This window comes from Platichthys flesus, chromosome 11 (genome assembly GCF_949316205.1).
Source record: "Platichthys flesus chromosome 11, fPlaFle2.1, whole genome shotgun sequence".
NCBI lineage: Eukaryota > Metazoa > Chordata > Actinopteri > Pleuronectiformes > Pleuronectidae > Platichthys > Platichthys flesus.
In genome coordinates, this window is record NC_084955.1 from 10540546 (window position 1) to 10612634 (window position 72089).

Below are 72089 nucleotides of genomic sequence, written 5' to 3' on the forward strand. Positions count from 1 at the left end.
GTTCTCACTTTAATATCTTTTCAAGGTGCAAACATAAAAAGAAACCCTATAGAAGTCCGAGAGGAAAGTTTCACAAATACGTTGGAACCTGATGTCTCATTTGGCCAATGGAGAAAAAAAACCTACTCATGCTTGTGTGGTGTAGTGCGTCAACCAAGAGGGAGCATCTGCTCAGGTTTATCTGGAAATACAGTAATGACCCATCTTCCGTGGAAAGACACTTCTTACCGTCCAATTAAGATTATACAATGTGTAATTATTCCAAAGAATCTCACTCGACTTACCACAGTGACTCCTGCAGCACTCCAGAGGTGACAGTGGCCCTGTATGGCCCTGCTCTCTGTGTGCCGGGTGTAAATACTTCTTTTCTCACGTGTGTCAGCAATGCGGCCTGACCGGTTGTCCCACCTCAGCTCTCGATCTGCTGCCACGTTACTACTCACCCCCTCGCACTTTCATAGACGTGCAAATCCTCTCATATTTGATGCTTGTGATGCCGCACCGCTTGTTGTCTGGCCCCCCCCAAAAAATGGTTCCCATTTGCATACAGTTACCAACCTTCTTCCAGGGCCGGTTCAACAACTCACATCTTCTTTTTGGCACATTTTTACAAATTACATTCATGTTAAGAAGATATTAAATTATGTGAGGATAATATTATGACAATGTGTCAACATGCGGAAATGTGAGAACTGGTGCTGCGGTTGGTCAGCATGTTGGGTTTGTTTTTATTTATTTGCTATTTCCATAAATTTTCCTGAGGGCAATTAGTCACCGTGCGGCATTCCGGTTGTTGAGGTTGTCACACTGTCAATGTAATTGTCAGACATTAAATAATTGAAACGTTTCCATCTTCATCATCCCCATCAACATATTTCCAGACTTTTATGACATACGTCGAGCGCGGTGTATTATTCTGATTGAGACTTTGTGTAAGCAAATGAGCACAACATATGCTCCAATGTGCATATGCTAATCAGTTTGTTTATCAGTCAGGCAGTCGGTGGGCACGTGCCACTCAGTGTGTGCGTGTGTCATTTTGTGTCTCTTGACATTTCCACGCCGTAAAATGTTTTATGCATTTTTATCGTTGTTTTCATTTTTTCCCTGTTCTTGGTCTCCGTCTTGGTCTCCGTCTTCCACCACCACCCCACAATTCATAAATTATGTATTTATTTATCATGAAATCTGTTTTGGAATTAGACACTACCCCCACTTCAAAGACAGGAAACCTTTGATATGTCTGATTCTTCACAGAGTATCCGTTGGATTTATTCAATATATGCAAAGCACCTCCAGGGTAATAAAGGTGGCATTTGAATACATTTGACTGGACTAAATCATATAATGAGGACAGTTTCTGCCCTATATCAAAACAGAAAGGAGACCCTAATCCTTCAATTTTAATAGATCATTTGGCGAAAGAAAAATGTTTCGCTTGGTGAACTGACAACAGTGGACAGCGGTGATTAGCTCGCGTCTACATGGGTAATGATCTATTGCTGAAATTGACTGGGAAGGAGAAGAGTACAGTCGGCGTGACCCTTTTGTTCTGGTTGCTCAGTACAGAAAAGGGGAAGTCTTCTGGGAATGAAATAATTATTTTCAACTTCTCTCTTCAAAACAGCTCATGATAAATTAGACATGACCACATAAAGCATATGGTGCCTGAGCTTTGGAGGTGTGCGTGTCCTTGCATATGTGTCTGTGTGAGTGACTATTTGTACTGATAGTATATGAATACTGACGGATTATATCTATGTGTTCGTATACTGATGCTGATGATCATTTATAAGCAACCTGGGAAATCTGAATATAGCACCAAAGTCAATGGAAGAGTTGAATTCATGACTTTAGATTTCTGTTGTGTGACACCCTCAAATTAAGCACACAGTGAAATCACACGGCTGTATCAGAATATGCTTCCTCTTGGTGCCGTTGTTTATTTAATTGCACGGAAAACTTGTATCCCAGAATAGGTAAAATTATATTTTTATTTAATTTGGATTTGCCATCAGTCTCATTTGTTTGTTTTAAACCACATCTTGTGTGAGGTTGGCTCATATGACTTATAAGACATCGACTTAACATTTTACACATAATAAAGCAAATGACATGAATCCAATAGTGACACGTTTCCACAGCAATCTGGGGAATTTAAACCTTCCATTTTGTAAAAAAAAGAACAGGGACAAGTCTTCATTTAAACAGGATTTTTTGTCCACTTCCACCACTGCTTCCCGATGAGCCACTTTGATATGGATGTTTCTATTGGACAGCTCATTACCTAATGAGGTTTTCATGTCATGCTCTCCTCATTTTCTATAGTCAACACAGTAAATGTTATGTCCAGCCTCATGTGTCCCTGTCAACCTTAAACCATGGAGCCCCAACACACTGTTGCATTTAGCCCATGCAGTCAGGAGAATCTAATGTCGATTACCTGACACATGCTGGACTTTCTTTTGGATTCCCAGTATCAGGGGCCACCTTTCAGGGTCCCCCCCCCCCCCTTCTGTCCACTCCCTGTGGAAGAGTGATGCTCCCTCCATGGACAACTAATTATCCAGGTCTGACCCTCAGCTGTCTCCAAGCAGGATCCTATTAGGCAGCCAGCAGGTTGAAATCACCACCGCCGACCCCCCCCTACACTCCAATCCCCTTCCGTGGTATATATTTATTTTCCCTTCACTTCCTGCTTCTGAATATTAAGAATAGATTTTTACATGTATATGTGTGCGCTGGGGATGGGATTGATGGCGGCGGCGAAAGGAGGAGGGCGGGTGATGCTCCGCTGATGGGTGAATGGCGGGCCTGGAAATGACGAGCGGGGCTGACTGAATGCTTGTCCATCACTTCCCATTCTCTTGGTTACAGGTGGTCTCTCATTTTCCCCCGACTGGCGCATATCTGCCTGCCTTTATATGACAGCCCGGGCTTGCCAATTTGCATGTTCGACAGACAACAAACGGGCCTGTGCATGTCAAAATAGGTGGCGGTGCGTGACAGTTTCTACACAATGCTGTCTCCTTTTGGCTTGACCCTCGACCTCGCGCCATGTCTCCTTTCATAATCAGGGAAAGGGGAAGATGGGGCGAAGAAATCATCCAGGCTTCCTTCCTGCCGCCTTCTGCCTCTTTGGAATAAATCTGATACCAATGCCATTAGCCATGCTTTCCCCCCTCTCGCTTTCTCTTATTCTTGGTCTGTTTTCTTCTGTCTTGCCGACTGTGTCTCTGTCTGTCTCTCTCCCTTCTTGTCTCTTCACCCTGTTTGTGTTTTGGCATAAATGCACTCAAATTTTAAAAAGTCTCTGTTTGTCTGTTGTTTCAAGATAACATTTCAGTGTTTTTGTATTCCTCCACCCCCCTAAAACAGAGATAATGAGATCTGTCTTCTCTTGTTGTGACCAAATCAGTGCCAAAATGTGAGATTATTATTTTTGGAATGCGTGCTTGTTTATTTTCATAATTTGAACTGACTGACTAGAAGAAAAAAAAGTAGCAGAAAAAACAAAGGTTTATCCGGCAATTAAAACTCCACTTTAAAGCAGACCTGTAAGAACACATCATTGGTTTCATCTTATCAAAAATCATCAAATGTTCGACAAAATTGCGCCGCAGCAAAGCAGTCACAGGTTTCCTCATTATTCATTGTGTGTCTCATCTTTCATGAAAGCAATATCTACTATTGAATACATGATAAAGAGCTTCATATCTTCATTTCCATCACTCTGATTAACACTGTGATAGCGCGGCGAGACTAATTGCCTTTTAACACCTGTGACATTTTCCTTCTCTCACCTTTTATTTTAATGAGTGTTTGATATCGCCACGTAGAATTCCAGAAACTGCGAGCGGGAGCACTCTCTTACTGGGGAAACTTCCACCACACTGCACTTTACACATGAACTCTCTTCCCCTTGTTCTAGTGGATAAGAGGCTGATTTAAAAAGGATCACCGTGTAGAACTGCACATCCAGGAGAGGGGCTTTAGACTTAAGGCATAATCACACTGCTGGGTTTTATTAAGTCTTATACTTTACATATTTAAGGAGACTGTTACATCATTAGCTGGTGTTGAACGGACCGGTGTTAAAAGTCATCGTGGTATCAGGGAGAGGTTAACAGGAAAGGGCCCGATAGGCACCGGAGAGCGTTCCATCATCAGCATACTGTGAAATAATCCTGAATTATATGCTAATCAGCAAAACTGTAATGCCATATCTCAGGCTAGGAACTTGTGTTAAAGTACTTTTCCTGATCAGAGTATGCTGGTACTTGGTGTCGGCCTTTGTTAAGTTACTTGCAGTTCTTTTCTTGCTCTACATGGCTTTGCTGCCCCATATGGTTGGGATATTTGTAATGTATTACAATCTTCACATGTAATGGTTATCGCGCGTCATTGTTTGAGAGCAACCGAGAGACAGTTGTCAGGGTTTATATTTTATAAATTAAATTCTGTTCCATCATTTACAGCCAAGGTACATATGTATGCATACACATTTCATCATATTCCTTGGGGTATAATCTTTATTCATCCCAATAAAATGAACCCCCACTCACGAGGAGACTTTTCCCATCTTGCCTTCAACGTGCTGATGAACTGGAACTGACCTTCTAACTCACAAGATGTTAATAAGCCGTTAACACTGTCAGTTTTGAAGTGGCTGTTTCACATTTGAAGTGTTGAACAAAAAAGAAAAGGCTACAGTTGCAGGGGCAAGCACCCATGAAACAGACAGTAATCTTTGCTTGATCTCTTGTTCTGTTTTGAGGTGGCTGGCAGTCATGTGTGTAATGATAATTATTGCTCTTGTCATCACCAGTGTCAGCCCATTTAATATTAGCTGTGTAAACATTTGGTACAGGAAGATGTTCCTGTTCCTGATCTGCATGCAACCATCAGCCCTCCGACGAAGACGTGCGGTGCCAGCGTCTCTTTGTTTGCCGCTTTTGCTCCAGAGGCAGCGTCTGACTCCCGGGATTACTTTTAATGTAGCGCTAATCCGTCCCAGGGTGCACTTGCGTGTTCTGCCATTTGAGGGGATCATTCTTTGATATCAAATGGCAAAAGAGAGAAACTCAAAAAAAACCCCACTTCAGATCCCTCTTGTGAAACGTGTTGTCAAAACACAGGTGGAATGTGAATGCTGAAACCGCAGAGTGTTTCAACCGGTCTCTGTCTCCGCCTCTGGAGATTCACAAACGGGCGAGGCTCGGAGAGACACAAGGGGGAACTAGGCCGGTACAAAGAGATGTAAAGAGAAAAGACTCACACAGATATAAAGAGATGTTTATAAAGATAAATTGTTTTTCCTCGAGGCCTCAAAAATGGTTCGAAAAAAACCAAACCAAAATGAGTGCTAGAGAAAAAACATCCACCTCAGATTAGAAGTGTCATAAAAAACCAGATTTATTTAAAAATAGAAGCTTCGCACAGTGAGCGTTAAGAGCTAAGTCACGGCAATCTGCGGTTACATGGCGCTTTCAACAAAATTCAATATTGTCATAGAGGGAAGGAAGTTGTCCTGTTGAGGCACTTGGAAATGTCACGTTTGCTCATCACATACTTGTGAAAGTGACTTTTGCTCCTGTGGCCCAGGGGACACAACATGCATTAACGCAGACAGGGACAACATGGCAACCTTCACCTCAGAGGGAAAGTAAAATAAATGAAAGATACACACTCTGGCATGACTCTACTGTTACTGATCACTTCTACTGATGAGTCAATTTAATTTAACGTGACACGTATCTTCTTATTCTTATGCATTACAAATTACAGGACTGGGCCAAAAAAATGCAGTTGATAGAAAGGTTCTGTTGTTTAAGCGTATTAATCACGGTGCGAAAACAAAGGGGGGGAAAAAAGGCAGAAACAGAAGCAAACAATGAACAATGAGAGGGAAGATAATGTTATTCAATTGTCTGTCTGAATCTCCATCAGCAAGCTCCTGTCCTTACATCACAGGCACACTCTCTCATTAGCAGTGACAGCTAAACATCACCGGGTGCGTGCGAGTGTCTTTGTATCCGCTGTACTTCCCTGCGCTTATGACCATCCTTCAAATTTAACTTTACTCTGTTTGTTCTCCCCCCCCCCATCCTCTCTCTCTCGCTGCCTCCACCCCCCATTTATGAGCCTGTTATTTATTTCCCTCATTAGTGATTGTTTCTTTCCATTAGAGAGCGCCTCTTTGTGCCAGCGCTTTCCTCGGGGAGCGAGCGGAGAGACCTGCGCTCCTCTTGGCAAGAGCAAGCCGCCTTTTTTTTAACCCTCTTAACCAGAGTTGAATCAATCCCCTCAACGAAGAGCCCCTTCCCTTTGCCACCCCAACCTCCTTTTTACCATCCAAAGGGAAGGTGTTTGCGTCTGTGTCTGAGAGTTACAGTAGAATAAAAATGAAGTGGAGATTTGATCATACGCCGCTGCCATAACCTGTGTACTGGACATTCTTGTGAGTCAGGTGCAGCCTCTTCACTAACCCCCACCCCTGCACACACACATATACACACACACACAAACACACACACACACACACATTTGTACAAAACCCCCACCAGCACACACAGGAATTTCCAGAGCCCAAAGACAACACAGAGGGCCCTCCAACATATTTGCCGTCATCTTCTTATTAACTCTCCCCGTTTGAACAGAGGCACATCAAAAGTAAGCAAAACACATAATTACTGGCATTAATATAACGAGCTCTTGGAGATAAGCCACTCTCCTAAGCCCGCACCGCCACCCCCCACCATACGTGGAGGGGACGTAGGAAGGGGGGGGGGGGCTGCAGAGGGAAGGTAGAGCGCCCCTTCAATTAAGTGAGCTGTTCAACCAACATGAACAAACATATTTAGTAGATAATTAGTAGATAATTTTGCAGGTATGTCTGGCACAGGCCACAAAAGGCAGCGTTGAGGAAAATAGCAGGGAGGCAGTCAAAGGAGAGAGACTTGTGGGATGTGCAAAATGCCCTGTGGCTCTGATAGACTCTTAACAGTCATTAACAATGTAGAGAGAACGCACATGCACATTACACACGTGCAAACAGCCCCGTCCCACCTTTAAACAAGCCCCCGTCTCCCCTCCATCCCTCCTCTGCCCTCCTCCTTTGCCCCCATCTCTCTTCTTCTTCTTCTGCTCGTTCTCTGAGGAGCCCCGGTTTTTCTGTGTGATGAGCTCCTGGGGGGCTTCAGTGTTTGGCAGGAGGCTTTGTCTCTCATACGAGATGAAAAACGAAAAAAAAGAAAAAGAAAGACGGAGAGAGAAAAGAAGAAGACAGAGAAGGAGGTTGAAAACTTTAGACCCCCGGGGGCACTTCTCCTCACATTGTGAGGATTTGCCTAACAGCTTCACAAGAGGGTTTACATCCTCCTCTGAACACGAGGGGTATAATCACAGATCAAAACAAATTACCTATCTGTAGTCAGCAGAGGTGTCTGCCTGTCAAGAGCCTGCAGTTACGTAAGATTTAAGTCAGTGTTAACTGAGCCTCTGATTTGGGGCATGGGGTGAATTCTTACTTTGAAACGTTAACATCATGAGGGCCAAGCGGTATTACGCGGATGATGCATACCACACAAAATGACGGAAGAAGAGCGTTTTTTTTTTATAATTACTCGCTCTTCCCCTAAGTGGCATATTTGTGCCATGGAATTAAGCATTTTTTTTGTGGGTTTACTGGTGTATATTAAAACCATGTCAATACATCCACAACACAAACAGAAAGCTTTCCAGGGTGTGATGACTGGAGTGACGGCTGAACTGTCTTCTTATAGATTGACGTGACAGCATCGTCACAGGGACGGGGCTGTCACGCTGCCGCCGCTCTGATTTTCAAACTTGGGCACATCGACTTCTGAGTCCAAGCGGCGCGTAATTGAGTTCTCTGAAATATCTTCTGACATATCACCGGCGCTATTTACTCCGAGCGGTATGTGAGACATCTTGCTGATGCAACCACAACTGTGAGAAAAGTTCTGCCCGTTATGTTGAATTGTGGGAGAGGAGAACACGCAGCGGTGAAAAAAAGCTGAGTTCCCACAACAAGTACAGTTTCAGGATGGTAGAAGCTCCTTTAGGGCGGCCAGACCTATTGGGAAACACATTAGTGGGAATGATGGACTCTGTCACACTACCTGTGAAAGAATACATGGCTGATTATCCTATTAGAAGGGTTTTTGTTTTTCCAGGTGCGCGTTATATACCATATTTCTGCTCTATCTAGCTCATCTAAGCCCCTGCCACCGCCCGAGAGCGGCTCTACAATCTGTTATTTATGTTTACCGATGACCCTGTGGCCAAGAGGTTCCCACAAGTTATTAGGCCTCTGGATAGAAGCAAGGGCAGGACGAAAACACCATTCTTTTCTGAATGATGTCAGCTTTTTTATGGCCGAACTTTTTTTTTCTCCTCACAATTCCTCCGTCGTAGGCCCAGCTATTTTCTTTGGGAAGTGTTCACTTTATATCATGATGTCACCGAGGGAAGATATAAACCGTTTCGCCACAGGGGCCACAAGTTTGAGCAAAACCTGTCCAATACCAAAACTATCGCTGCCCAAAACAGGTTCAGGCAAGCACCCAACAAACTGAACAATACTTACATGATCCGACTTAGGCATCTACACTGCGTGGACTTCAGGGATAAATAAAGCCTCTTACTCAACGGCTGTTTCCAGGTTAGAATTTGAATATATTCGCAGGACCATAATTGCCTATGCGAGATGCCTCCGCTGCTTGCAGATTAATGCCCTCAGCAAGAAAGGCAGGGATTTCTCTGACAGGGAACTCTTTGAGACGTGTAAAGCTCTGGTCTCAGGAATGCTGCTGACAACACAGAGTCACCTCCAGGCACCCAGTGGAAGGTTAGATGAGGTGTCCCACCTGAGATGTCTGTATAAACAAAGTCTTTGTTGGGACATCCAGGGTTATTGTTAAAGGATTAAGGCCTTGTCTTTGATGTGTGAGTCAGCCACTAATGCTGCTGTCACCTCCTGGTGAAACGAAAGAGCAACGGGGTTGTGGGAGAGAGAGAGCAGGATTGGGTGTGTCCGCAATTCTCTCAGACGTCAAGCAGGTATCAAGGCATATGTCGGCTAGCTGATCCCTATAATTACCCTGCTATTACCACACAATTAGCTGCAAGTGAATCTATTAATGCTGCTGAAACCTCATACTGAGCAGTGTTAGCGAGGGTGTGTTGTGACAGAAGTTCTTTCAGGTGTCAGATGCAAACTGAATTGTTAATGTGTCTGAAGACAATGAGCTGGTTTGTTAAATGATTTAGAATGCTAAATACAAATATCTCAATATTGACGGCTAAACAAAAAGGAAGCCAATAAATGGTTTTGCTTCTTGCTGCAATTCTGTATGATTTGTCCCAAAGCATTTAGTAATGATGGAAGGACAAGGAAGTAGCAGCTAGATTTGATATGCTGCACAAACCTTCAGTTTTGGAAATCTAACTCCTCCAAATCCTAGATTAGTGGATCATAGAATCTCTGGTGCCGGTGAAAACAGCCACATCTGGCGATGACTCAGTTATTGTTATAAAACGGACTTGAATGAAAACCTCATTAGTTTTTATCTTTGAGTTGGAATCAGGGGTGCTGTCTGGCGTGGATTCCCAGCAGTCAAAACAGAAAACAAGAGCTCACTGTGTGCTCTTTGAGACATCAAGGTGTCTGATCTGAATTGCTTTAGCTTGGAGGGAGAATGGCTTTACCGTCTCTGTGAAACTGATCCGTGAAGTGGATTAGGGACGGTTCTTCTTTCACTCAAAACAACACAGCACAAGGAGTTAGACGAGGAGGTGGATTGGAGCTCTGTTTGCGAGGGCAGCCCGTACTTACGAGTAAACTGTGCATTTACCTTGATCTTTGTGATATTTTTCCAAAAACGACTAAATGGATAATGTCTGACCAGGTTGGAAACTATGTAACTTTACAAACCTGACACAGTTCCCTGGAAAAGTAGCAGGCCTCACATGCAGATCTACGCTCCATCTCTCTCTAAGTAGGTTACATATCCCACTTTAGTTTATGCTGTTGGACATCAAGGGGGTCTGTCGCGCAAATCCAGAAAAAGTTGGACATGCTTAGTGAATCAATTTGGCCGGAAGCAATGAACGGGCTAACAGATAAAACACAGATTAAACCTGATTCCATTCCATTATCATGTTTCAACAGATAGAAACAATAGTAAGCTGAGTTCTGTCTGTCTTTGAGAACAAACACAAGTACCTTGCCTACTTCCTCTTTATAGCTCCATTAGGATATATTTAGATGCCAATATGGCTTGTCACCAAGGTTTTAGTGCTGGGATGGGGGTCAGACTACCTACACACACACACACACACACACACACAGACACACACACACACACACACACACCACACACATACACACATACACACACACACACACTCATAGAAAGAGTTTGTCCTTGGCCTGGCACCACTTTTGGCAAGGTGGCAGTATGGATCCATAACAAATGAGGGACACTCTAGCTGTGCCAATCGTCTCGGTCCCTTGGCAGAGTCCACAGAATCATCTTCTTCCCAGGAGTTATGACTCTGGAGACTTGATCATTAGTCAGGAATCACAGAGACACAGACACACACTCGTCAAGTGTGTCCCAGGTCGTCACTAGCCTGACCGTAGTGACCGAGGACACGAGTTCTGCAACTTTTTAAATATTTGAGGTTACAACTCAAAAAGGTTATAAATGTTAATGCACATTTTGACATACTTTATTATGAATGAGTTTCATGGATCGACATACAAAGGATTATACTTAAAATACATAAATAAATATTACAATTACTACAAAGAACTTAATACTTATTGAGATTTCAATGTAGAAGTGGCTGTGGTTTTAGGAGAAAAATCAATGGCACAACTAAGTTTAAGCACAAATTAAGTGTAGTGATCCCGCACCGCCTTCTTCTTATTTAATAACCATGATGTCTTGTCATATTTTGTTCTTACAACACAAGCAAAGCAAACAGAATCAGATGTCCCAAAACCTAAAGTTCATGAGCTGTGTCTGCACTTTTGGCTTTAACCAATGATGACACACCCTTTTAATTGTTAAGTAAACACACTTTAATGGCACCGAGAGACACGTCTGACGTACTCATTTAATTAGCCCTAGTTGCTGGAAATGAAATATGCAGTTGAACAATAAGGTTTACTGGAATGAATTTGCAGCTGTCAAAACCATAAATATACAAATACTGTTTTTCACCTTAACCCTCTTTCATGCTCATCATAGAGATGAAACAGTGTGAAAATATCATGTCATGATTTAAGTGACAGTGTTGTCAGTATTATTGTTAAATGTGATGAATGTGTTCAAAAGTACTGATACACAAACGGATGTGTCATGTCACCAAGTTGTATATTTTTATCATATGTTTATCATATAAGACTCCCTCGAAACGCAGATTTAAATAAAACATAAAATAAGTTAATCAAATGGGAATATAACAAAGTGTAGATATTGACCCCACACGTCTGACTCGGGACAAAAAATTATACAATTTGGCAAGAATGGATGCTAGCAGGTGTTAGCAATTGCCAGAGCACTAGCAATTCTCCTACTGTCACAGTATTTGCCAAAACATCACAGTAATTATGCATTTAAAGATTGAAACTGTAAAAGTAACCACCAGGAATTTTACCTTGGTATAACCTCCCATGAAACTGGTAACCGTTTCGTCCCTGGTTGAGCGTATCCTGACAGTCATCTGCATGTGGTAGGAATGGCACGTTCCTTCTATCAACACCGCATTGATATACTCAGCCTCACCCACAGAGGATTTCACAATTCAGCACAACACAATGAACCAAAGACGCACACATGTGGTAAGGTTTAGCTACATAGTGGCTTCCAGTACAAACTGTTGATGGATGGTGACATCCCGAGGAACCACTGCTGAAGCAGACCACACACCTTACAAAAAAATGCTTTTTTCACAGTTCAAAAATGTTCTCCACACTCCACATCAGTGAGACCCCGGAGGCTCACAAACGCTCACTCTTTGGCCCAAACAATCTGGGTTTCACCAGTTTCATGACTCATCACTTTTTTTCCGGTGTCTCCCAAAAGCAGCACCTACGACTTTTCATTTACATAGAATGAAATAAACAACTGGGTTTGGTGGAGTTGCATTGCGTTCAGGTGCCAGTTGTTTTTGGTTAAATCTGGAAACGACAGAAGGGAATAATGTTCTATAATCAGAAGAAAAAAACAGAAACCCTTAAGACAACTTAAGCCTTCCCTCCAAAGACTTAATCTTAATGTTCAGAAATGTATCAAAAAATCATAGAAACAAACTACAATTATTTGATTGTTTGACAAAGCAGCTCTACATGTTAGCAGTTAATCAATGTATCATGCTTTTGATAATTACTGAATTTAAGGTTATGTTTTTTCAGATTTGGATTGATGCATGCATCGTACAACCATGGAACCCTTGTCCAAACAGTAAGCAAGCAGAGTGCATTTGATAAAGATGAGTGCACTGCACACCAGGAGGTAATATATTGGCCACGACTGATAACTGCATGACTGCATGGTACGACCAATAAGTCCATTAAAAGATCACAATCATACAAGATGGTAACTCTGTGATGTGAGGCTACAAACAGTGTGTCAGCTTGTACCATCGGCTTACAGCTTCTGTCTCCTCCTTGATTTCTAAAAAAAAAAGGAGGCCCCACAATCTTCAATTTAAAGGGCTGTTTCCTGTGAGCCAGTTTGGACCGTCCCTCTAATCTCTCTGCAATCAATCGGCTACCAGACAGCACGCAGAAAAATGCCAAGTTGGTCATTCTTAACACAGACTTGGTAAATTTGGGTCCATATTGCTTGCACAGCGTCAGTCCGGTCAAGCTAAAGCCACCGGCCACCCAATCCAAAATATCCGTTTTGGCAGTAAAATCCAGGGGGAACCGGCCCGTGGATTTCTAACTTTGTGCTCCAGGTCTGTTTAATTACTCATTCAGAAATACTTGCGGGCGAATGTAACGCACAAGCTGGTAAACCCGGGGTAGGGCCTCCGGCGCTCAGAGGTGAATTGAAACACACACGGCAATGACACGATTGGGGTGCTGACACGTTCATTAGCACATAGGCAGATTTGACACAGCTGGAAGATGTAGCGAGGAGCTGCTGTCAAGGTCTTGGAATGCTGCAAGACTGGCACAAACTAAGGGCTGGATGCTCATCGCTGTGTCATGAGAGACCTGGCGCTGTCTCGTCTCCCTTTTCTTTTCTCTTTTTTTTTTTTTTTTTAAGAAGAAAAAAATATTTTATTTATTTCCCTCCCTCGTTGAGTCGTTGCAACACACCGAGTGTCATCGTTTGCATGAGTCTGACACCCCGATGTCTGGGTTCTTTGTCCTCTCTCCAACTTGTTTCCTCTCTGTCCGTCTCTTTCTCTCTCTCTCTCTCTCTAACCCCCTCTGTTCAACCCGGTCGTCCCCCCCCCCCCCGTCCCTCCTTTTTCTCATTCTCTGCCTCTCCCCGTTCTGCTGATGGCGGCGGTGCCATCCATGCCAATTATGGCAGTCGAGCAGGTGGCTCCTCACAGGTGGTAGAGGATTAATCCCTGTTAAGACTTCACTTCATTAGGAAATCCGTTTAATGTGGCCAGTTGATTGATAAATCTCCCGGACCTCTCTCAGAGTCGCAAGAGTACTGCCAAGTTTGTCTATTATATGCTAGGTTGACCCCGATGTCAGCGAGCAGAGAGAGGGATGGAGGGAGGGAGGGAGAGAAACAGAGGGAAAGAAAGTGTTAGTTGTGTCTTTCCTGCTGAAGTTAGTTTATTGGACTGTTTGCTGACTGGGTTGGTTCAACTCAGCCTTTTTACGCAAAGTCTCCAAATCCCCAACAGCATAACCTGAAATTTTCAGATGATGAAGCTTAATGTTATTTTGAAATAAGCAACAAAGGTTGTACAATACATGTGTAACAAAGGATCTAATATGAAATCACAAGCAAATTTCATCACCTCTGGAGTTTTGCACAAAGAACGACTGAATAAAGAAAGGGTTCGGCTCATTAGATTTAATACCAGACTACATGTAAGTGCTGTGACTATCGCAGCATTTAAGAATGAACTGTAAGAACTTGCCCCCACTGTCTCAGACCACCCACACTCTCCTCACTGTGTCAACCCTCTGCATTTAACTCAAGTATCTCCTTAACTCAGCCCCCCTATAATTTCCCATCCCAGTATTATCACAATTACCTCGTGAGTCAGGAGGGGAGGGAACTCCCCGCCGCTCGTGACTGCCTGTGTGCCACCCGCGGGCTTGTGGTCTGGTTGGATTTGTGAAACACTGACAGACAACCCCTTCATCAAGCCTGTCAAACACGGAAGACAAATGCGTCTCCACATCCACAAGATGCCTGCAATATTTAAAGCCATGGGAGAATGGTGGAGCCGACAGAGAATAGCCCCTCCTGGCAGACGCAAAGTTCAAGCCGCGTCAGGCTGTATCATTCTCAAATTCTGAGGAGAAGACTCCGAGTTGAACCCGATGGCATGTTGACTTAATGATTCTGACCGAGCATGTATGGTGTCTGTTTCGGGTTTCTCCACGTTGGCTGAGTCGAAACATATTTACTGAAATGCTCATCAACTTAAACCCGGATTTAGTTACAATGCTGCATATCAAATACTGATGTGATTATCTTACAAGGGGAATGTATCCCGTCATAGAAACGTAAAATCCCTCTTTCAGAAATGCTTGTCAAGGCTTCACATGCAAGTTCCCCCAAATGTACACACTCACACACACACACACCACACACACACACAAACAACTTTCTCTATCTCGCCCTCACCAAAGACAATAGCTCGGAGATACAGTCAGGCTATCAGGCAATCAAACATACAGTCATTCTTCTTCCAGCAGCTACCAAGCATGTAACTATATTGCTTTGCCCGGTGCTCGGAGCCTTGTCAAAATATGACAGAAGATCGCACCTTTTTTCCCAGGGTGAGTGCTTTAATTACAGGGTGGCTTCTCGCCTTACCACATCTGTACAAATGTCAGTCCAAAGTTCACCGCTCTATTCTGTTCCTTGAAAAAAAAGAAAACCATATATAGACAGTGTATATTTCCCTGATTGCTAGAAACAGAATATTGTAATACAGAATCCTTGCGTTCGGGGTCACCCCCCCCACCCCCCCCCCCCCCCCCACACACCCTTCATTTCTTTTTCTTTTTCTATTTAAGTCATGTGTGCGGCCATTACTCATGCTCCGCTATCACATTTCTCTAACAGTCCCCGGTATCGGCAACTTTGATATCTAATATTTTAATTGCTGCAGGGTCATACATCTTTCTGTCTCTCGCAACAATAAATGGGTTGTGAAACAATAAGCAGGCGCTTGGGACGGGATGATTCTCTGCACGCAAGTTCACCCACCAGTTCCACAAGGGACCTAAGTGCACGAATCACAACAGGTAGGAATATCTAATTGTTTTTGTTTTATGTTTGTAGAAAGATGTCGTGCTGTGAAAGTGTTACATTGTTTAATTGTAAATCTTAAATAGAGCTACAGTTTATTTATAATGACATGGCATGTGTTTTGAAAAGTTATTTTTCAATTGAAAAACTGTATCGCGTTCATTCCAATATAACAAATATCTGTCTCTCTAAAATATTCAATCCGCTAGGAGCAATTAATGTAGTGTGTTAGAGTCCTCATTTTATACTACAGCACATCATGCACAACCACCTTGTTTCACTTGTCTATGAAACGGCCGTGCTGTCATTTTAATGAGTTTGTAGCCTCGGATTAGGTTGATATTTTAACGCTAATTGCGCCTGAGTTTTACAGTGTTTGACTCACTACACTGCCTGAGATTTTCCTGCGCCAGGACCCCTGTGTCTTTGTTCGTGCCCAGAGCTGCAGGTGGCAGCATCGTCTTAGAGGACATGAGAGGCTAGATTCCTTCAGCGATACACAAGCGCGCACATACACACACACACACACACACACACACACACACACACAAACGCACGCGCACACCACTTAGCCTCGTTGAGCTTTTCCCTATTCCCCTGAAGTACACACTTTGACCTTTGGATATTTGCTACCCAGAGAAAGTGACATTAGGAGTCAGCCGGTGGCTTTCTGCTTTGCTTGACTGTCTCTGTTTGTAAGGGGAGTGTAATAATTAGCAAGTTCTCAGCCTATGCTTTCTAATGTCCCTAATTTTGCTCAGACAGAAACCGTGTTTGTGCTACGTGATACCTGCAGCATTTCTGAAGTGTTCTCGATGAAAGGGCGCGGAGCTGAGGCAGCTTTTGATATTTTCCTGCACACCGTTTTGCATCTCATTACCATTGGTGAGGGACGGTGGGCTGTTTATGATTCCAAAACAGGGACAGGAGGTTGAAGTATTTTGGCTGCAGGGAAGAGTGTTTTTTACACTGATTTACCAGACTTGGAGGCTTGCATCTTATTATTTGGACTATTCTTTAACCTCGGCTGCTCAATTGTGTGTGACTGGTGTGTTCACAGGCTGCTTGGTTCTGAGGGGAGCGAGGGACAGGGGGAAAGTAAACAAGTCACAATCTATCTCTCTATCTCTCTCTCTATCATCTGTGTCTGTCTGTCTGTCCCATCGCATTTATCCATCTATCTATCAGAGTTGCTATTTATGGTATCAATTATCTACAATATCAATAATATTTATCGTATCTAGAGAACCTAGGTTATCTATCATATCCAAGGTATCTGTCCATGAAATAATGAATAGTCTGAATACAGCTTTTGTTGGTAAATATTATCTTTAATGGATTTAATTAATGTACAGCAACACATTTCACTGAGTACTTGGAGAGTATCGTATCTACAGTATTTATTTTATCTGTACTATCCACAGTATACATTTTATCTAGAGTTTAGATTGAATCTATCTATCTATAGTATTTATTATATCTAGAGTATATATAGTATCTGTACTATATATTTATATCTATTTTATCCGGAGTATCCATCATATCTATCTGGATTATTTATAGTATCTATGAAATAATGAATTGCCTTATTAAAGCTTTTCTTTATAATTGTGAATTTTGTGTGTGTAATTGTTGTACTACACCACAGCACGTTTCACTGTCAGTACCTAATTGGATTTTTAAATATCTGGAAGATTCCTACATATATTTTAATGTCCTTAAAATTTTAATGTGAACTGTTCAGAGGAAGCACAGATGAAATACCAATGACAGGGCTATGTAATTGTCATTCCTCCTCTTACCCAAAATGCCTCGCGAAATATTGTCATTCATTTCTCATTAATGCAAATGGCTTAAAAGTGTCTCAGCCCTGTTGCTGCATATCTCAACGGTTCACCAGGAAATGTCTCTGGTGCCATAATCTGTCAGCTCTACTGAATAAATACAAGTCCAAATGTCTCAAGGCTGTACATTGTCAGTCATATAGAAATAATGTGATTCTTTACCAGAGGTGACCCCACATCTGGCAGAACTGTTAACCTTTTAGTTGTGTGGCTTTGAGGTGAGTGTAGCTCGGCCCCCTCTCCCAACCATCCACGGTTTTCACCTCGCTTGAGCTGGAGCGGTGTTAGGGTGCAGAGTGGGAGCCCTCACACTGCTGAAAGGTGTGTGTGTGTGTGTGTGTGTGCGTGTGTGTGTGTGTGTGTGTGTGTGTGTGTGTGTGTGTGTCTTTATCAAGCAGAGGGTGTTTGAGTCTGCCCATATGGGAGCAGACCCTGAGTGTTAAACACCGAGAGGCTGGAGAAGATGACTCTGTCAGCTTGGAGGACACAGCACAGCCTGCAAAGAGGTCACTGGAGCACACGCATGCGCTCACACACACAGTACACACATATACACACACACTATCACAATTGCACTCATGCATCCATGCACACTGTCACTGTCCCTCTCTCTCCTCCATACACAAACAAACACACTGTCTGTCTGTCTCTTCTCTCTCTACTTTCCTCTCACCGGCAGACACACACAAACAAACACATACACACACACTGTGCGCAATTCAACAGCATTGCTTTGCTCCCCTCTCCTCCCATGTCAAAACTCCACCGTGGGGTCAGAAAAGCAGCGGTCAGGGGGATAATAGCAAAACAGCTCATACAGGGAACTGTTGACACATTATGAGGTAGTAAAGGAACAGAGAGAGTTAAGGTCTGTTAACTACAGCTTTCTGTGAATAAGCTTTTTTATTAAAGTCACTTAATAAAAAGTGTGGCTAGGAATACCTGAAATATTTAAATATTTCACTGATTCAAATTCCAATCCCTTTAAAATACTAATATTAATAACCCTAACCCTAACCTAAAATAAAATAAAATCAAACATCAGCATCAAAACATAACTTTGACAATAACAACTAGTGTTGGACAGGTTCACAAATCCCTTGTTCTTTGTGTAAAACAGTTTGTTCCACTCTGATAAAGCCGAAAGACACTCATTAACTATTTTTTACTTATTCTGATTTGCATCGTGTGAACTAGTCAATCAGTACAGCACTTCAAATGTAAAAATGTGACACCGCCAAATTTCAGTAAAAGTGTATGTGGGCTCCAGGCGAAGAGTAATGATTGTGCTAAAACAAAAACTACTTGAGTCCAATGTATTTTCTGTATTTTTCCCACAAGAACACACACGCAAACACACACACACACACACACACACACACACACACATATACTCGCACACTTCCTCTCCCTCTCCGTATAGATGCGAGTCGACTTGTCAGCTTGAGATGGCTTCATCTACCATCCATTACTTTAATGTCCTGCCTTTCACCTAAATGGCCTCTGCATATTCACCATGGGACCTACTAGTGCATCCCACAGGGGAGAGAACGCACACACAAAGTCACGCACACAAATACACACAAACACGCGCTGTCAAAGATTGGCCCAGTTAGATTTACAGCACAAGACCATCACCTGTGACTTAGCGCCTCTGAAATTAGTCACAAATAGCATATTAGGGCAGCTAATCAGGCACGCCTGAGCACTTGGCTTTCTTTATGTGGTCATAAAGGGGAGAGTATATGGGTGCCCTAGGGCCTTGGGGTGAATGATCGTCCTGACCTCCAGTGAACCAAAAGCAGCACATGGCTTGGGAGGGATGGGATGTGTAGGCAGGGCCATACTCCCACAAAAAAACAGCCTTTGATACACAGAGGGAGATCACTGCGCTGCATCGGGAAGTGATTTCTTCTGGTTTTACTGCTGCTCTGTTTAACTCCAAGAGACCACATGACACAAGCGCACAAAGGGAGAGGACGCCAATTCCCTAATTAAGGACACACACTGGATTGTGTGCCTCTGTTTTCAGTGTAAAATGTAGCTATCCACTCTACAGATCTGTAATATATCAGAGGACGTTTTTTGTACTATATACTACCTGTATAGAAACTATAAGGATTTCAAATTGGCTGCAGATTTGTATTAATCGCGTCAGCCCCATTTCCAACATGTGACTCGACTCTCATGGCACCTGCTCGCAAGTGAGTGGACTTTGTCGGACACGGGAAACTGTGGCACCACCAAGAAATCTCCCACCTTCATAAAATAGTAAAGCCATATCTCTTGCTCTCTGACTCTAGTCTGTCGAGCGAACAGGAGAGGGCACGAGGGTTGAGAAATGCATAAAAGAAGAGTGGATGGCAAGAATCAAGGAAGGGGGAGTGGTGGGATGCTGGGGGGAGGAAGGGAGGGAGGGAGAGAGTGATGAGAACAAGGATTGTAGAGAGATGAAGGAAGGAAATCACTCTTGTATCTCTCGCACTCTCCTTCGCCCCTGGTGGACTAGTATGTTTTCATATTGGAGTGATTGTTAGACAGTCAGATCCCATATGGTGATTCAGTAGCTACTTAGACAGAGCTCAGATATTCTGCCCCTAATTGACTTGGTGTGGCCCCACTAAATCACAGTCTTTATTTAAAATAGCCCTCCGATGAAAAAAAAAGTCGCTCTCCTTCTCCGTCCTTTCTATATTCCCTCGCCCCCTCTCCTTTGTGATTTACCATTGAGGAGATGAATTTGAAATTTCAATCATAGAGTTGTTAAATATTGATGGGTCTTCTAAGTCGTTAACGAGGTCTCGGCAAAGACGGGGGAATCAGCCTCCGCGCCGGTCGGCCCTCGGTTTTTCGACGCGGCTGCAGCCATCTAGAGGGAGCCAGCCGGGTCAGGAAGTCACTGTACCCGACCATAATCTTCTCACTTCTATGAGATCTTTTAATGTTCCGCCGAGGCTATTCTCTCCGACATCTTCTAAAGCATTACCATATGTAAAAAAAAAAAGAATTTCAAAAACTTTCTAATTATGCGTTCTGTAGAGCAGCCTTTATCCACTGTTCGAGATGTGTCATCTATAATGAGAGCACTGGTGTGTGATTTGATATGATAATAGAAATCTTGAACTGGGTCTCAGCAGACATCCTGTGTGTCGGGACTGATCACCGCTCGGAAGGATGAAGCGCCTCCAGGCCACCGTAGAGCACGGCGGCGCTAGCACAGTTCAATATTCCCTCCAATAAAACCAAGATGAGACTTCTTTCATTATGGCTCCTGCTGCCAGAACAGAGCTCCTGCCAGCCAATCAAGCGTTATGTACTTTTTAGATGCGATCATTACGTCTTACAAACAACATCTCACCAAATAAGATTTGTCTGAGCGGCGGGGGTCACGTTAATGGCTTGTTTTCTTGTTGGATCTGACTTCAGACACTGTAACGCTGACTGATGGCACAGGCAGTTAAAGCTGCATTGATCTGAATCTCTCACTGTTGTCTATGTATTTGGTCTTTAAATACTGTTTGTAGTCCATATCCACTTTGTCCTAAACCAGGTTATATAGATGTTAAGGTAATATACCTACTGCTTCAACATTTCTGTTTGTCTGTTTATCACCGCTTCAAACTTTATCTCCATCGTAAATATTACGCGGAAGTGCAGTGCAGAGTTCAGAGCAATTTGGAGACGAGATACCTAAAATATTAACAAGTAATAAACAGGCGACCAGCTCTCCGCAGCAGTCATTGTGCGTGTTTGTATGTGTGTGTGTGTGTGTGTGCATTTAATGAAGAAATAACACCAGTTCAGTCAATCATGCAAACCTATTTTTAAACAACACACATGAACAGGGATAAAGCTAATTCAGTTCCCTTTAATGAAATACAATGACTGTAAAATCTTCATTGCAGATAAACCAGGTAGGATGAACAAACGTTTTCTAAATTCACTGTTCACCATAGACTGTTAATAAAAAGCTCAGAACACAACATTCAGCACACAAACAATAAATAAGTGACCGAATATTGTGGAACTGTTTGAGGAGGACTCGCTAATGATGGGGAGCAATTCTGAAGTAGCTCCGGAGCATTAACACGGGTCAAGACAACAGAACATTACAATCAAGTTCAGAATGGGCACTGCACAGGTATGTTATTCAATTTTATTGAAATCCTATTTATCAATCAGAATAATGTCAAAATAATTGCACCCTGACAAATTAATTATAGGCACCTTTTTTTTTACAAGGTTATTGCTTTTTTGGTTGGTCCCTGTGTGTTGGATTGGAGCTCAAAAAATATATTTATATCTTCTCCTAAAGCTGTGAACTGGGAGTACCGTAGATGTCAATGATGATAATACAATAAAAAGCATTTTGGAGGTATCTCCACTCCTGCACTTAGCCTCTTGGCAGTGGTTTGATCAAGACGGAATAAGCTTGTGACTTTTCAATTCCAGCCATAATTTGTTTCGATATTACATCTCCTGGATAGAGCAAGTGATGGAATTTTTCCTCTCCCAGGCCGAGGCATGTGGGGAAGCTGACGATGTCCCATAATAGGTTATCACCAACCATATCTTTTGCAAAATAGAAACCCAACACATGTACATCTGTGGCCTGGTGTCAGCGCCTTAAATATACATCAGAAATGCATTAAATTTGCTGATTACTATTCTTTTTCCAACAGCGTGTCAAGCCCCAAATTTATTTTTGTTACCTGGCTTCCCGATTACTTTGAATCGCCACCGGTCCCTCCTGACGTTGACGGCTTTGAAGGAAGTGACAACATTAAATTTATTTCTCCGCGTGCATATCTGTGTGCGTGTGCGACTGGACAATGTACCAGTGTTTTCTCTGAGATTGTTTGAGGTCCATCAGCAGGAGCCAGGCCCTTTCATATTGTATGTAATTTACTGGAACCGCATACTGTATATAGAACCGCTTCTCACAGGAAATGTAGCTGACACAAAGTAAAAGCTCTATTTGATTATGTTTCCGAAAGAATATCCTTGTTGTATCCGGCACCCTTCTGACCCAAAACCCTGCAACTCAATCACCTGCTGTAGAGAGTGTTTCTTCCAAATGTTAGACGAGTGCGATGGCCGACAAGGAGCAGAACCAAGATACTATCAAGTGGAGCAAATGAGTCCCATGGTTTTCAGCTTGGTTTGCACGCAGCGTATTCCAAACAATATGATAATATCTGACATGATCCTATGAAGATATCATGTATGGTAAGGGTGTAATGCGGATGGTACAGTGCAGAAAGCATAATTAAAAAGGGAAGCAGAAACAAGCATCAAGCTAAGTCTTTCAAGTCGTGCACGTAAGTTTCTATTAGACGTTAAAGCTTTTGTAAGCACAAAAGTAATTATATTATCCTTGTATTTTTTTTTTTTCCCCGGTTGGCATAGGAAAGAGAAAACGGCTCTTTGAATGAGCCGGCTTAATGAGAACCCCATTTGGACAGAAGCATCGGGCTATTGACCTCTCTCGGGGCTGTGAGGAGTGAGCACTTTCACATGTTACTGTCTATAAATTTCAGCCGTCGACACAGCGCCCTATTTCATCAGGGGCCAGGCCGACGTGCCCTTCGGATTGATGTCCCTCCTGCCCATTTGTCTGTTTTACACTCCTTAGTGTCTTTGTGCTCCGCTAGACCTGCACCTCTTCGCCGTGATTGGGTATTGACAACAAATCAAAGGGGATAATATATGGTGATGTTTGCCAGGATCCCAACAAGACAAGATAGTCGTACGGCCGGGCCGGCTGGTTTACATGTGTTCGCTGTGAATGTCAGAAAGACTCCATATCGATTCCTCAGCGGACAAAGAGCCATTCTTCTTCCAGTGGCCAATACCTAGTTTAGTTAAATGTGTGACAATGAAGATGGCTGGGGGGGCAGCGAGTTTGGAATTAAGCCGTACTTGACATGCACTGAAAGACCCCGTTCTGCGGAGGGGGCTCTTCATGACTTAAGTAATAGACTGGGAATGCACTTATTGCTTAGCCCTTAGAATTCCTTTGCTTGCGAGGTAATGTGTATATCAGAAAAGTTTGTTTTCTGCCCCTCAGGCCTACTCAATAAATGAACATAACAGCGGGTCCTTCTCTCTCCCTCTCTGTCACACACACTACCAAACACAGACACACACTCTCACACACACACACACGCTCGCTGAGCATCTTTGAAATGGGTTTTGTATTGATTTTTGTAACTACCCTGTTAGATGACGTTGTGCCTTAGCGTGTCATTTCTAGATGGCCCTGCCCCGAGCAGGTCATTGAGGTGCTAACTGTCATTTGGAGGGACAGAAAAGCAATCATAGCTTTTTCATTACTTACTGTTTTCCCTCCCTCCCCCTCCCTGTTTTCACTCTCTTTTTACCTCCAGTCGTGGGATTGCCTGACATATTATGGCTTCTGTGATTTAACTGCACTCTTAAATTAAGTGCTGGAATATCAAGCTGTAGCTTTAGAAAAATAAACTCAGTGTCAAGGGATCAAATACCCTGGAGGTCAAAGTCATGAACTTGTAGTGGCGCACTCATCAATTTCAAACTTGTATGGGCTTGTTCTGTTTTAGGTGTACACAGGAGGAGGAGGAGGAGGAGGAGGAAGAGGAGGAGGAGGGGGCTGTGGCTTGATTATGGCTGTGTGTGAGGTGTTCTCATATAATTTAGCAATACCTATATATAATCCAGCTCAATCAGGATTCTGGGAAATCAACACAAGCACTTACACTGATTATGTTTCTTCACTGAGATTTGGGTTATGTGACGTTCCTAATAAATTGAGTTCTCTGCAGTCTGTTGCATGTGACACGGTATTTTCAGTGAACTACAGTAGAACAACACTCACTGTACAGGTACGGCTGGGGAATTGATTCTTGTAATAGCTCTGTGGCAGATAATGTACAGCTTTGGTTCAGGTTTAGTCACTGAACTAAAACAATGTGTTGAGGTTCATTTGATAATTATGCTGTGGTTAAATCGACAAACCCAATTCATTACTTCAAAGTAGGAGGGTTAGAGAGAACCGGGTTCAGAGCTACCACACCCACATAATCAACTCATCATTTGACATGGTGGAACAGATCCAGGGATATGTAACTTACAGAAAGCTTCCACATTTTCTTGATGGCTATGAAGGTTGTCATGGTCCTCATTACCCCCGCCAAGGACAATATGGTTTTTTCTGTTTATTTGTTAGCAGGATGAAAAAAACATTTCTTGATGGATTACCATAAAACTCTGGGGATGGATGCGCTATCAGTCAGCCAAGAACCAACCAAATCAAGGGGCAAATTTCAAATTTTCAAATTTCTTTTCGATTTCTCAGAATTTGTTTTGCGAATCTTGATGGAAAGACATATTTAGGTGGTTGGTATTAATACGTATATGTAATATTGTGCAGATTGAAATAAAGATCAGCCTCTAGCAGATACCATCCAGATTTCAGCCAACTGTATTGTAACTAATGGGGCTAAAAGCCTGTAATCACCACCAATATGTAGATGAGAAATGTACAGTGGCCTTAGCCATTAGTCTTGTTTCAATGTCAAGGCAACTTTTGGGCCTTTGTGGAGGAATGCACGATGGAACAGCTTTTGATTATTGGTCTTAAATTCCCCGGAACTATAGAAATAATTGAAAAAGAAAGGAAACACCAATTTCTATGTTCTGGACCATACAAATCATCATCTACTTCTAAAAAAAGTATCTCTAAAATCTCTGTTTCTAGATTTCATGTATCAAGTCCTGAAGCTGAAATATGGCTTTAGAGATTTGACACAAGCCTGTGGTTCTTTCATAGGAGATTACCGGATTCACGCTGGGGAGTCGTGCTACTTCAGATTTTTTTTTTTTTGTCATTGTTGCTGAGGAATGCTGTGCTTGGGCACCAGCTGCCTTTTCGAAGGGGCTGACGGAGACACTAGTCAAAGGAGGACGAGATCAAAGACGGATGATGTGCACAAGTCACTGTGAGCACAGCGCTTGCCGCCACTGCAGTGTGCTGAGGGCTCTCGTTTAGTTTTAATCAATGAGCCTGCTCAATGCTGCGGCCTTGCACTGACTCCCATATCTTTATAGGGAACTTAATCACCTGGGCCATTTTAAATTCAGCACAAGAAGGCGCGGGGGTGATGTCACTGCTTCCTTGGGTTACAGTAAGAGCTTGGGAAGCAGGCCAGGGGGGAGCAAGAATGTTCATTTACCTTGAGTGTAAACAAAAGAGGGGCATTCATATTATTTACAAGGTACAGTTTTACGAGGAGTTATTGCAAACACATTCACTTCTGGATATATGAATAAATATGTAATAAATGCACTTTGACAAATTCATCAATTATTTTTGATTTAAAAACTGGAACGTGATGAGTCATAAAAAACTCAATAACTTCATACTGACTTCACTCACTTGCTTCTTGGGTCACCTTCAGCTCAGCCTTGCACTCGTAATGGCGATGGAGAACGACAGCGTGTTAGGGATGAGGAACAAAGAGATTAGACAAGTATGCCCCCCCCCCCCCGCTCCCACCCCGACCGCCTCTACCCACACCCAGTGAAAATATTGTTCTTGTTATACGTTAAGTGGGAAAGAGGAATTGCGCTGCCAGATTCATAATGTCATTAACGGTTAGGGATAAGGTTAGCCTTTACATCATATGCTCAATGTGACCCCATTACTCTCCATCAACTCATCCGTCCAGACGTCCTGGGGACCTGGGCTGTGGCCCTGCACACCCCCTGTGAGCCTTCCAGAGGCTGGCAGAGCCTGTCTGCTTGCCCGGCTGCCCCACATCGCCACAGGTCCCCCAAGCATGCAAGCACACACACACACACACACACACTCACACACACACACACATACAAATCCAAAAGCACAAGCAAAATCCCAGAGAAACAACGAGTGAACGCTTGCGTGCTGAGACTTCCAATTTTACAGGTGGTGTTTGTGCACACTTAGACTTTGTGCACACTTACATGCACGCACCCGCTCGCCACCCTGCTCGTCCATCGTGTCACTGGAAGATTGTGCTCCGTTCCTCTGAAGGTGTTACGGGCTGTTATCAGCAAGACCATTCCATGGATGGCTGCCCTAATTGAGAATAATGAGGGTCACATTGAACATATGGTCGCTGTTGTGTCCCCTTTCCCCCCTTCTTCTCTCCTTCTCTCTCTCTCTCTCCCTCTCTCTCTGTCTATCTCTCTCTCTCTCTCTCCCCACCTCCCCCAGACAAAAGATTCACTCAAACTTTGCCGGAGCCGACCAAAGATCTGTGTGGCGCAAGCGGGGAAAAGAAAGGACATTGTCAAAGTTGTCCTCTCTCTCTTCTGACAAGTAAATGTCCACACAGCCTGTGAGAAGGGCAGTGACCAGCCTCACAGTCGGAGGCGGAATGCTAACCCCGCTGAGACGAGCGGCGGTGGAACCACTGGCCTAAGCATTGTGCTGATATCAGGCTCCTTTGTTCGACGGGGCGAATACGGACATTTGCTCTTCGTTACCAAGGTCCCTTCTGTCATTGAGATTTGAAGAATAGAAGTGCCAGCATATTTTTTTTAACATCACACACCTCACAGACGGACAGGTCACCAGTGTGCTGATAATAATTAAGCTTGCATGTGTCTAGAAAAAAAAAGAAAAGAAAGCATTGAATGTTATACGACCTGGTGTCGAAATGCATTCATTGCATTTTTTGTCTCGTCTGTGAGACAGAGCTGCGGGAAGGACATGATTCAGTGTTGGATTAAAAGCGAATGTCAGTTGGAGTCGGGGACTAAGTTTACTGTTCTCAAAGCGGTTATGTGATACGGTTGGATTTCAGAATAAATCTTAGTAGCCTGCCACTATCATGTCATGTCGTTCGTCATTCAATATGTCCGCAGAGGAGATATCTAATGTACACAGCTAAAATCTGCCTAACTTGTGTTGCATGGCGAGATTCATGTCCCGAGCTCTGAGCACTTTATCAACGGGGTCTCACGGTGAAATAGAAATCCTGGAGCTGTTCCCGGTAATAACACCATCGCGACCAGGATGAATTTATCTACTGAGACATCTCTCTTGCTTTCTTTCCACTGTTAAAATTGTCTGCCCTTTCCTCGCTCAAGGAAGAACTCTTCAAGCGCGTCATTAATTGCGCCGACACTGAAGTTTTATGTTTTCCAAGAAGTTGCCTGTTTTCCATTGCAGCTCCCCCCAACCCCCCCAGATCTGTCAGTGTTGGGTCAAAATAAAGTTAGCAACTGTCAAAACAGCACACTTGCAAACCAAGGTCACAGAACACAATGAAAGAAGCATGGTAAGATTTCAAAGTGAAACAATTGCCTGTTGATAGTGAAATCCCCGGGAAGTCCCCTCGCATGAAACGCTGTACGTCTTTGTTTACATGGGTGTCATGCTGATTGGATTTAGATGAGCCAGTAAAGACGCTTTACTAGCCCGTTACCAAACGGCGAATTGATTTGCTGGCATCTCAGTTTCTTGTGTAATATCCTTAGGAGGTTGGATTTACGACTATCTGTGACCCAGTTGCATTGTCACTGTGCTGCACGGCCCCCGGTCGCAGACCCGGGTCTCCGGTTTCATGTAGAGACAGGTGTAGTCTCGACGTCCGATGATATGTGTAACATGTGTGTATATGCCGTGTAGACACATGCCTTAATGTACTGACATAGTAGAATGTTAAAGTATATGTCCCATGCACAGACATACACGATATGCACAACATGTGTGTGTGACATAGAAATATACTTTCATGCTTGGTGATGGAGGATATATAACTTACTGGTCACACATGATATGTGCAACATATGTGTTTGATGTACAGATACTCCAAGGATGTCATGTGCGGTAAATCTTTAGAATGTAAATTGTATACATGGGAACACGTCGTTGATCAGTTCTTTTATCTGTAAGATACGCGATTGACGGGAATCTCAGGTGCTGAAGTGTAATATTTTGCAAAATTTTTAACAGAATTTAAAGGAGATATTTAATAGCATTGCTTTAATTATATTTGATTAGATACATGGACCCTACATATTCAACCCATAGTTCATTGTTGGCTGCTATTGTGTTTTTTTCCAAAACGGAGAATGTATTAAAATGAAGGAGCCACTATCTTACGGATAAACAAAACCAAGCCACAAAGCCTCTGTGTCATAAGATGAATGCAGCCACTCAATCCGTAAAATATTGCTCCCGTACATTAGGGCTGTATTGAGAAAATTCTGTCTTCATTTGTTTGACCGTTGAAATATAAATGTCCATACAGGCCCCCCGACCACTGCAGGAGCCAGCCGCTGACATTTCTCCACTTTGAAAACACAATGAAATCTGAATATTGCCTCGACCGAGCCAATGCCCGTAGGGAAATAATCTGGGGTCTCTGAATAGTCCCTAATTGAATTGTCTTTTACTAAATAGAGTTTGCTCTAATGCATACTCTCATCGGAGAATATGACAGCCGGTGATGCTTCTCATATCTGCCTAAAAGAGCCCCCAGATCCAAGGACCTATTAACTGTATTACCCAAACCAATATCCCTGCCTAAACCCATTACCCTGAACCCATTGTGTATTTTTGTCACTACATCTTTGCTCAAAATACGAATCAGGCCGTGATGGATGCTTAACAAGACTACACTTTTATCACATATTCTGCTGACCTTCAACAAATTGCTTTGCAAGTTAGCTTCCAAGATTAATGTGACAGAGCTGCTTTCTTTAACACAGGATTCGGGGTGTAGAGGGATGGGGGAGGCGCGTGGGGGGGGGGGGGGGGCTATGTAGGCCCACTGTTTTAGTTTCTCCACGCTCGTTCGGGCCCTAACCTTCATTTGAACCCACCCGCCATCCTTCAGACGCTGTTTCTGCGGGGTAGAATGCTCATTTTCCTCACGTATTCTCATGGTGCTGCAACTGGAAAATCGTGAAGATAGTTGGCTCAATTAGCCAAAGTTGAAAATAAACAAATGTCCACCGACTCTGCTGATGAATAAGAAGGGAGGTTTTCCAGGCAGGGCTTGACAAGGAACAGGTTAAATACCTGTGTTGTTGTTTCTGGATAAGGCATGACGCTTGGAGAAAAAAAAAAAGTTCATAGAAATGATAAATCTTTACACCCTGCAACCGCACCACCCCCCACCCCCCCCCCCCCCGCCCCACCCCCTTCTGTAACTGCTGCTCCGTCCTCACATGAGCCAAACTCTCTCCAAAGGCTTAAATCACTTTGACCTGCAGAGCGCTCAAACAATACATCGCAAAATATAACATACTGCAATTTCTTACCACAGCTAAATGCCTCGGGTCATCTCTACATAATAAGCATGAGTGATATGTGATATGTATGTTTTACTGAAGTTATATATCAGGGTTGGGAAGCGAACCAGATATTATCTTTTATTACTTAATATTATTTTAAGAGGAGATCTGTGATGATGTTTTACTTTACTTTACATGATGAACTGAATAGAACTTGTGGCATAAGGCAAATTCTTTCACATGCTAGGATTTTAAAAAAGAATATTAATTGTGTTTTTTATGATCCGATGAGCACATTATTCTTTCAAATGAGAACAAAATACTTTTCGCCATCCTTTTTAAGCAATGAAGACATTGGTCTCTAGATCCAGCAGGTTCCTCGCAGAAACTGCATTCCATGAGTATCTCCTCCTTAGTTAGCTTTGGAGAGCTTTTCCTCTGCTTTATCAGTGAGGACCTGTGTCTTATCATGACTAATGCTGGAAATTCCTCCCTTAGATAAGTAAAAGAGCTTAGGATTACCCTCTTGACTGAACATCGGAAGAGAGAGAGAGGGAGAGAGACGGAGAAAATGCACCGGGTGTTTGTCTGGATGTGCGATTCGCTGGGAGAGAAGGAGTGTGTCCAAAGACGAGAGAGGAAAGCGACTGAGGAGGGGGTTCAGCTGGCTCCTCTGTATATTTTCTCAGTCGTGAGGCAACCTCACCATTAGTGTCAGACACTCAGATTATCCAACCAACGGAACAGGGATAAGTGGATTGATGAGGTGCTTCCATAGTCCCCGGCTGCTACAATGGAAACGGGCCCTATACTCCTGAAGCAGCTATTTTCCTCAAGGAAGGGCAAAAATAATGAGCTACTTAACCAGACTGTTCACCGCATTTCTGTCATATTACAGCCGGCTTGTTTGTTTATCCCAGACAGATCTATATTTCTCTTTTTTTAATTGAATTACTTTGATACAGACTAAAAGCCCTCAGCCTAATAACATGCCAATTACAATGAAGACCTACTTAGAATAAATATGAATATAATTCAGCAATTTATTGCTTTAAATACAGAGAGGGCCGGGCTCCCTTGACACCCATTGATTAATAATTGGTGCAGCAGTCTTAAAGGGCAATTAAGAAGAGCTATTTCAGATCTTCACTCAGAGGTTAAAATGCCATTTGTCAGAGAAAGTGAGTACTCCTTACCTCTCTTGTTGTAGATCAACAACAAAATCGAACAGATATGCCCTGACATAATGTATGCCCGCGCTTAAGGCACTGGACATTATGATTTCTGAATTGATAGACCCGCGGTGTCCAGTGGAAATGTTTGTGGCGGGCCCTGAGATCATACCTTGTGGCAATCTATTTCGAGCACTCTGCTTGATGATGCCCGTGCATTTGCATTTCTTTGTCATTTGCATGGATATGCGCTCGGAATCCATACGGTAATGAATCCTCACGTTCCCAATTTATTAATGGAGCTGGGCTTTTGCAGCTTGTCCAAATCTAGTAACATATGTTCTCTAAATATGCATTGATTTATTTGGGTCTTAGATAAATTATTTTCAAAAAGGAAAGTGTGCATATTGACTACTTAAGTAATGACCTGTCTACAGCAAAGTATTCACTCACTGGCTACTCATAAACATAACGTATAGGCAACCATATGGGCAGATTGCTCAGATGAATTGCATTTCTTTGGCTTGTTCCAGTAATTCAGAAATTGTATTTAACATCGTATTTTGTGGATATGTAGAATATCAGCAAAAACGTATTTGTCACTTTAGATATACAAAATTAGCGTGCTTATAATTAGGGCAATTGAACGTAAAAGCAGTGTGGATATATTTATTTTATGTATGATAAGCAGGGTTCAGGCTCCAGTGGTGTCACATAGCTCAGGATCAAAAGTTCTAATCTTTCAAATTCTGGCAAATAAATCAGAGACTCATTTAAACCTGCAAGTGAATTCAACTAAAGACAATGCCCAAATGTGTCCATTAATACACAATAACTGGAAATATGATGTGCTTTAGTCTGGCTTCAAGCCTTGTCTTTACTTTAATAAACAAATGTACAAAATGATTCATTATTTCATTCGACTTGATGTAAGTAAGTAATATTTCACATGAAATCAGTTGCTCAAAAAAAGTAAAACCCTAACTCATTTATATATCTCATCCTGTGGCTGACAGTGTATGTATTGGCAAGGATTCAGTGAAATTTATGTCTTTATAAATAAAATTCAACCATTTGGAAAAATATGGTTGGCTGCCTTACACAGTGAACATTATAAATACAAGAGTTAATCATTCTTCCGCCGCGGACTGTAGTTTGTTTAAGGCTCGCCTCATTCGCAGCATGCTAAAGATGGCAGCAATAACACTTTTATTGGCTCCCAACAGTTAACAGCTCCTTTGTCCTCGCGCTGTGGAGGATGAAGGAGACGAACTGTGCAAAAACTACCAAAGTGCATATAAAAGTTAACCACTTAGCTTCTATAAATAGTAAACTTCTGCGGTTGTTTTCACACCGGTAGTGAACTTGGAAACCTCTAAAGTGGGTAATTTATTCCTCCTGAGTTAACGGCAAAGTAAACAGTATTGCGAGCTCCAGTTTGTCTTGGGAAAAAAAAAAATATTAAAGAGAGGCTGGCCTTCATTATGGGACTCAAGTGTAGAGTTCATGACCAAATGATTGATCTAATCAAAGAAGGAAGATTTATGGTAAACACTGCACATTTAAAGTGAGGCTTCTATATCAGCGCTGAAAATTGCCTTTATAAATAAATGAAATAGAGATATACTTTCACATTTTTTGAAATGCAAAATCGTGGAGAAGCCAGCAGAAGACTCCACGCTTGTAATCATAAATTACTCAGAGTGTAATCGGAGCTGTACATAAGGTCAAATCTCTACAATATAATGTGCCATTAAAGGATTTAAGCTTCAAAAGACAGCACTTTATAGGAAAAACTGTATTTTCTAGTTCATTAACTGCAACACGGCAGAAGAATGGAGAGCGAAAACTATAAAGGAGTGTCTTCGGAAGTCGTAATTTACACCCATTTGGATTTGAACTTCCCATTTGGATTTGATCTGTGGTCTAAGGAGTATTAGCTGTAGTTTAATGTAGAGATTTCAGTGTCAAAGTATCATCATTTGTCAGTTTATAGTGATTTTCAGTGGTTCAGCCTCATCTTACATTTGGACACCTCCGTGAAATTGACCAAAATCTAACCACTTCCTTTGTGCCAAGCCCAGTAGCAGTAAACAGATCCGTCTCCTTGTTCCTTTGACCTTGGGTTTTGACCCAGTTGGCTCAGCCGTTAAACCCAACACCTCCTGCATATCCCACAAGTCCTTAACAACCTTCCCAAGGCCGTGATAGGAGAATTATCATGCACATAACCATAATTCTGATTCCATCGTTCGCGGCCGCGTTATGGTTTATCAGGTGGAAGTGAGATGTTTGACCTTGTTTAAACCCATAAATCTAATCCCATCATCCATCATCCGGTCAATTATTTGTCATTTGTGTTGTGATCAGCTGCTTCAGGGGATGAGTTGTGTCCCAGAGGTTTTCCCAACAGTCAATCTCAGCCTTCTCTTTGGTTACTAAGTTGTCGCCCTCAGCTCAGTCAGCTTACTGTCATGAGATACACTATTTGTTCTACGAGAAAAGTTTAATAAATCAATGCAGGCTTCTATAGTTTGATTTTGGTGGTTTATTGGTTTAAAACCAAAAATGTTTAATTTCTTTGTATATTTTGCTAAAAAAAACATTACCACATCACATTTGTAATTTATGAAATAATGGGAATAAGGGTATCTGAATCAGCCTGTAGAGGGATTATGCCAATGAAGAATTGCCCTGTTCTCCAGTTGTATAAAAACTTTTGTCTACATTCCCAGAAAGATTTGCTGATATCTTCATGAAGCGCTTTATCCCAGTGGTTTGAAGGGCGATGGGAAACAAGGCATTAAGGCGGGAATGCAAAATGAATTGTCCTAATGCTCAGGTGTAAGATAGGGTAAGTTATACAAATGCTGAAGTTGAGTTTGGTTTCCCCTCTTTAATTCCTCCTTTATCTTGTGCTCTGCCCCGGACTGCCTCGCAGCTTCCAGTCTGTCACAGTGAAGGGGCATAATGGGCCTGAGAAGATCAACCCATCTAAAGAGGGATTTGGAACCTTTCACCTTGGAGAAATCCAGGCTGGGAGAAGCTCGGCGGTTCATAAATGTGCAGAGGTGCACATTTTCAGGAGGTGCTAATACCCCGAGCTGCTCTTGTCTCGGGAAATCTCATGAAAATGTAAAGGAAGGAACGGATTCGGTTTCCTTTTTGGAATTTAAAACTGATGTCTGATTCAAATAAAATGAAGTCCGATGACGGTTGATATACAGTACAGTGTGCAGACTCAACAATAAGCCCGATTTGGATCCTGGGGTAACATTGCACGGCTTCTTATTAGATTACTTTTAACAAGCATTTTATTGAATATTTTGTCAATCTAATCAGATGGGCTATGATAAACTCCTTCAGAACAGAGCTGCTCCCCGCTTCTGTTTCACTGCCGTAAAATCTATAAAGCTGATAGAGAAGCTAAAGGCACCAGTGCCTTAAAAACATTACCAGAATCAGATTGTGTTCGGGAACCTACATGGGGAATGATGTTATGTTATGAAGGATTGATCAGTGTGTTGCTTGAAATAATTAGCAATGATTTTCTTTTGCACTCATGCATTGTGTGTGTCTGTGTGTGTGTATGTTTGCCAGTGTGTTTGTGCCACTCTATTCAACTTAGCATGGATCTGATTACTTTTATTTACCTTGTGGTGTTTGATTGAAAATCGGTGAAATTACTCAAGGAGCCGGCAGAAAGCATTATTAATGATCATTTTAATTTGTGCGGAAAAATATTACAAATATGGTTGAATCACAACAGGGGAAGTATGATTTATTTTGTTATTGTTATTGGTATTGATAGTTTGACCAAACAAAGCATTTCCTTTCATCGTTTCATTTCCACTTGCATGTGGGCGTGAAGTGAGCGTGTGGCTTTGCTGTTTCACATCTCTGCTTCAGATAAAGGCTAAATATGCAACATGTACTCATTAATTTAGCAAAACCTTGCCAAGCTTTAAGATTCTGTCCGTGCACACATTTCAGGCTCTACCAAAGTGGGAACAGCACTCTGGATGTGCACAGGATATGTATTTGTGTGTGTTTGCGTGTATGTTTATTTGATTAAAGCAGAAGAAGCTATGATGCTGACAATCATTAATCTCTATATACTAATTACCAGAAGGTTCTTTCATGTTCAGCTCAAAAGATGTTGGAGAAGGAACTCCCTTGTCATTTGCTTGGTTTTTGAAGGCAAAGGGACAAACAAACGCTAATAAGATGTGTCCCTTTCAAAAGAAGCCGAGCCATGTAAACACACTCTGCTGCTCCCCGCTAAGGTGGAAGGATCACGGGGCGATTCTTGGTATATATATATTAAGAGGAAATAAGCCTAATTATTGGCTGGCTTATTCTCAGTCAACACACTTTCATCAGTATCAACATGGTTAGAAACTGAAAGGAGGAACAGTTCTTCGACAAGATCATGTACCGTGACTAGTCGTGTACATTTGCGATAGCATAAGTGATATTGTGTGACCGTGTGTAGTGGGTGAGCGGTTACACATATACCTGAATAAATCAGATCTTCCTCTGTCCGATGCCGGGCAAATGCATTTATGAAATAAGCCCTGATTTGTCGGCCACATTTGGCAGATAGCCAAAGGCAACAAGGCAACATAGGCAAAGGTCGTAATGTTGTTTACTGAGACTCAATCAAATAAGAAATGACAAACCACACTGTCTGATTCTAAAAATTACACTGGACATTACTATTAAATTGTCTTTATTGTGTGTTGGAGTTCCTTCTTTGTGATTGGGACATATTTTTTTTTTGCACAAGGGATAAGTGGAGGCAGCAAAGTGGTTGTTGATGGCCCAAAGCATCTTTGTTTTTGTTGATAAGTTGAGGCAGATGAATGACATGTTACTGGGTGTGGAGACTATAGAGGTGGAAATACAGGAGTAGAACAATATTATTGTGTATTTGTGAAAAAAATATTAGAAAGTTGTTCAGACCATAATTTTTTCTTCTGTCAAACTCACACACGAGTCATTTCCCTCTAAGCGTTCTGAAAACATCTTGTGTTTTTGAAAAGCTAACCGAGTTACGGGACACAATGTGAAGAACATGAGATTTAGTCCCGGCTCTAACGCGGTGTCGGCCCGGCTTGGTGCGAGTAACAATAGCGTGGCCTGCGCAATATCCAATTTTAGAATCAGGAGTTTATGAGCAAAGCTTTCAGGTGAACAAGAGGACCTCGGGGCCTTGTAGCCTGAAGAAAGGCAATTACTTGCATGGGTATTATTGTGTGATGGATCCTGTTTGTTGGTTGAAACATGCAGTACAATACACACAGTGTCCATGGAAGCCAGTACGTTTATGGGTGGAGAAGTACAGTTTTGAAACGACGGCTTAAAGGAAGAAGCACAAGACAAAATCTGAAGGGAACCAACATATCAGAAATTAAATCGGTTAGGGTTAGGGTTATATTTTTTGTTTAGAGGAGAAATTCTTGGACTTGACATTTTAATAAAACATTATTTACAGACAAGACACAAAAATATGCGCCATCTATGTTGTATTTGTAGACATGCACAATGTGGAGTACTTCAGCTGTTCTATACTACAACTGTTAATATCACAGTTTGAAATAAAAGTCAGAAATTACACCATGTGGAAGCAATTTAACCCTCAGTTCATGTGGAATGGAGTAGAATATGGCCTTTGCTTTAATGCAGAAGACTGAATGATGCTTTATTACATTACATTACATTTCATTTAGCTGACGTTTTTATCCAAAGCGACTTACAATAAGTGCATTCAAACCCGAGGGTACATACCTAGGACGACAAGAATCAAGAAAGTACAACTTCTTCAAAATAAAGCAAAACTACAAAGTGCTATAAGTAAGTGCCATTTAAGTGCTACTAAAGTGTTAGTTTCAAAAGTTGTTAGTGTTTTTTTTTGTTGTTTTTTTCACAAGCATGTTGATGCTCAATTCAAGCATCAACATGCTTGAATTGAGCATGTTGATGCTGCTCTAATATTTATGACCTAGGTAATTCCGTTTTACTTTGAGACATTTACCGCCAATAAGACCAATTAGATAATCAAAAGGGTGAATGCTGAAACACAGGAGGTCATTGCGTTCCATGATATGGCGAAATCAAATGACCCAGGAGAAATCCATGGCCATACTCGTTTGATGATATTGCCGGAGGTTTGAGGTGGAGACACAGAGCAGGTGGAGGAAATAAGAAAGCAGAGCAACATGCTGAAACAAACAGAGAGACATCCTGCCAGAGAGCTGCCGTCACTTTTCAACACATTAGATCAGGCAAGACAAGGGCAGCCCCACAGGGAGGCCTAATGCTCACTCCTCTGTTGAGCCTTTCATTTCTCTTCATCACAAAGCAGGGAGCCCTGGTTTCTGTCATGCAGATGGCTGTTTATTCTACACTAGCACACAGCAGTTAGCAGCTAGAGGAAGCCACTTGGCTGGTATTTTTCTTTCGGTCAATAAGCGACTCAAACACTGTATATGCATTTTAATTTCCGAGTGCAGTTCCTGATCTGTGTTCAACACAACGTTATTGTTTGTGTGCTAAGCTTCTTTCAAACAGTATATGGTGCAGAGCTGAAGTTAGAAAACGTTGTGTTCATCCTACCGGGTTTATCGTCAATCAAGAATTTTCAAAATGAAAACCCTGCTCAATATTAAGCATTACAGCAACAAAATGAAGGCTGTGCTTTTACTTTGTAAAACTTTTAGAGAGGAAGTGATTCTCCCTCTGATTGGGAGCACAGAGGCGGTGGTCTAGTGGTAGAAACTTGGACTATGGGCAGAGAAGGTCTCTGGTTCGTCTCTGGTTCGACTCCACAGAGAGACAACAAAAGACGAACCTGGATTGATCTGTCCAAAAATCCAAGAGAATTCTCCCTACCCTGTCTAGTGCCCCTGAGCAAGGCACCTTACTCCCCCAACATCTGCTCCCCGGGCACTGTACATGGCTGCTCACTGCTCTGTGTGTCCTGCACCAGATGGGTTAAATGCAGAGGACAAATGTACCTACCATTGCATGAGTGTGTTGTGCATGTCTGTGCATGTGTTTGGTATAAATTAACTAATCTTTATCTTTCTGTTGTTAATTCAATTTTATAATAATATTTAACATATCATTTCTCCAAATCACACCAAATCCGACACGGCAATTGTGAAGGAGATGAGAGGAACGGTTGGTGAGACATGCGTTCCATATACAGACAGACTTTTGTGGAATTAGGAATAAGAATAGTTTTACATACTTAAAATGTCAAATGGATTTAATCTACATCAACTATGGACATATGCACTAATGTCATTGTCCTCTACATTCAGCTCCTACACTTGACAATAATAGCTACTCTGCCACAATCATTTCTTATCTTCAAGCAGTGTGGAGATTTCTACTGGAGCAGACAACTACATCCCTCACTCTGTCACAGGTTTTACACCAGCTTCTCCCCAACCAGTGCATCCAGTCTCATTCAGGGCCATCTCTGTCATCCTACAGTATATGTAATATGTTCCAACAGGGCACCTGGGGAAGTGGCCATGCTAACACCTGGGACACACACACACACAGAGAGAGAGAGAGAGAGGGAGAGAGACAGAGAGTCTCCCATCCGAGGTCGTGCTGGATAGATAGAATAACACCCTGTGGAGCTGCTCTGACACCACCTGGGTCCCCCCCCCCCCCCCCACCCCCACACTCTCCCTCTTCCTGTACCATCCCTCCGCAACATGGTCGTGTCACTGCCAATCAGGCCTTCCTGTCACCACACCGCGGTGCGCGCGTGTGTAAGGCAATTGCACCGCCTCACCCCTGGAGTGGACACAGAGAGAGGCAGAGAGTGATGGAGGCTGCCACCTAACAGCCTCTAATAGCACCTGACACAGCGTTACACACAGCTACGATCTCTGTGCCGCCCAGCTGAGTTTGGGTTAGTACAGGACAGGCGGGGGGGCTGGGGAAGGAGACGGGGGTTTGGGTGGGGTGTATGTGCCTGGGGAAAGGCAGCTCTGGCTGTGAGACTGGCAGATGTAATAGAGTGGGGTTTTGTTGCTCTACGTAATATTTCTTTGATAAAACAATACCATAAGAATGGAAATAAAATAGAAAATTGTTTATTTTGAGCAACACGACATGATTTTTTATATTTAGGCCTCCACTACACGATTCCATAGTGACGGTGTTTATGCAGCTTCAGGGATTCTTTCTCATATTCTCCTGGACGCAGTGTGTCCTTCACTCTTCGCTACAAATCCACATTAGAGGATTAACCCTAATCCAACCCTAAACCTTAACCCTAACCCAAATAATTCCACTCATCCTGTGTGACTTTTTCCAACAGAGTCAAACTTCCCTTTTTTTTTCCCTTCCTCTTGCCCTCTCCTCAGAATGAAACCGGCTCGTCCTGTACACTTCAAACAGGGCGCGGGGCTTAAGTGAAGATGATCCACGCTGCCTATCTTTCTATGCCAACTGACACTGCTGGTGACCCCCGAGCAGATGTTCCTTGTAATAATCTGCAGTTGAGAGAGGCATGCGCGCCAGGTGGAGATCCCGGGGTCCACTCCCAAACAGTTTTCCCCCTTATAAAACAAAAGGAGCTTTGAGGTATCGGCTTTCGGCGACACAAAGATCAGGGTGTAAGGGCCTGCAGAGGGGAGTACTTTTAATACAATTAGAGGTCTTTAGAGACAGGCAGGCAAACAGCGCACCGGGCCGACTGTCCGACAGCCTGGCTGACATGGCAGGACAAAGACGAGGATGTTTAGACGGGGCGCAAACAGGCTTTTAGAATGACACAAGGTGCTCTGCCGCGGCGGGGGGCGTTGAGGTAAGAGGCGGAAATGAGAGAGCTGTTGGAAGATCCGCCATAAAATCTGTAAAACTATCTGGATCTGGTTTTAGGTTGGGAGGGTGCGGAGGGACGGGCAGAGGGAGAGAGTGAGTCCAAGACAGCAGAGAGAAAGAGAGAGAAAGCGAGAGAGAGAGAGAGAGGGAGAGAGAGTCGGGGACTGGAGCCGCCCGAGCCAAAGTCCCCTAAGCAAGGGCACAGCTCCTGTTACCGCCTGCTAATGGAGTGGGGCTATTTCAGTAGCATTGATTGACTGCTTTCTTCCTCTGAGCGAGCAACTTTCTCATATCTGGGGGAAAATGGATCATAAGCACCCTGGCACACGAGTGCAGGCTGGTGGAGAGGAGCGGATGATGTTGGTGGCACGAACACCCCTCTGTCTTCACCTTCACCCTCTCTCTCTCTCTCTCTCTCTCCCCCTCCCCATCTGTGTGTGTGTGTGTGAGACAGTCTTCTGGAGGTGGGGAGGACGAGGGGGGGGAGGGGGGGTGGTGGTGGAGGTGAATGGGAGCGGGAGCTGGCGTGAAGTTCCTCCCAAGACCTTCAGGGGGTGCAGTCATTCCACTTTGAGAGAGCACATGAGCCCCCCCCCCCCCCCCCCCCCTGCTTTGTCATAACTGTCAAACACAAATCCTTCCTGCTTGATTGTTTTCATTGTGAGCGAGACGGGGGTAAGGCTGAGGTAACTTTGACAGATTTCCTGAATAAGAAATGGGACAGGATATGAGAATTTATCTGACAGGTATACACGGCTGATTTGATACCACCGCCGAGCTGGATTAGCGGGTCACAGCCAGTTCTGGTGCCATATTAATGATGGGTACTAATTAATTTGACAGGGTGGGATGAGCGAGGGCAGCATCACGCACTATTCTGCCGCTGATGAAAGGACGGCCTCCCACTCGATCGGTTTCTCTCTCAAAATGAACAGGCACAGCTGACGTTCATGATTTGTGCTTTGCTTTGAAGCCCGTCAGCCCAATTCATGTCCTTCAAGTTTTTGTTTGTTGAAAAAATGTGTCCAAATAATCATTATACATCCAATTAAAAGAAATGATCTCATGTAATTTGTAATGAACCCCATCTCTTTAAAAACGGTATATCTAAATTAAACCTTAAGTTGGTCTTTACACAAAAATACAGACACAACCCCCCAGCGCTCACTACTGTCTTTACACATATGCTTATCTGCTTTCATTGGCTTTCCCAGCCTGAGGCATGTGACCCAATCCGTGAGTGTACTCATGTGTACGGGATCTGTGGTGAATGCCTAAATATCTGATTATATATGTTTATTCTAATTCGTCCCTCTGGAGGGCCGAGGCGCGGAGAAACCAGGCACCAGACGCACCAGCTATAAGTGGCACGAGGAAGTCCCCTCACCTCGTCACTCTCTGTTTAGTTCTCCGCACAACATCCGCTCGCCCATTCATAATCTGTCATTTAAAGTCATAATACGTGGATCTATTTCACGGGCGCACCACTTCCCGATCTTTACACTGTTTGACCCTCAATGATGCTGAATATGGTTCAGGAAGATTTTTATTGCAGTGAGTAATTACAGTCAGTTTACCAGCGCACCAACATGTGATTTGTGCTTGACAAGATATAAAGTTATATATAAGGTGTAAGACTCTATATTATATAATTAAGTTCTTTATGAACTCCAGTTATTTAGTCACTTTATTTCCATACACACCTTTTCACACAGACATTTCTAGATGTTTTACACAACACATTTTATATTTAGACCAAATAAATTCAGTTTCCGAACAGAGGAAAAAACATAGAAATGTGATTACGTTTCAACAATATGAAGTGGGGGCCAGGGAAAATAAACTCTCAAAAGAAAGCACCCTGCATCTGGTGAACTCTATAAAAATGTGAGTGAAAAGCCATCAAAAACATTCCCCTGAAGTTGAAATTGTATTTTTATAAGCTCAGACAACCACAGCAAATAGCTGTGGTGATTTTGATAAACCAGTTAGCAAGTGTGGATGGAGCCGTTGGAGATTTCAAAGGTGTGGCTTTGAATGCAGCCCTTTAACCCTTCAGAAAACTTTTTTCTTTCTATTTTGCCTCCACTGTTGTTGTTTTTTTTTTACCATTAGGCATTAATGTTTTCAGAAACCTATACATTCTGCTTTCATTGGCTGTGGCTTTTAAATATGAGCGCCCTCTGAATATGTGCTGTTCTTATCCCGCGCATTTGAGAGGGACGTGCTTTAATAGGCTTCAACCACTATTGCCTTTGATCAAGTTTAAAGAGGAGCAAAAAGGGCTCTGTAGCTAATGCTGATCCCCATGGCTTTCTTCACACAGTGTGAGCTCTTTCTCCTGTACATGCGTGCACACCGACACCGACACAAACACACACACACACACACACACACATAAGCAACCCACCCCATCCCTCACACAGGAGCACTCCCTCCCACACACACATAACCTCACCATCCGTGAGGCTACAAATAGCTAACCAAGGTGACTCTATCGATCTCCAAACAACGGCGAGAGAGAGACACAGAAAAGGAGAGAGAGAGGAACTCAGAAACAGGCAGTGAAAAGTATGTTTTCCAAGGTACAGACAGTCGGTACCTTTAGGTTTTTTTTCTCTGTTCACAATTGGTGTTTACTAAATAATAAAACAAACTTGTTTCTCACTTAAAACCACCATCAGTAAGATCATGAAAGCATTTTGTGTTCCTTTTTGAAATTATCACATGAAATTAAATTGTTTATTTAAATTGAAATAACTTATTCAAAACATTGCCTTTACATTAAAAAAATAATACATTCTTCCAAAAATATAACATAATTAACATATCATTTAGATTCCCCTGTTATCTCTACAGCTGTCCACTTTGCATCCATGATGAAAGTAATTCCTGAAGTCGACTTTACAAAGACTACTATTTACTTTATCTCTTTATCCGTGTTTCATTGACTTTATGGCACAATGAACATGATAGAGAAAGCACTGTCCTTCCTGACCAAATAGCCATTTTGTCAATTTGAGTCCACATTATACACAAGGCACACAGAAAGACATGGTGCTCATCTGGGAGTAAATCAATAGTAACCTGCTCTTCCCTGGACATACTTTAGTTTAGGTCAGCACTCGGTTCTTCAAACATGTAAATTGATTGTCTGTCCGACATTGAAAATTGCTTTAATGGTTCTCTTTACAAACGTGGTTTGTATTGATTGCATTAGATTTTGAATTGCAACCAGTAAAAATATATTTTCTCTTTTCACAGAAACTGCATATTATTCCTGGGATTATTATGGAGTGTGTAGGACAATTTTATTTCGCCATTGACATGTAAATTATTTTACTGTAGATAAATGGAGATGTTTGACTGAATTAAAGAATAACTTTTGCATTAACAGATTTCTTATAAAAAAATCAAAAAAACTTTTTCGACAAGTACTTCACACACCTTTCATCTGGATTTCCAAAAGTCACTTTAAATTGATTACGTTTTTAAAAACATATTCTTTTTGATCTTTTTGTTTTGGGATTTTTATCTCTCTCTTTATTATTTATGGATTGATCTCGCAAAACAAATACAACAGCTTCTGTCGCGTGTCTAGTAAATGTCTCTCTTTTACTATGTTGTCACATCATTGTTTTTTGGTAATTATAATATGAACACTCGTAATAAGTTGTATCCTCGTATAAAAAACACATTGTCTCAGTAGTACATGTTTTAGATTACTTTTAAACAAATTTTATAACTCAACATTTCTGCCAGAAAGAGAAAAATAAAAGGAGAGAGTGTTACCGAACAAGAATTTCATGCTCTGTCCCTGTGCCTCTGCTCTCCTCATGGCCTGCTCTCTTCCATCCTTCACTGCTTATAGTTAAAGTGCTTTGCTCTACTGTATTGGCTTCCACTGATCTTTGCTGCTGAGTTGTGTGCTGCTCTGTTCTGAATCATTCTATGGGATGGTAACAGAGGAGGGGAGACACGGAGCGAAAGGAAGAAAAAAAAGGGAGAGAGAGAGAGAGCAAGTGACGGGGTGAGAGGGAGAGACAGGGGAAAAGAGAGTCTCCAGGGGAAGTGAATGGTTGGAATGTGCGTTGAGGCTCGGTGAATGAGCTGCACACTGGGCTGGGGGGTACTGGAGGTATTGTGTCGAGGCAGCAGGGGTCACAGTGGCTGTGACTGACACCAAAACAACATTTCATGGCAGACGACACTGGTTAAAGGCCGTGGCCGGGCCTCTACCCACCAACCACACCTTGAGTATCAACAACCATTTCTTTTTATGGTCAATTCTTTGTGATTGTCCTTGGTGTTTCCCTTGTTTTCTTTGCTTTGAAGAATAAATAATAGCTGTAGCGAGGTGCAGTGCTACCAGGACGTGTCCTCAAACTCTTTTCTATAGCCTTGGAAATACATGCTCTTTTTTTACATTTTACTAAAATAACTTATGAACTGCAATGGCCATGATTGTATCATTATTGTAAGTTTCATTTAGCAAACATGTGTGGTGTGGCGATTTCTTTGTTATGCACATGTAGTATCTTGCAACATTCATGCACATATCATTTCTACTTACCTGCATTTTCTTTTATTCCTGATTCTCTTAACACCTCTTTTTGGTAAAAATATATCTTTGTTGTGATTAATCAGTGACGTATTGGTCCCAGAAATCCCACTAACAGTTATCTAAGGCCGGCGCTCACAAAGAATTATACATTTATTCCACCTCCAATGGTGACATGCCTGTCATTAAAAACAAAATCATCTCTAACTGAGCTACATTTTCCTGAGCAGCAGCAGCAGCCACGGGGCAGGGCTGAGAAAGAGACGAGGACGGCCCTGAAAAATACCAGCTCTGCTCCGCCTCAAGTTTTCATTGCTTCCTATCCACTTATCAATTCCCTTTAATAGTGAGCTAGCCGGCTGATAGCATAATTAGGCAGCTAACATCTCTTTTAGGAGTCTATTGAGCATTCTAATTAGCGGCAGATTAATGGGCAGTGAAGGCTGAGCTCCACACCACCGACACCAGTGACCCACTGTTACCTTCAGCTGTGCACCGCCCAGGGGCGAGGAAGAAGGGTGAAGTGGGGGCGGGTGTTTAGTATGTGTGTGTGTGTCCGTGTGTGTCACTGTGTGCATTGGAGGTTTGAAGTTGAGTGTGGTGTGTGAGGGTTTTTGATATTGTTCTAATAGTTAGAGGTCTGTGTGTGTGTGTGTGTGAGGTGCTGGGAGCGGGGCGAGGTCATGGGTGTTATGTGCATGCGTGTATAAGTGTGTGTGTGTGTGTGTGTGTTTTGGAGGGAGTGTACCTCCAGGTCCTTTTGCAGACATTGTGAGGCATTGAAAGTCTGGCCCTGGGGGTACCCGAGCACTAATTCTAATTATCACCAGATTACAGAGATAATGGGGTACCCCGCTGTCAAGAATCTAACACCTCTCCCTCTCCCAGACTCTTTTCTCCCTTCATATGGCCATTTTACAGCCCAGCAATCACTGGGGCCGGTTGGTAAATGCTAGAGAGAGTGCTCAGGGAGAGAATGAGGTGCAGTGAGAGTAGTTTTCAGAGTATTAGAGAGGGAGAACGGGTGAGGAGATTGAAAGAGGACCAGAATTGACAGGAGGGGTGACCGTGAGTGAAAAGGAGTTAAAGAGAGAGTTAGAGAGAGATAGAGAACGATTTAGTGATAAAGGGAGACTGCAAGGTGAGAGGGATAGGTAGGCACAGTGGAGACAGGAGGGGAGAAATCTCTCTCCTCCACCGTTCTAACTTACTGCAGACAAACCTGAATACCAGCCAGTCCGTCTCTGTGGTGCCAGTGTTCGACTGCTCTCCCTTCTACTTCTCTAAAGCTGTGAGTGTGTATAGAAGGCAGAATGGACGGATGAGAGGAAAGAGATGGAAATTCACAAAAGAGTTCATAGCAGTTACAGAAAGTATTTTATCCCACAACATAAGCCAAACCTGTTTGTAGTGTAGTTGTGATTGTGACAATTAACCCCAAAAAAGAACACACACACATACACACACACTGTGTATATGTTGGACACAACACCTTTACCTATGAAACATCTCTACACATGTGCCTTAATGTTGATATATGGTGTTACCCTTATTGGAGTATTATTATTTTAACATATACAGTAACTACACAGACACCCTAAGATAAGTTAGTATTTACGATGACAATTTTGACTGAACGTAACACGAGTTCTGTACGTGACTTTATATCTGTATACTATTTTCTTATGTAGTATATCTACTATGTAATATGGATTCTGTGTTGCTGATACAAAATTGATTGTGTAACTGTTTCATTATCAGAAGTCTGAGGAGGAGCCTTGTGCCTGAAACATCCTCAGCAAATTAATTATTTTACTGGAGCTTTAGGTGTGCGGTTTATTTTTTTATTTTTTAAATGTTTTGTTGATCCAGAACCCATCAACATGATAATTTACTGGATGTAAATGTGTTATTTTTGTTGTTTCTTTAGGTGACACCTTTTTTTATTTCCCAATGCATTGTGGTTCTGACTGTGACCCTCTCTACCCAACCACTGAATCAAGTGCCAATGTGAGAAGAACAAATGCTTTGTCCTTCTCACATTGTACAATCTTGTTTGTGAGTGCAAGTGCAAGTCATGGAGTAGGCCATCACGGCCAAAGTGAATACTCCACCACAAACCTATGTTTTCTCTACAAACAGCCTCTGCCTCTGGCCTTTGAACGGTGGTGCAGACCCAACAAAAATGCATTTGGCTCCTTGGGGCCACTAACAACTTAGAGGTGGAAATATCCATATAAACTTTTGTTCTCCTGCTGAATTTCTCCATTGTTCACTTTATATATTTTCTGTTCAAAGCAAAACAAACTAAATTTACATAAGATCAGAAATGACTTTTATTCAAAGACATAAGACATTGAGGTTAAGATACAAATACTGAGCCGTATATACATATGAATGTGAGGGATAAGGTCAGGCAGTCTGTCTCCCTATGGAGTAGCCTGAGAACTGGAGTCGGTGCCAAATGGCCTACACCATACTGTTCTGCCAATCTGTTGGAGCTTGGCTCTAAAATGCACCTGCGGACACTCTGCGGTGCGGTGGTTTATCATTGCTAAGTACTGCACCTCAGTGGGTTTCAGACTTTTCCTTGGGGAGCCAGGTTTTCATCATCCTCACTTGTTTGAACCCAGAGCTGATTTTCTAACCTGCCCTGCATATAGTTGGAAGGTGACAGTGTCTGTGATCCTTTCATATGCAGTTTTAGTCTGTCTGCCATTATGGAGCCAACTGGAGTGCCCAGTCCTCTGGACACATTAGTTATGGGACTTACAGTGGGAACCATCTCAAATAGAATTACCGAACACATAAAGTCAAATGTCAAGAGTTGTGCACTCACTTTAAATGACTGTTCATCACACTGATGGATTTACTGGGAGGGGGAATCCTGTTTTTATTCTCAAATGAATCTGTTCAGGACTCTGATGGCGGCTATAAAGAATGACATATTTATCTTCGGGCTAGGTGGTTTGACAAGGACAGCCACAGTGAGTTATTACGGCACAAAGGACGGGGGCTTCAGTGGAAACTTCACTGTATGTCGTAGCAGTGCCCCGCTGCATTACATTCAAATGACCAGTACTTTAACCGAGCAATAATGTCCCTTTGGATTTCATATTGTCATTGTTATACAAATGGACATTACGATGAAAAAATCCAATAAAAGCTGAACGAAAATATTTGAGCTTGAATGATCAGCCATGCCTTGCTTCCCTTCCAGTTTCTCGTAACTGACACCGACATCATTATCAAACTGTACACGCTGCACCCTCTGTCCTCAGTGCCTTATTAATAACAAGCTCCATTAAAGTTTATCAACCAGCATTTTACTGCTACCTATATCATAAATCCTATCAATGATGGTGATATATAACTGTTTGTAGTGTATTATGAATCTTATACCGTCATTTTCCATACTGGGCACTGGTAGGTCATCTGACCTGCTATAAATTATGTCTCCTTAATTAACTGAGCTGCACAACAAATACCGCTGTCACTTAGAGAATTAAATATTGACTGTGTATGTATGTTATAGAAATTGGATATGCATTAAATGGAAAAACCTACTGCTCTCTCTCTGTCTGTCTCTCTCTCTGTCTCTCTATTTATATATTCACATAAATATATATGTATAAAGAAAATAACCTATTGCTGTTGAACTTGAAAATGTACAAAAATCCAGTTCCTGGATACAATACAGTATCTGCGTTGTTCTTCAATTGGTAAAAAAATATTCCTATATTTAGTGTATCAATAAAGCCACTAAAGGTTGGACAAGCTTATGTGGTGACTATGATAAACTTCTTATGGCAGATTCAACCCTGTAATGTTGGATCTGTACAAATAAATATTTGTATCACTTTTAATGCAAGATTACATTGAACTTAAAATAATTAAAAAAATCCAGTTCCCAGGACACAATGCAGTGTCTGTGCCGTTTGGCAATCAGCATGCCTTCATTAACCATTGTAAGGTCACTTGTTCTGCCATATTCCCTGTACAGTACATAAACCTATAATTGCTGCCACATACCTACTCCCACGACGGCAAGAGGCAGATTTGGGATGGGGGGGGGGGGGGGGGGGTACGGACATCCCCCAATCTGCCTCATGCTTCAGAAGAATGGTGCGTTTGTCATTTATGTATATATTTCAAAGGGCGACTCCTGTAAAGCAATCCACTGGCATTCTTTCCCCTCCTCGCTCGGTTCTGTGGGACCGCTGTGTTGTCTGCCGTGGCATGCGGAGCTGGAGCTGGGGAGTTTAAGTGGATTAATTACCTTTAAGGTCCTTTTGCGTCTTTCATTTCACAGGCAGACTCACTGGGGGCTTTTTGAAATGTAGCGCCCCCCCACCCCCTCCCCTTTCCTAATGACATAATCACGTAATTAGGTGATTTTCAAATGGAATCGCCATATAAGTAGGGGGTTAATTTTTTCCTCCCCGGTCCATTCACCTGATTCGCTGGTGTTTTAGGTCACTGTTCCTACACTGGGAGTTCAGAGGGAGACTGTGAGAGGTTACATGACACAACCTCTGAGGGAAGCACTGTAATTTGACGATGGAAGGACTGCAGACTGGCTACCAATGGAGTGCATAGTGACTGGATTACTGGATATAAAATGAGATGCCTCAAACATTTTTAAAAGTGATGAATTTGCTGGCGTGATTCATTTGAAAATAAATACATGTTCAGCTGGATAAAGGTTTTGGCTATCTGAATATCTAATTTCCCAGAGACCAGTGTCCTGGTTCACATTCAATGGGCAACAGAGAAAGGCGGCGGTAACGCCTGGTTTCCAGAGCAACTGATCTCAAATAAAGATTTCCCCCTCTCTTGGAAATTCTGTGGTGACACGGCTGAGATGCTCTCCTCATTGACTCCAAACACGGGTCCAGTGCTCCCAAACACTTGGGCCTACGCGGCGCGGTCTAATATGCGATGTGAAACAAGACGGTGTCCTTTCGTCCAGTCCACTGTTGGCTTTCCTGAGAACAATCGACAGCTCTCCACGGCAAGAAGGCGTGAGGAGCAATCCTTTCTCCCTCCCAGCCACGGGAGGAGAAGAAATCAGATAATTAAATGTGAGAAACGGCGTTGAAGAGAGAGAAAAGGGGGACGGACCTTTTCTGCACGGCTACCTTCCTGAGGCTACCTGCTCAGGCGTGGAGCTAGCTAGCGAGCGGGCTAGCCGTGGTGGTGGTATATGGCGAGGGCCCTGCAGCGTGGAAACGGTAACGGAGCAGACCGTGACAAAAAGGACGGCACGGCCCCTCAATGCTCCACCTGGCAAACACAGACGGTTGTCAGGGACCGGCAAGTCAGGCATGTCCTCTTCAAGTGGCACCACGTCCATCAGAGCCCACTCTGAATGGGCCCTCTTGCTGTTTGCATGGCCTGAGCTCCAATGATATGCCTCACTCCCCTCTGAAGCTCCATAGACCGGTTTCACTGTCGCAGCGGCGGGAGGAGAGGTGTCGAGCTGAGGCCATTGTTGCACACAGATAATGGGAGAGAAAGGAAAGTGTTAAAAATGATTGTGTCTCTGTCGGGGCTCTGTGTCCAGATCCGTGGACTGAATCACATCATAATAAGGAAGTGAAGCAGAGCAGGTCGCTTTTTTATTCTCCTTCAACAAGACATGACACAGCGGCCATGTTTGGTCTCCTGGTCAAATATGTTGCCACTGTTGGATTAAGGGAGCTATTGTTGCGAGAGAAAGGGAGGAAAAATAACAGGAGCGAAACAGATGAGTGAATTTCCAACAAAACACGATACACTACAAAGGTCTAAATGTGTAAAAGCAAGAGTGGAAATTAAGAATAGAATTTGAAAATAATCATTGAAGCAATGCAAAGTAGTACTTGAAAGAAACTATTAGAAAAAACATACACTGTAAATAATGTATGATTGCTTCAGTGGACCAATGTCAGGTTCTTTACAGATCAGATCCCTTTTGAATCGAAAATGGATAACTGCTATATTGGCCTTTTTATTTCAGGCATTATTTAGAATTATTCCTTTTTTTCAGTGGCAGCAACTGTATCTATTTGTTGAGTGAGTGCTGCATGTTTTTTTCTGTGTCCACAACGTGATGTACTTGCTCCTGGATCTCACATGAATACAAATTCCTCTGTTAAGGACCAGCGAGAGCAAGGCTTTCTTCACTCTATTGACTGGAAATCTAGTTGTCTCATCTCTCTAAGCAGATGTCTTTCCCCAAGCATCTGTTTGTATTAGTACTGTAATTGCTGGTGATAATAAGCCCATTGATTCAGTATCTAAGGAAATAGTCAATCAGGGCAGCTCATTCGTCTTACTTTTCCTGACAGTTTTCCCCTCTAGCTAAACAGACAGTGCCAGGGCCAGGGCTTTGTTGACTGGATTGGAAAAGCACACTGTGGTGGGTTGGGAATGGCCGGCCTGTCGGCTCTGAGTGAGTGATGGGATTGGTGCAAACACACCGGTGACCCGATGGCCCTTACAGGAGGCCCAGGGTGATAGATGTGTTGATTTGTTTATAGACACCGAAGCCCATTCTCTGTTCCCTCTCTCTTCGGCTACACTTCTCCCGCTTTTGGTACTCTGCTCCTTCCATTTCCAACACTCTCCATCTCTTTCACTCCCACTGGTTTGTTAATGTGACTTGAACTTTGCAGCCAGGCCATTAAAGCATAAACAGGCTGCGGTAGTTGAGACTATTACTGTTTAAACCTTCTGCTACTTTGCAGCTAGAAATCAATAAAATACTCCACTATTCACTTGTTTGAATTGCTTTCAACATGCTTCATAAACGATGAAAGTAAAAGTACCTCATAATATGCATGGACATGTGTAATATGTCTGGAACTTTTGTGGTCTCAGTTTATTCAATTCACTGTAACTGCAGAAAACACCAACTTTCTCAACTTCTTGACAGTTGTTGAGTAAACTTTTTTATGTTGGAGGCACAGTTACCTTCCTACCAAGCAATAAATGTTTATTTACATATGAAACAGCAGAAACATCCTGGACTAGTTGAGTTTTGGGTGATAACACCCTGTTAATATGTTTAAATATCTTTTAACATTCAATGTCAGAGTGAGAACAGATTGTTTTGACCACAGTTAGTGTGTTGCCATTAGTTTCTCTCCATAAACCAGTAGCAATCTTAAAGTCGAGTGAATTCTAAATACCTTCACACAGTGGAACGAGAGTAAAAGTGAACCGTGTCCTGTGTAGTTAATGATTGTCCCATTCAACGTCCAATGTGTCCAGCTCCACGACTTCAGGAGCCGTAATATTGTCAGAAATAAATCACTGAGCGCCGGCCTAAACTAAATGTGTTCATTGGCCGGGGTCAAAGGGCAGAGCCACCCATTACTCTGTACTGCCAAAGGGTCATTATGGCCATGTCAGTGATGTTACAAATGAGACTTTGTGATGAATCTTTTCCCACCACTTCAAACACGCTGGGTCGAATAGATGCTTACAAATGGATGCATGCTAAAGGCTGTACAAATCACTCTTGTCCCATTTGATTGTTTATTGTGAAATCCCTGGTGTTGCAAAGGAGTTGCTGTTGAAAACTAGTATCTAAGTATTGCAACAAGTTGTAGTCCTTACTTAAATTCTCGAATTGAAATGATATGGGATCAACAAACATTGTGGTGTATTATTGGACTCAGTATTATTAAATGGGCAAACGAATGGTGAAAATAGGGAAATAAACCTATTCAGGAAAAGGGTCCTGTGAATAAAAGCCGACTCCAACACACACACACACACACCCATTCAAACACCTTCACACATACACACAATCACAGGAGAGGAAAGAGGAGAGAGTGGAATTCTTTACGGCCTGTCACAGTGTCAGAAGCAGGTTCACGGTGAGCGTGTCTTATTATGCACGGCATCTGAAAACTGCAGTAAATTAGCAAAACATATGGCGACTTAATGATATCAATGAAGTGGCCATGAGGGCTGCCTAGGAGCAACAAATCTGTTAGATGCGGAGTGGTGTTGCTCCCCATGCCCCACTGTTTCCCTCTGACTGATAGAACAAGCCGACGCTACGTCCATTAAGATCAATACGCCAGCCATTATGATAGTAAAAAGCACATTTACCAGGGTTGTCAGGCTCATTATTGCAAGCAGATGGCAGCCCTTGCACTTACAATTCCAGACAAGGGAGGCAGTGACAAGACTTTAAATTGGAATCTATAATGCTAATGTATGGCCTACTGGTTCAGTGGAGATAAAACTGCATTATACAACACAAGACAATGAGCGCTGGACTGTGAATTCAGGTACAGTACAGCTGTGGGCTGCAAATGCACCTTGCAACCGGAGCTTTTGATATTCTAAAGCAGTTTAACCGGCTATAGTGTATAGTACTATGCACAAAAACTTTAAATTCTGGTAAATGGTCTCAAACTTATGGGTGTTGACATGAGACTAAGACTTATTAGGTACCTGAGCAACACTGGCATCCCTTTTCACTTTTTTTCCTATATTCAAAAAGATCAGTATTGCATTATTGCATATAGTGATGTGTTTAATCTAATGGTACCTTGTAGGTGTATATAGGAGCCGAAGTTTATTCAAAATAATAGGGGTTAGTCATAGCTTAGAGAACATCCTTAATAGGTTAATAAAAGGGTTTATCTGTGTGTCATATTAACCCAACATTGTCCTAATAGCCTCTAAATAAAAATCTATAAATAGACGTTTCTAATTAAAGAGCACAATTTATGTGATCACTTTTTTAGAAAATTAACAGTGCTTCTCTCCTTAATACAAGGGTTATTAGCGGATATAAGTCAGCATTCATTTAAAAAATACACGGTAAATAAATCCAGTCCCAAAGATTTCAGACAAAAAAGAAGCAACAGTTGTAAAAAAGAGGATGAATCCCCGGAGGACTGATTGGGGAGTCGGAGGGAGGAGTCAGCTGTTAAGGGTAAACAGTTTGGTAATCATGTGACCATCTGGAAGGATCCATAAAGACATTAACACTTCATTCACTCTGGACATTACAGACACGTAGAGAAGCCTCACCAGAGCAATAACGCTGTGACAAATTCAGCAACAAGAGATCAGTGTTAAAGAGCACCACAGGGGCCTGGGAAAGACTCTGCCGCTGGGAGGACACACTGTGGCAACCATTAGCATTAGCAATAAACGTTAACCGTTTCAGGTTTACAGGATAATTGTTTCAAAACTAATTACAGCTCAATGAGTACATTTAATCCCGATTGAATGATGCTGCGTTATCACACGATAACTCACACTGAAATACTACGGAGAACACGTACCCTTCAGATCAGGGAGCCTCCTCTGACTTTCAAGGAAAGTTCGCTCTTGCATCGCGGGTCCTAGTTTCCCTTTCAGGAGGAAGCCGGCCCGGCTCTTGTTCATCCCGCTCTCGCTCCCTCTCCCTCCGGACACTCCAAATGGATGGCTAAAAAGAGATCTACTTAAAGCTGTCAGAGATTGTCGGAGCCAACAGCCGGGCCATTCCGCACGACCTACTCCCTGACCTCCTCTTTTCAGGGGTCACTTGTAGGATGCCTCTGGTGGGAGTGCGGGGTAGTCATGCACTGAATGACAATGTATAAACATATGAATCGCTCCCTCTCAGTTGCTCCCCTTCAATAGCCGTTGAAGAGGAGCTTTACAAGATTGCCGGCTTTATCTTAATTTGCAGAGAATGCATGCTTTGCGCAAGGACATAAAACAAGAATATTGAAGCATCTGTTTGCAAAAAAACACCCTGACAAAAACAGATTCATGTGCTTTTATGCAGATGATATGCTGTTGTATCTCTGAAAACATGTTTATTCAGTGGTATCTAGTAAAACAAACATGTTAATTAGTTAATTTTTTAGAGCTTTTTAGTTTTTCCATTGACTTGAGCATCCCTGGGATCCTTGAAGCAAGAGCAGAAACAATCCCGCAAGCCTAATCATCTGATGTGACCTGTGGTGATCTGACAAGATGTTTAAATTGCATGTTTTCTGTATCAATACAATACTGATTTTACCCGTCATTAAGCCGGCCACTCTGAATCCATAATTGGTGGAGATATTAGTCTGTAATTATTGACCTCATCTCATAGGAGATTTTCAAAATTCACTGAGTTAATATGGCACAAATGATAAATTATTCCATAGCTTTGTGTTAATCATTACAGTGGAGTCACAAGGGCTCGGCCCCAAAGCTCAGTTTTAACATTAATGCCTTACCTCTCATCAATATTAATGGGTGCCTTTAGTAAGGGGCCAGTGTGTGAATGTGTAGGAGTGTCTGTGTGTGTCTAAGTGTCTGTGTGTGGGTCTGTGAGTGCATGTGTAGGTGGGTGGGGTCTTTAAAATGAGAAAGGAGGAAGGGAGTGATATAGGGTTCTGACTCTGAAGGTGCATGACAGCAAATATGTATATAATAAGCAAAGAAGACACATTAACTATCATAATTTGAAATACTTGAATTAAAATAATATGTCAAATTTTCTGACCTGTGCTATTCATACGTTTTGAAAATAACTTTTAAAGAAGTTTAAAAATTATTTATTTATCTTTTTTCTCTCACTCTTTATTTTCCCACTATTGTTTGTGTTTGTGTGCATAACAATCTCCAGCAGGAGCTGCTAATAACTGTGACAGAATTTCATGTACAACATGACCGTCAACCTGAACCCGAGAGAAACAACAGTGAAAAGAGCATTGACAGAGGGGGTTCTGCAAAGAGCAGAAAAGGAAATCTTAAGATGTCATAAGATCGTGAATAATGAGACCAAAAATGGACTAACGGAGAAAGACAAACGAGGAGATGAAGGGAAGAAAGGAGGGGAGAGAGGATGCCGGTTGGCCACTAGTGAGGGGTCCTGAGTTTGACAGATGCTTTTGGTGATGACCATCTGCCCCGAACAGCAGAGGTGCTGAACTGCAGGTTTTAAAGCTGCTCCTTCCGACCGCTCCAAATGAAGCAGAGGAGAGGACCTCTGGACAAAAGGTTGTGCTGAGAGAGGAGCGAGGGCCGTGCCATCGCTGTACAACTTAAATTTATGATGGATGGGATCCGAGGAAAGGTCAGGTGGTGATAAATAGGAGGGCGTTTGTCCCGGGAGGTCATCAATTATGCGGCGGCTTCTAACTTTCGATCTTGCGGGCGAAATGGATCTCTTCTTTGTAAGAAAAGTATCTCTCAGAAGATTGGAGTGTATTAATCAAATTGGTGATGAAGGAGAAGGAGTGGGGGCTGTTAGGAGAACTTAAACCTGAGCCACGACCCACATCCATGCTGTGTTTTGATGCAGAACTGTGTCCTCAAACAGCATTTACAAGGCGCAGGGCTGCGTGCCCTGAACCAAAACAGAGCTACACCATTGATTTACACAACCGTTCTCCGTGGTGCTATTAGAACGTGTCCCTCTTTCCTGTAATTTATAGTAAGAGTTCACCTACAGCCCATGTCTGAATCACAAGAAAATTCACATTGAGGAAATCTTGACCTCAGGATAATTAAGTTTGATTATCCAATTCATATAATATATCTGGTGTGAAATTGTACAATTCGATTATACATAGGGACACATGGTATGGGACTCCTTTGTAAAAAAATAACGATCAAGATCTGAGGACAAACAAAGAAAAACGTTAATAGTGAGGATATGGTTTATCATAAAAATCATTAAAAATATAGTAAAAATATATTTCTCTGTATGGGACATTAATTTAAAAATCTAACTGTAACATTGATCTGTTGCTGTATGTTACGATAACATTTGATAAGAATTTGATAAGAATTGCAACATTTTATATGCACTACATATATTGCAAAACAGTTCTTTAATTATTTCAAATTATTATCCCCTTTTTTATTACAAAGCACAAGATCCAACCAAAGTAAACGTTTCATGAAGTTTGAGTGCTTGTATAAATCACTCCATGTCTTCACAGCTCTTAACAGCCTCTATGTCTTTGATACCGTTTGAGAGAAATAGGTTAAATTCCATCCCAAGGTAATGAAACACAAAAGTCTCTTCTTGAAAGGGCCGAAAGGAACGACAATAAGATCACAGTGGCCGACCTTTGACCGAGGCCGTCGTCCTTTTATCATCACCGTCCTTCCCCTTTCTTCCCCTTCGGCAAAAAACTGCCGCTCCAGGAAAAGTTATTAGCCCCCCTCTATTGTTTCACCAACTCTACCCAGTAATGTAGAAAAGATTGAGATGATTATAGGACAAAGTGAGGTAAAAGAGACAAAAAGAAAAGAAAGGGTGGTGAGAGAAGAAGAAGAAGATATGGGTTGATGGGACGGGAAGTAAAAGACCTAATTCTTTCTTCCTTGGTGGTATATATCAAACCCGAGCAAAAGGGGTAATGGTCTTTTTATTCAGCTGACAAGAAGCCAAGATGTCGAGCCCCCTTCCAATCGATGGCTCTCCATTGTCTCCCTGCTAGCCCACATAGACAAAAACAACCTTAACTTGAATTATCTGTTACAACCCCAAACAGCTGTTTTTAACACAGTTGAAAAGATAAAGAAATATATTAGCGGGGCCTCTGTAGCAGTGCTGACCCCAATGAAAATGTATTACCCTCGTGCCACCTCTAATTTCAGCCCCCAGCAGCTTTTACTAGCACTATGGGTTTTTAATTGTAGTCCCCCATTGTGTTGTCTGCATAAACTGAGTCATTCATTCTATTTAAATGACCCAGCATGTGAACCATCGTGGTTGTTAAAGGTGCGACATGATACTCTGTTGTTGGAGCCCAAAACAAAAATAGTCAAATTGAGACAAAACTAGAATAGTGTTTTTTTTCTTCTTTTTTATTAATTTAGTGTTTAAGAATCTTTTTTCATTTTAATTTCATTTTGTTTTAGGTAAATACATGACAAACCAGAAAATAAAAGTTAGGTCTGGTATTTATGGAGTAGTGCATCACAGGCAGTCTGCTCCAGACCTCTTTAAAAAAAAAAAATATTGAGTGATGGATCAGAAACCTCAACCGTATATTCCCACTGTCACTTTTAATTGTGTTTATCTCACTTCCCCACCTGCTCATAATTCTTTGTTTGCAGGGGGCGACATCTTGATTGTTTGACGCCCTGCAAGAAAAAGAACACAAAAAGAAAACAGCTATTAAACCCTGGGTCAACAGTCATATTTTGTATCTGACTTACCATTGCAGTAAAACAACCTCTGTGCAAACCTCAGAGACAAGCGCCACGTACTGAAAAACCAAATAAAAAGATTCACAATATATATAAAAAAAACCTTCTCTGTTGGTCATGCACTTGAACAAGAGGGTGTGGAGTGTCGGCCCGGCTGTAATTGTCAACATCCCAACCCCCTTCAAATCAGCAAAAAAAAAAGGGGGGGGGGGGGGGGTGGTGGTGGGGCAGGGGCTCCACTCCTGCCTCTCTAGTCCCAGGGTATGGTGTAGGGGTCTCCTAAATGTGCCATGTCGTATTGATCCATATGATCCTTCGGAAAAAAAACAGCCAGACTAGCACTTACACACCACCCCAGCTGAGTAAGGGCTATTGCTGCTGCTACGAAGCTAATCAATTGTCTCTGTATGGAACGGTCTTGTCTTCCGCATGACGATGTCAGTTTTCTCTTACGGGCTTATTTTCCTTTGCAGAGTCGCACTGTAGAAAAGACAAATGAAAGACACTCAGGGATGGGATGGGCTGATTCTATTTTATTTATTTATTTTTGCATTTCAGACCATGTCAAACTTTTTTTTCCCGTGTGTGTGCAGAACAGTCTGTGCAGAGCTGTGCATGAGGACGTGGGAGAACATCCATTTTACAGGATAACTTGACACCATGTGCCTTCGTGGCTTTAATATCTAAACAGATAAAGACATGTAGAATCACATGAATATGAAGGATTCTGTTTGGCAAGGGACACGATCTTGGAGGCGGGAAGCATACTGCTTTCAGTTCCTAGTTCCACAAATCGGGTCAAATCGGCATTGGTCGCCCGCAGGTAAACAGTCGCAAAGCAAAAAGGGCAGAACACTTTTACCGAAATGCATTGGCTGTCAGCTTTTTGATTTATTATATTCATAAGCAGATCACTTTTAATAGAGATCAGCCAAAATGACATCTGGGACTAAAAACACCTACAAAAGGGATCACTGTTTGTGTTTAGTGTAACGCTCGACTCGTTTTATAAAAGAAACTAGTCGGACTGTAATCTGTGAACAGCGAGCGGTAGGCGGAGTCTTGGACCAAATATCTGCTGTTGACAACGGAAAATCCAAAATATCGGTTGTTGCACCCGAAGGCTAATTCGTCATCAGAGGTCAAGTTGAAAACCTAGGGACAATATGGGGACATGATGAACTGAAAAGAGAAAATAATACTTCCATGTTTACAGGATGAAATGTTTGACTACGATAGAACAATTATTACTCGATGTGCTGACAGTGGAGTTGGGCCTTATGAAATTAATTTAGTTGACATTTTGAACTTAAACAAAAACCATGTCAGCCCAAATTAGCGATCCAATATCCTCCCTTTTTTTCCCCTTCTTTTCTTCCTGCGAGCTACATTTCACTTGCTTCTACTGGAATCTGGGTTTGGTTTTTACAAAAACACCACGCCTTGGCTGCCACCGCTTGCAAAATGAGATGGATTTACTTCAGCTGACTAAAACAATTTCTCGTCCGCGAAGAAATGACAACCAAAACAACTGCTGTTCTGAAACGTGTTATTTCAGCTCGTCAAAACAGATGCAGACCATCCCAACCAGAAAACCAAATAGAGCCTGACGGAGAATTCGGTTGACCTCAAAACTTCTTGTGCTGTGTTAGTAATGTTTTGGCCCCGACACACGGGAGATATACTGGTAAGGGTCCGGTCACTGTGTTATCTAACACATTTATTTTGAGAGGGGAAACATGGTGATAGAAAAACTAAATAAATAAGACCAGTTTTTCGAAACTACATGTCTCCTTTGGAATTGAAAGAACTCGGGTTCACCATGTCCGCCTCATACCTGGACTGTGCGATGCAAGCAGAAGGGGGGCGGGGGGGAGGGAGAAGATGAAACTCGCTGCTCTCCATTTTTCTGAAAGCTTATATGTGACCCACTGATGAAAAGTTCTCCCTTCAGAATTAAGTTGAATGTCCAGCGTTATCTCTCTGTTGGAATTTCTCTTATCGCCCGAAGGGAAGCGAGTGACAGATTGATGCAAGTTCTTACCTGAGCCTCCCCACGTACGCTCTATATGTATCCTGCAATGGACAGATACTGTTAGTGCGCTCGGCTATTTTATACTTAGACCTCTCAAAAGCTGTTGAGAGACGGGGGTAAGGGAGATGGTCCCGGGCATCCGTGTGCTTGGGTGGGAGGGGGATTTGGTTTCAAGAGATGTGGGGCTTTGTCTGCAGACCATCATGTTGTTGGACAGCATTCATCCACATTACAAAGAATGGCAGGGGGCATATTTCACATCTTATTAGTATTTGTTTTCAACGCAGTTTCCTTCCGCTGGTTTTTACAACCAGGACAAAGTAGAATTGCACCCGCAAAGTGAGCCACCGTGCATGTGGCTGGTTAATGGAAGTAGGATTGGGTTGATTATTATGTTATCAGCAAATGTGGGTTTGATTATTGGTTGTTGTTTTGAATTTTTTCATCATGTGAGACAGAATTCTAAAAGTATACAAAAATGGCTGCCATATAGAGTCAGTTAATGGAAAATGATATGAAAACATTGGATTTGTCAATAAATACAATTATATTTAGCTTTTCGCCCATTAAGCTTTTACTCTTATGATATTCGTGTTCCAGCATCACTAATTAATCACACATGAGCCACGTATGAACCAGGTGCAACCAGCGATGTAGAATTACCTCAGGTCCAAGCTCTTGCGATAACTTTATTTTGTACTTCATGCCTGGCTCCAATAAAACTTAAACCGGTTCCAATCCAGCAGTCAATAGTTCAGGGTATCGACACCCAGGCGCTGTGGAAGCGACTGTAGCCTCAGGTTGACATTTGGATATCCTCAAACGACCCTAACGGCAGGAAGAGCTGCAGACAGACACATGGTGAACACATTTACACTTAAATAGTCTTTAATAAGGAGCAGAAATCTGGAAATGCTTAGGAGCTGGCACGGATGTCAGATTACATTAACACATGACATTAGCATATGCTGCGTATCAGTGTTCTTTGCCGTGTATTACCTATATTAAACTGGCTTTATACAGTATCTGATGTGCTCTGGGTCCCGAGTAAAGCTAGATTATATCTTTCATATTTGGCAGCTTCACACTGGGACGTAACATGAATTCAAGAGTAAGAATTCATTTAATGGTGGATCAGGGCTATACGCATCAAAAAGTAATATCAAGAGAAAGCTGTGGACTTTTCATATTAGCACTATACGTGCAGATAAATAAAACAGCTGTAAATGGTCACTTAACCCATTGGCAGACCATTAAGGAAAGCATTTAAATATTAATACCACAAGCCGTCTTGCTCAGCTAATGAACGCCACCCAAAATGTTACATTTAACCTTAAGCTTTATTTATACGGCCATAGATCTACGAGCAATAGCCGCGGCTTTAAATTGATTGCTCATGTCCCCAGGTTGCAGAAACTTAAGAAGCGTCTGTCAGCCACTTTAAGATGCACTTGAAGCGGCCGTGGGTAACGCCTGATTAGTCAGCCTGCCGGAGCCGCTTCAGACGGCCTTATTCGCTCCGAGGAGTGCTGACTGCATGCCCCCAGACCAAGACCACCAATTACTGTATGAGAGGTTATGATCCGAGATGAGTACCTCTGTTTAAAGATGCTCTGGGAGTAGACGGATCGTGGCACTTAAGGTCTCCACATCCACAAGTAACTTTATAACCTTTTGTTGAGCCGTGAGTGGAGTTAAACTTCTGACTTGTACATTGTGTGATCCCTCCTTTTAAATGGTGCAATAACCGTGGAGCTTTGTGAGCTCGGTGTAGAGGCTTTTTTTTTTACTTTTGAAAGAAAGTGTAATGAGAGTTTTTAGAGTGCACAGACATGTGTGATATTTGAGAAAACTGCATTAACAGTGATCAAAACTTGACATCCTGGCAGTGTATCTCCAACTGAAAGTGAAGTGAGCGCCCACGCTGACCTCTGACCTTACACTAGTCTGAGGAGATCAGAACAGCGGAATATATCTAAAGCTGGGGTGCTGAAGCTGAATCCCTCTCCAGAGCTATCGGAAGGATCTGCCTCCTTCTGCATACCAAGACGGGGCTTTTACCTTGTCTATAATCTGCACCTGCCCTGTGTTGTTCTACTCGTGGGCTTATCGGAGGTTTCTTACTTTTTCTATTTTTTTTTTATCATTCACCAGGTGCAGCCAGGACATGGTTTAAGGCAGGCGAGGTCTTTTCTTATCCAGAGAATATATCTCAGTGTCTGATGCCCGGGATTCAGAGGGGAAATGACGGCGTTGGGACCTGACGAGACGGATCATGTAAAAGTCTGGTAGCTTGGTATGAGTATTAGGCGAAGGAGAACACACACATTAAGGGTTAAATACATTTAAAATAATCAGAGTCGTCATTGTCACATTTTGAGAAACAGTTTTAGCAGCAGTGTAATATAGAAAGTGGGATATAGAAAGTAATAATAGGGAAATGGGGCGATTCTTTACCTCAGACCTTTAAGTTTACAGACTGATGTGATGAATTAAACATTATTACCACAGCAGAGGTTATGTTTTTATCGGATCAACATGAAACAAGGTGGGAGGCTGAGGTGTGTCAGGGAGGAACACATTCAATTGTGGCGCGGATCGGAATCAGGGGGTGGATCCTGGATTTCTTTTTTAACTTTTCAAGACAGGGGAATTTACAATTTATTTGATTTCTTAGAAAATTAACTCAAGGATATTGATTAAAAAATCTAACATATTTATGGGACAGATGTCTGAAAGTCATGTATCTGAGGAGAAGACGCTGGTGCTAAATGGAGAATTAAGAGTTCTTAAATATCTTTTTTAATAAATGTTTTCTTTTGCTACTTAAAGTCAGAAACTGTAGGAGCTTGTGCATTTTTAATCTTTGCTGTCATCCATAACAAATCTCTGACAACTGCGCGGCCGACTAAATAAAAGTAATTTTAGATGTCCAAACACGGCTTTACAATTTTAGTCCCATCTGACACATCATCCATCTTGATCAGATTCAGAGGACACAGAACCTGTAACCTATATTCGAGAGAATCCAGCGGGTCTCTCACGGGCAGAAAAAGTAGAAGGCGAGAGGACAGACCAGCAGAAGGAGATCCATCAGGTGATGTATTACCCTGTAGGCATTGTAATTTGTTATATAAGCTTCATGTAAGCGCAGCAGCAAGATTAAAGACCTCCAGCTCAATGTATCAGTCACCCGTCAACTGCTGGGTCAATTTCCCTTTAACCCTTGTTTTGTGGTTCATAACCCTCTTACAAATATGACACTGTCAATCAAAATGTAGTGGCAGAGCAGTCGCTGACGGCCCGGCTGTCCTCTTCTTTTTTCTTTTTTTTTTTTAGTTCATGTTTGAAATCAGCGTGAAAAGAGGCTGAAATGATTTGCTTTCTACATCCCCCCCCCCTCTTTATTTTCAGAAGAGTATTTCAAAATACTCATGTGTTCCTAACAACAGAATTCAATTTACTTCCCAATCCTGTGTATTCATGTGTTTTTACACGCTGTGTGTTCTGTGCACTGTTGGTTTGCCTCCCAGTCAGGTTTTTATTCCCCCCCCCACCCCTTGGATTTGGGAAACAGGCGTCTTGAGAGGCTCAGCAGTCATTAGCAGCCGGCAGACATTGGACGCATTACACATTGTGACATAAATGACTAAATGAATCAGCACATCTATTAAAGGGTGTATTCCCTCCACGGTGCCACGACACCGAAAGCCCGCATTTTGCGCTGAATCCTAATGACTGGCGTAGGTGTGCATTCATCACGGATTATTGGGGACTTAATTTAATTGAGCCGAAGCGATTGCCTGTAAATCACATTACACTGTCATTTCTCCTTACAGCGAAGAGACAAAAGCCCCCCGCTGGCTGTGACTTGACAAGACACCAAGGTGGGTGTTCCAGCGGGCGGCTGCATTCCACCCGTCGGAGAGATGGAGTAATGAGGATTAAAGCCGTGCATTTATAATTCAAAAAATAACAGCTTTGAATATCAATAATGGAAAAATGGCTGTGCACACAATGAGAGATGCTATAATGTTTGATTGTTGTCATCGGATATCTGCTCGAGCTGCCGTTGTAGCCCTTTGTCTAAATCCAGTTAGCATTGTGATAAACTGGGGTCTGATGGTGTTTACTCTGGAGCCGCGGCGCCCTGCTGAAGGAATGCTCATCGCTTTTATTGCCGCCACTGCTTCGCGCAGTCGGTTAACAAACTGGCCCGGGTTTAAAAAAAAAAACACTAAGACCTGACAGTGCTCGGCTCTCTCAGGTGCCTGCAGCCTCATTCCCTCGGCTAATGTCCATCAGTATTGCTCATTATTTAAATGAGATGAATGGGAGATTGTCAGACCGGAGGAGTCGGGTGGCGGTGTTATTTTGACCTATTGTAAATGTCGCAACCTTGCCCCGGTACCTTCGCGTAAAGCGGCTGAGGGCGGAGGGAGTGCTGCTCGGTGTAAATAATGGTCCTTTGGTGTTAAGTTTTGTTTTTTTTCTTTTTACGAGATGCCTCTCTATAAATCAGCCAGGCTCGGTCGAAACTTCAATTTTCAACACGGATAATTGACACCTGGCTAATTTACAAGGAGCTTGTGAAAAAGCAAATTGATAAAAGGCTCATGTCGACCGCCTGATGCAAATGCGGTGAATATCGTACTTCTCGTAAAAGCCACGAGGCCGCGGCCCGTGACGCTGATTACCCTGTCGCTGCACGAACGCTAAGTAATGACATTACACACGACGGAAAAATAATCCACACTGCAAAACCCTCAAAGAAAAAAACTTTAAAACTCACCCCCGAACAGAACGCTTTATGAAGTGAAGTGCGGTGTTGTGAACTGCGAAAAAGCGACACGAAAAAAGAAACCGCAAAGAAGTGACACTGTGCGGCGTAGGCCCTCTGTATTGAGAGGAGGCCAAGTGTATTGTATCCCATAACCTCCTGTTATTGCCACACAACGCAGGCGGCGGTGGCGGCCCCAGCCACTATGATGGAGCACCCTTCTTCTCCTGAGAAAGAATGTTTGCTTACTATTTCATCATCCCCCGGGGCCACAGGAAAATAAGCCCATCAGTTGTCATTGTGACAGGATAAAAATGGAGCCGTCATATTTCAGTAACACAATGCATGCGGCGGGAAAGAGAGAGAGGGAGCGAGAGAAAGAGAGAGAGAGCAAGATCACCCTATCCAGCAAATGAATTATGGACCAGCTTCTTTCTCACGCAAAGACTATAAGTTAATATTATCTCCTCAGGATAATTATAGCAAAGTTCAATTACTGACCCAGCATTACCGTGTGGCCCTGCACCGCGGGTTCTGACACATACTCTTTTAACGCATTTATCTTTTCACTCCAACACAGTAAATCTGCATGATGGCAGTGATTTATCTACTGGTGCCCGTTCCTTAGCTCCACCACCATTCTTCTTCACATACAACGATTGGCCGGGGTCCCCAGAGTCCCCTTGAGCTTAATGTAAGCTTTTCTTTTTACACTGTGTTTTCGGACCAATTTGTGTCCCCCCCCCCCCCCCCCTTTTGTCTTCGATGAATGGGGCAGAGGTCTGGGATTTTGAATTTACTCTACAAGATGTATGACCCGGTGATTGCTGTGCGAGGAGGCTCATGAACTCCACTGCAAATCCTCTGGGTGCACCATAACAACTGCATTGTGTCGGATACTACCCCGAGCTCTTAACAATAGCGCTCTGAGAGCACGCATCTCGGATGTTCCGTGTGAAATCCTTGACAGTGACTGCAACTGAAATCAACATGTCTGTTGTGAGCGTGGAGGGCATCGCACGGGCTCTGTTAGCATCGGGTCGCATCGGGGCTCTTCAGGGCAGGGCCGCGAGCGACCCCAGAGACATGTCCTCGGGTTCACAGGGATAAAGAGGTGGACAACGTAAAGGTTCACCTCCGAGGACCCGCAGGTGGAGTTGGTGGTACTTCACATTTAGTCATCCTCACATGAGGGTAGTATGAAAATAATCATTACAATTACCATTTTTTTGTTTTTTTTATAGTTGGCAGGATTACGCATTATTACCACATGAAATCCAGGAAACTTGCCGTATGGGTCAGGGAGCAACTTTAGTCATGGATCTGGTTCAGGGGGCTTGTTCAGGATTTTTGCGACAAGTCCCATGATACCTCAGAGTATATTTTCTGGGTCTTCATTAATATATTCAGATGTTAGGGGACTGTGAGTATGAGTGTGTGCAACTTGGTGCAAATTATTTTTGGCCCATGTTCCAACATTCCAACAGAACCCATTCCATTTCGATGCAGATCTTTTCATTTCACTGTCGAAAAACAATGCAAGATAGGGTGTTTTAGGACACTTTTTAGGATATTGATTCTGGCATATTTAGTGACTGATATCTATCAATCTTTTGTCAATATCCATTTCCTCCTTATTTTTAACATAATCCTTTTTTTTTGTTCAAAAAGCAAGGCTCCAAATGGAACAGATAAACCAGGGTTAGCACTAAAACATCAGTGTGACACCCGATGCATTAAAGAGTTGTGTGGAATCCTGACGTGTTTCAACATAATCACTTGCATCACACATTAACTGTAGGAACAACTCAGACGATATCTGGTGTGTCACCCATGCGCCTATGCCACTGCACATTTGTGAAAATTACATCTGAGTGATTAAATAGGAATATCAAATTAGGAGGCATACATTACAGAACAATATGTAAGTCAGCCATTTTGATATCGCGCAGTCTCTTACTCCTGGTGTGACATTTGATCTACAGCATATTATATCCCGTACTTCCGCACCAGGCTATTTGCATAAGAATTGACTGTCTGCCTACTAAGCAATGGCCTGCTTAAAGACTCAGCTGAAAATGTGTGTGCGTGTCACGAATATGAACATCTAACTCAAGTCGGAAGCCTCGGCCTCATATCCCGCGACAATTATCTGGCAACACCGTGATAGTCACATTCAAACAAATCAAATTTTGTTTTTATGAGACACATGTTAAAGAGGTGTACACTTTCAGTAATTATTCTGTAAACTCGGCACCGTATTTTCATGCAAATGTATTAGATAGTGACACGTCAAATATGAAATCCAATTTGTTGGTTATGAAACACATGTAGGGAAGAAATGTGTACACTAATTATTTCTGGGGCATCCTGCTCCCCCCAGCCCTCCCCCCCAAACCCGCCCCTACCCATTCCATACACAAACTGAACTGGATATTACATTTGCTTAAAACTCAATCATGAAAAATGAAGACTCGATTTGAAAAATTTTAATAAAGATAAGTTGCTTCTATCATTGAATCAGGGAATGCTAATCGGCGCTTTCATTCGGGTGGCGGCAGATAATGTCACCCTAGCTTGAGGCTCTTATTTTGCAATAAAGCATTTACATTCTAATGATTTTATTATAGCTTATACAGGCTGTCAGCGACAGACCAACTGAGCCACGGCCCCTTCCTCCCAGCCGCTCCCATTCAAATCTGGCTGGCAAATTGTATCAGCTATCAGCTCAGAGTGCTTTTATCAAGCTGGCCCAGTGGCAAGCCAGGGCCCACCACAATGAGATGTCTATTGCTTGAAGAGTCTGTATTTAATCATTTCTGCTCGCCGGTATTGTTCTGCTTACAGTGCATAAATAAGTGCTTCAAATAACCCTGGAGTGCCACTGACAATGAAACAAAGTATCTGTCTTATTTATCTTCCCAGCATTCTTCACTGCGCACCCTTGTATGTATTTATATATTTATATTTGTTTTATATTTTTCTCTTCCCCTCCACTTTCTTTATTTGCTGCAGGCACTGTTTCTTATTCACTCACCTATCATCTTGGAACAGTCTGAAATTACTCACTGATGAGCAGGAAGCTTTTGAGATATAGATAACCAAAAAGCACTTTTGAATGGCAAAAAAATCTCCAGTCTCCTGACAAGACTGAATCACACAGAAGAAAAAAAATGGGATTGGACTGGGGCCAGATTACTGTGGAAGTGAGGAATTGTTTAATCTTTCTCTTATGGGGAGATGAGCGCAGAATGGCCGAGTATTAGCTGACATCACCGTACACCAAGGTCCTCGACCTAGACCATGAAATAGGAGTGATTGTCAGTGTCCTCCAAAATGACCCATATGCATTTTATGATCGACTACTCATACTTATATAAAATACTCATAAAATTAAGGAATGAAGGTTAATCATAATATTAAGCCGTAATTGGTATCTACAATGTTGAAGTCAACCATTCACAAACCCCTGAAAATGACACAGTATATCCTGCCATGGAACTGGACATGAACATATGTTATTATAAAATACTGATTACATGGTGTTTTAAATTTAGGGAGTGTGAGTAATTAGCTACAGACACGAAAGATGTTACACAATCACATTAAGAATCATGGCGCCCTTGTTACACTGTTAAATGGGTGGCTTTCAAGGTCTAAAAATTCTGCAGATAGAATTTTAGGCCTCAAAAAGTTTTTTTGGGGGGGGGAAATGTTTGGCTGTACCCATAGTTCGAAATGTGTCCATGTGTTGTAATACTTTCTCAAATATTAACAGTGCTGTAAAAACACTACAAATTAGACCAAGATGGAACTGATTACTGGTCAGAATTCTCTGAGAACACTCAGCTCTGGTGCGCGTTAGACTGTGGATACAAGCTGTCTGCCTGGAGGTCTGAGGGTTATTCTCAATCAGGCTGCTTTACCTTATCTTAAATTATTAGGAAATGTAATTACACTATGGCTTCGATAGTCCTTCATAACCTGCATACTTATCATAAATCTCATTCATTATGATGTCGAAAGGTCTTAAAAACGTCTTAAATGTAACTTGTTGAAACCTAACATTTAATTGCTACATGTAAATCACTAAAATGGCATACCACCATGCTCTGTGCTTCAGTGGAACCAGTTTTACTCTTTACCGTCGGGGACAGAGACCAAGTGGGTAACAAGATCCGCAGCTCTGTGGGTATGTTTCAGTGAAACTCTGTTTGGTCATGTGCAGCCGGGTGTTACATGAGGCTTAAGTAATGTAAAGCTTTACCAGTGGGAACTGTTTTGAGTCCAGATAGGTGGTCCACTTTATTGGACTTGACCTGGGCTTAATATATAATTAGTCGCAATTCAATTCTGTAGTGTCAGGTTTCTCCAAAAATTACAAATAAAAAGCAATAATACTTCTTTAGATATAGTTTGGTGTTTAACTGATTCTTGTTGTTCTGCTACTGATGTGATGATATCGCTTGGGATTTACCTCTCATGTCGAATCATTGTCATACAATCACGGGTGTCAGCTAAACATCGAGGACAGCAATGACGTGATGCCCTCGTCCATGTCCTTCTATAGTTTTCAGGTGTTCTAATACAGCGTCTGGCCATGGCTGACTGTTCAGGGTGTATCCATACCCTCGGCAGCGCGGTATTGTGTTCCAAGTTTAACAAGAGTGCTTTGAACTCACTTTGGAGTTGAATCACCTAACCCCGGGGCAGGTTTGTCACCGTAGCCTCATGTATCAACACGAGACAGAGAATGCCTCAGAGGGACTTTGACTAATTGGGGGGGTTAAACCGCTGTTCATGAATCTCTGGCTTGATCCTCTTGAAATATAATGAATCTGGGCAGGTTTTGAAAAGCCAGGAAACAGTTCTTGTGACCTTAGTTGTGAGCCGTTATTCTGGGAGACATGACCGTAAACCCATCCCTCTTCTCCTAGGGCAGTTAAATACCTGCCATTGTGCACCATTGTTCCGTTATTGCTGTTGTCCCTTTTTCTTTCAAACTCAATTCTTTATTTTGGTGTATATTGTTACTCCGGAGGAGCATTTTTTATCCTGAAGGCAAACATCAAACTAAGAGACAATATCAGCTCCACAAAAGACCTCCAAACCCCATTATGTTTTATTTTTTTCTGCCTCAGACTCTTTCTCCCTCTCGTCCAATCTTTAGGAGAGTATCACTATTCTCTCTTGTATTTAAGAGAAGGTAATTTCAACGTGTTGGAATCTTGTGGTCAAATGATCTCACTGAGCTCATATTTATACGTTGGAGGAGAAGATCATAACGAGAACTGCAAGTGGAATAAAATTTTAGTTTGACTAGCTGTGAAGACGACAATGACAGTAGTCTGAAGTCAATAATTAAATAGAAGAGTAGCAAGTGATGCTTGTGCATTCCTTCTTATATATTTTGCTAACATTGGTAAAAGCTCATTCAAATACAATTAAATGAGTTTCATTTCCAGTTCAGAGACAACTCCATGAAACCTACAAAAGGGGAAAACTGAATAATTAGAGTGTCCTAAAGTAAAGTTGTATATTTAAATGCTCCTTTGTACTAAATTTTTTTTTCATTAGATGGATTTATATTGACGAATTGTATTTGTTAGCATGTTTGATGACATCAAATATAATTAGAACTTCACTGTGAGCTCAAAGCTTGTGTGGCCATCGGTAAAAACTACCTGTATCACTTGCAAACAGCTGGCCTCTCACATGTTCATACCTGTGTGTGTTAACCTTAACGTTTGCACACATTTACGTTGGGAATCATTATGCGGTTTCAATTTATCCGTCAAGCTCGCTGAGGTAACAGGTAATAAATATAGTCACAACGATAAGCCAACATTTCAGTGGAAGATGAGCGCTTACTTTTAATGTGAAAAAAAAAAGAAACGCGGGGAAGGGGGGTTTCATTCAACAGACTAATCCAATGTCCTTTCAGTCATTGCATTATTCACTGTGTGTTCATTTCCTGTTGATCAGATTGACTGTTTGATGTATTCCCCCAACTTGACACAATGATGCTGATAAAACACTGGCAAATTTACTTATTCTGCTGACAGACAGCAATTTAGTGGGAAATGAAGTTGTCTTGACGACGATGCCATATTACAATATTACACACACACCCCGGCAAATAACCTAGTTTGAATAATAATCACCGCCACTGTCTGTTTAAATGATTTTTATACGCGTTTTAAAGGAAGCCTTTGATGTGATTTGATGTGTGAATACTAATTCCCTGCCCGTGAGAGCGAGGTGGTGGGAAAGTGGGAAATTATTTCAGCGTTATGATGTCAGTCAATCCTCAACCACACCTACCCCATTATTAACTGGTAATGATTGAGCTACTACATCCACTACACTGCCTTCAGTGCTGTAGTGCGCGGCGCATTTGATTTCAAAAAGGTGCCGGATGCTTTAATCTTAATGTTTGCTCAGAATATTCAGTTTGGAGGGAAATGTGAATGAGTGTTGTTTCTGTCTTTGCTGTGTTTTTCCCTGGAAGAAGAACTCAGGGTTATAAACCACATACAATAACAGGATTAGAATACGAGACATACACACACACACGTACATTAGATTAATATCTTTTTAATAAATCTTTATATAACAGATGAAAGCAAAATTATGATCTCCATTTTGACACTGCATATTGGCACACTGCAAAAACTTCTAATGTCTCTTTTGAAAGCATCAGCTGAGTTCAGAGACAAATGTCCTTGTTATCCCCCTCCATTCCTCTGTTTTACATAGCACAATGCCCCTAATACATGATTTAAGGAGCTTTCACATATCACATGCATTAGGATAATGGAAGGGAATGATAAAACTTTCAGTAGCATTAACATGTGATGCATAAAATAAAGCAATGAGAGGAAAAAAAGGTTCAAATAAGACTGTTTAATAAGAAAAAAACTCTGAGCTCTCGGACAGAATGTGCTTGTCACAAAGGGATAACTAGGCTGCCAATCATGCATTATTTATTTGGTTATCACGTTTATTCAGTTTTTCACTTAAGGTGGTAGCACATGTGAGCAGAGATGTTTATAATGAGTGTAGTTAAAAGTCTTTCTTAGACTGTTGAAGGAAAACACTGATGCATAAAATGTGTGAGTGAACAGCACTTGTTATGCTGATAAAATTATGCATCCCCAACAAAATGACCTTGACTCTAAAAGTAGGGATTTCAAACCCTGAAAGATTTTTTTAAATATACATTTTTAATCTTTACATTCTCTTCTTTTTTATTTGAAATATTCTTATATTTTGAAATTGTATTTTCTCATATGCCTTAATTATTTAATTACCAAAAATATTTACAAGTAATATTATTATATATTTGAAGGAGTCTGTGATAAGAAAGTTCATTTACAGAAACATAACGTTAAAGATTTAGCCAGGTTTGCAAGTAACTGAGAATTTAACCGGATTGAGTCATATTGTGACATGACCTCAAACTGGTCAGGAGAAAACTTCTCTGTGGGAAACCCGTGTGATGAGACCTCTACATGCATTAGTACTTCATTTAAGGTAGTAGTAGTATCTTGAATATTGATCCGCTGTAGCTTCATTAGCTGGGAACTGACATCTCAGATTGATGTCTCTTTAAACTGGGTCCTGGTCAGGGATACCTGGGGAATCACACTATTGACTTTGGACTGTTTGTGCTGCGAGGCCTCTGGAGACTCTGTGTTAGCTTTAATGGGATCCATCAATTCAGCTTCCCTTTTAATAATTATTGTTTTACCATTCGCAGGAGAATACGGCCTCTGAAGTTGTTTACTTATTTATTTATTGTCACCGTTGCCTGGAGACAAGACTCTCCTGTATTTGTTTGTGCATAAGGAATTTGCAATTTGGCGGGGGCGTTTTTTTTGTTATTTTTGTTCTTGTTTTTGTTTTTTCTACGTCCTGACAAG